Source organism: Pseudonaja textilis, chromosome 3 (genome assembly GCF_049901715.1).
Source record: "Pseudonaja textilis isolate UNSWEBS1 chromosome 3, rPseTex1.2, whole genome shotgun sequence".
Taxonomy (NCBI): Eukaryota; Metazoa; Chordata; class Lepidosauria; order Squamata; family Elapidae; genus Pseudonaja; species Pseudonaja textilis.
The window spans coordinates 58,026,431-58,098,519 of NC_141992.1; the positions used below are offsets into that span (position 1 = coordinate 58,026,431).

The 72,089-nt window shown below is 37.8% G+C and overlaps 3 protein-coding genes across 4 annotated transcripts in view; 1 reads left to right on the forward strand and 2 right to left on the reverse strand.

Moving 5' to 3' along the window:
• Window positions 1-2,518, forward strand: part of LOC113440579 (cytochrome P450 4B1) — an 18,085-nt gene extending 15,567 nt beyond the window's left edge. The window contains exons 10-12 of the mRNA XM_026707034.2: window positions 76-140; window positions 652-734; window positions 1,979-2,518. Of these exons, the coding sequence (XP_026562819.2) occupies window positions 76-140; window positions 652-734; window positions 1,979-2,150 (320 nt within the window). The 3' untranslated portion in view covers window positions 2,151-2,518. The remainder of the gene's footprint in view (window positions 1-75; window positions 141-651; window positions 735-1,978) is intronic.
• Window positions 2,519-12,921: 10,403 nt separating this feature from the next.
• On the reverse strand, window positions 12,922-22,438 carry LOC113440538 (cytochrome P450 4A11-like; the record flags this gene model as incomplete). The annotated part of the gene is given in 9 exon segments (XM_087928697.1): window positions 12,922-13,201; window positions 17,006-17,199; window positions 18,501-18,607; window positions 19,372-19,526; window positions 19,633-19,732; window positions 19,735-19,753; window positions 20,482-20,559; window positions 20,562-20,611; window positions 22,387-22,438. Coding segments are annotated over 9 exon segments (909 nt in total), but the record flags the coding sequence as incomplete, so codon positions are not given.
• A 10,492-nt stretch (window positions 22,439-32,930) lies between these two features.
• PDZK1IP1 (PDZK1 interacting protein 1) lies at window positions 32,931-48,965 on the reverse strand. Of its 2 annotated transcripts, XM_087929873.1 has the most exons (5): window positions 48,904-48,965; window positions 48,621-48,762; window positions 38,104-38,212; window positions 36,361-36,471; window positions 32,931-33,873 (listed from the first exon to the last, which is right to left on the reverse strand). In XM_087929873.1, exons 2-5 carry the CDS (start codon window positions 48,685-48,687, stop codon window positions 33,714-33,716), a joined length of 447 nt encoding a protein of 148 aa, XP_087785999.1. In that variant the 5' UTR covers window positions 48,688-48,762; window positions 48,904-48,965; the 3' UTR covers window positions 32,931-33,713. The 2 variants fall into 2 exon arrangements, with proteins under 2 accessions (XP_087785999.1, XP_087786000.1); XM_087929874.1 differs by lacking the exon at window positions 48,904-48,965 and having other exon boundaries at window positions 48,625-48,762.
• Window positions 48,966-72,089: the final 23,124 nt, after the last annotated feature.

Below are 72,089 nucleotides of genomic sequence, written 5' to 3' on the forward strand. Positions count from 1 at the left end.
TCCATCAGAGCTTTTATTGCTATCTCATTGCATGCAATCCAACATGATTCCTTTTCCATATTAATTGTTTCACAGGATCCTGGGTTGCGATAAACATTCATCTTATCCACAGGAACCCCAGAATATGGCATAATCCAGAGGTACGGTATTTGGGGTGACATTGCAATTATTTTCTCCAAAAGAGAGCCACATTCCTTGGGTTGACTAGAACAAAGTTGAGAGTTGTCACAGTATCCTTCTAAATGACATTTAAGATTTATACAAACATAAGTCTATAAAAATAATGCAAAAGATTCATTTTGCAAAACACCTAGTATTAACACAATAACTCAAAAATATATTTTTTTTCAGATGAGGGGCAACTGGTTAATGGTAGATTTCATGTTAGGATTCAAAAGGTCCCAGTTTCAGTTTGTAGCATTTCCATATACAGATTGAAAAATCTCCGGCTTGACTGCACTGAACAAGTTGGACTGTTGATCTGGCTCAGTTTAGGAAAGCTTTGTAATGTGTTCAAAGATCAACTAAAGTGATCCTAATTTTCTCTTTTTATGGCACTTGATAGACATGGATGTTCTCTAATAACAACTGAAATGACCAGGATATTTCTTTTGTAACCACCTACTGAAACAACCTCTTTCTTGTTTTTAGGTGTTTGACCCAATGAGATTTTCTCCTGAGAACTTATCCAACCGACATTCTCATGCTTTTATTCCATTCGCTGCTGGGCCAAGGTGAGTTTATATTGTGTAGATATAAGCATATTAACATGATCCAAAATATCTTTGTCCATGTCTTGCCAAAATCGAGCTAAACACAATGAAGCCAAGATCTTGTTCCTTATGAGCAGATGTCTTTTGGTTGGTGAACAAAATCAGCTAGTGCTGAGGTAAGCGCTCCTTCATTAGAATTTTTGTTTCTAAGGACCTGCTTTTGATATTTATTACTAAAGCAGAAAAAGAAAAGTGGGTATAAAAAGGGTATAAAAAACTGAGCATATTTAGAGGCCTTTCTAGATGGTAGCAGTAAGCGTCTTGTCCTTTTTAGATTTATTGTTTTCACTGCCTTTGCTGACAGAAGAAATTGTAGTAGAAAAAGTAATACTCATTGCAGGGTATTCCATTCTCCTTTTTGTTATTGGCAGAATTTCTCAGAATATCAATCCAAAGGTTTCTAGGTCTTTAAAAAATGGGAAAAGTAACCTATAAGTTATATGTAGAAGACCACAGCATCTTGCCAGAAGCATTTTAGAATGTTGCTATCATGCCTAGTACAGGGGTGGGATTCTACCAGTTCGCACCTATTCGCTAGAACCGGTTGTTAACATTCTAAACAGTTCGAAGAACTGGTTGTTAGAAGAAATTACTGACTTAATCCTGTAAGGAAGGCAGGAAGGAAACATTCTGGTGTTGCTTACAGAAACTGCCTCTCCATTAATCCTTATTACATTCTTGGCAGGACTAGACTTCCTGTCTCAGGAACGTCTCTGGAGTTTTTTTTCCTCCTTTGCTGGTACTTTGCTTGTGTGGAGTGACCATTCAAAGTTACAATTGCACTGAAAAAAGTGACTTATGACCATTTTTCACACTTATGACTGTTGCAGCATCCCCACAGTCATGAGAGGCCAGGCGAGGAGATGCGTGCCTCAATGTGAGTGATGTTGAGTTGGCCATGCCCAGCCAATAACATGACCACCAAGCCACGTCCACCCAGTCACATGACCACCAAGCCATGCCCACCAACTAAGCCACACCCACAGAACCGGTTGTTGAAAAATTTGAATCCCATCCCTGGCCTAGTAGTATATTTCAAAGAACACTGTGGGCAAGATAAATTAACAGTCAGAGAATTTGGGGAGTTGAGAGTCCTAGGACAGCTGTAAGATACCAGTTTAGGGTTGTGCCAGTGAAGGTTAGGAATTTGGGAATTAATTTCCAGATAGATGCACCATTGATAACAAGCTTTCTTGTCCTTTTAGAAACTGCATTGGACAACAGTTTGCCATGAATGAGATGAAAGTAGTTCTTGCTATGACTTTGCTTCGATTTGAATTGTCACTTGATTTGTCAAAGCCTCCACCTGTTCCAGTGCCTTTGATTGTCTTGCGTGCTGACAAAGGAATTCATCTTTGCTTGAAGAAACTGGGATGAATCTATAATCAATAGAGGAAATAATTCATGTGGGGAGCAGAGAAGGGCTTCTATAGAATTTTCCCATCCAGCCAGGTGCCCTGTACATGTTTTGAGATTATAATTCTCAGAATACTTTTGTTGCTCTTCAAAAAATATTGAGACTTTAATCATGGTGACTAGGAATTAGAATACTAATACCGCTGGGGACTGCTAATTTACTGAAAGTGAGAAGGAGAATGTAGAAATTATAGAATGATATTTGCAAATAATTACCAGGAAGTGTATTTTCTCCTGATGAAAGGTTGAATGGCCAAGATATCTGGTTTCATCTACTGTCAATTCATTTTTAGATTAACTACAACACTAATAAAAGTTTCACCCAATAATTAATCTCCTGTGCTTTTTTAAATTAGTGTTTGCATGTAGTCATGCATGAATTAATCCCTCTTGCCATTTTTGGTAAATCTCCTTGTCCACAAACAGAAGTGAAATGTCAATAGTGTGGAAATTGGTATTTCTTTCCTATTTTCTTCCTAGTACATTTCTTCTAAATTTTTCTTTATCAGTATCACTTCTTTACTGACCTACATATGTAAAAGAACACATGGATGATCATGACCAAGGACACTGTATTTTAATAGAACTGTAGGTGTAGTTATTTCAGATCTTCTTCTTTTTTTAAAAAAATGAGATGAATAGACAGTGTGGGAAAATAAAAGATTAATACTTGAGTGGCCCTGTAACATCCAACTACAAGCATCTTGTTATAGCAATAGCAATAGCACTTAGACTTATTTACCACTTCACAGTGCTTCTGCAGTTTACAGCAGAGGTCTCCAAACTTGGCAACTTTAAAACTTGTGGACTTCAACTCACAGAATTCTCCAGCCAGCTGGTTTACAGTGTCAGCCTATTGTCCCCAACAATCTGGGTCCTTATTTTAACAACCTTGGAAGGATGGAACGCTGAGTTCCAACCCTGAGCCTGATGAGATTCGAACAGCCAAATTGCAGGCAGCTGGCAGTCAGCAGAAGTAGCCTTCAGTACTGCATTCTAACAACTACATCATCACGGCTCTTATAGTCTATAGTTATAGACTTTGATTGCTTTCAGCAGAGAAATACTCCTTCATTTATTTCTTCTCATGTGATAAGCAGCAGTGTATGGCCTTTCTTGATGTAGGTCAGTTCTTTTAGTCACACATATTGTTAGAGTAATTCTGCTCCAAGTTGGCCTTGGAAGCCAAGACAGAAGCCAGAATATCTGCCTCTGGGATTCTAATACTATTATATAAAATATGATCACAGTATTTGATTATCAAAAAGAAAATCCATTTGTAACTAAAGTCACATGCTCTGTCCATACTGGATATTATTAAATTAATTGTACTCAAACCATAATTTTCCATACGATCTTTGAATGAAATATGGAGTGCAGGACAACAGCAGATATGGAATATTGATTCAGTGGTAAGTAAAATTTTCTTTGACCTCAGGACACAGAATCATAGAGTAACAGAGTTGGAAAGGGACCTTGGAGGTCATCATCGAGCAGGAGAGCCTATTCCAAATATTAGCGTCTGCCTAGGATTGAACTCATAGCCTCCTGATTGTAAGGCTCCACCTTTAGGCCACCGGAGAACTAATTGTAGCTTCTCCTTGCCTTCCTCCTTCAAAGTCCCTATGTCCCAGGTAAACCAGACAGGAAATGCAACAAGATGAACTAATTCTACTTTATTGTAAGGCTTCTTTAACAGAATCTTGTATGTCTATAAGTATAAATTTTCCACCACCATTTTTAACTGTTTGATCCACTTAGTCTTTGCTAAACATATTTCCGGGTCATCACCTTTACATACAAATATGACAGCATTATACATTCATATATGCATACTTCTATTATTACCTTTTCCATTCCAAATTTTCAGTAAGGGGAGAAACAAACACATTAATTCTAGCCTCTTTCATTAATCTCAATTGAAACATCTTTTTGTTTCATTTCAATTATTTCAAATATAATCCTTCAATATTTATTTTAAAGATAAAGATAAATAATATGTGTTTGCCTAATTATAATAATAATAATAATAATAATAAATAATAATAATAATAATAATAATAATAATAATAATAATAATAATAATAATAAAGGTTGCCAATGTCTCTCTTTGCTTTTAATAGTCTATATTAACTTATTAATTTAGTTGGTTCTTTAGTCTGTCAAATTCCCTTTCCATTACACATTCTTTTTATAAATTCTAGATTAATACAAATTTTAACACACACACACACACACACACACACACACACACAAATATAGGTCCCCCCTCCTTTTACTGTTTTGAGTGTGACACCTCAATGATTAAAATATACCTTTATTCTCTCATCTTGATTCCCAATAAACCATTATTTTTAAGAAGTTACAATAATAATCATGACATCTTTTCATTTGGATTCCGCAGCATATTTTTCCTGCTAGATTTTTAATAAGAGTTATCAGTATCTATATTACCCTAGTTTCTAAATATTTTTAATTGCAGAAATATTCTTATTACCCTTTGTCACCCTGCAGAACCCCCTTTTTAATTCATCAACCATTATCTCTGAAAAAACAATTTCTTTTCAACATTTTACTATTTCCGTATTTCTTTATTTCATGCACCTGTTTCTTACTGCTTCTCTTCCCCCTCTTTTCCCCATATCTTTTCTCATTCCAGTTTATATCCCTCTCTTTCTTAATATCTTCCTTTCCCCTTTTCTGCTGGGTCTTTCTGTCTTTCCAAGGTTTCACAGGTATTCCTCCTTTTGATTGCCTTCTTGTCTCAACTTTTTAACCTTCCTTCTTTCCCCACTTCTTTGTAGCGTTCTTTGTGTTAATTGTCTATTTAAAATGTCTTCTCCTTGAGTCAACTCCTCCTCCTCTGAAGCTCTTTCTTCTTGTTCTTCAATCGCCATTTCCATTTTTTCTAACAGAACAAAGTGATTCGCCTCTTTCCTGTAGTAATTCTTTCATATTTTTAAGTTCCATTTTTAATTCCCGAGGAGATATCATTACATCATTATTCTTATATTTTATGTTTGTTAAAGTTCACAAAAAACCCACTTTTACTTTCCTTCTTTCTTCTTTCAGTTTTTTAAAGTTCTGTTATTCCAGCCGAGGGTCTATACCAAAAACATCAATCAATCCCACAGTCAGTCTTTCTTTGCTTTTTTCTTTATTCTGGTTCTGCTTTCACTTTCTAAGATTCTTACTTTGTTTCAATATTTCTTTAGTGTTATATCCACACAAGTTCATTCAGAAACAGGATGCTTTCCCTTTTGTTTGAGCTCAAGTTTTTGTCAAAAGGTGGCACTCTCCACTCTTCACCTTTTCCCCCTATTTTTTTTATTTAAGGTTTTTTGAACCTCAATATTCCAGCACAGTCCAATCTCCAATTTGTAAACTTTATTGTTATTATTATTATTTGACAATTTTAAGTCCAGCTTTATTTTATGCCTGTTTATTCCCAAAATATTTCAGTCCAATTTAGTTAAATCTTTAGTTCCAGCTTCTTCCTTTCCCGGTTCAAAGCCCCGCTTAGCTGTCCAAAATATTTTCTTTTTTTTCCCCTGTCCCTTTGTAATTTCTCCGCTCACTTTTCTTTTCTTAAAAATTCCATGTTACCTTAATCCTGGGGTACTTTTGTTTAGTTGTATTGCCCAGTTGTCCCAGTTCAGATGTTATCCACCTCTTTTTTCCCTCCTGAACAAATCTTAATCCAGCTGAGTCCTCCTCTTCGGGGTGGCCATTTTAAACCACCACTGCAGTCATCTTCGGGGGGGGGGAAGACCAAGCCCGGGGAGGAGATGCAGCTCCCCTCAACCTGGCTTGCAGCTTCTCCTTACTCTGCTGCCCCTCTAATGCAGCTTCAGCCCCTAATCGTAATAATCGGGGCTCTCCAACGAAAGAGCACAGATCATAACCGCAGAGAGTCGCGATCTATGGTCCGTCAGTGAGGAGGCTCCTCCTTCTTCCCTATGATCACCTTTCTTTATGACTTCCAAGTTCCTTCTTCTCTCTTACATTTTGCATTTAAAATATTTATATGCAAATACTGTTGTTATGACATACTGCACATTTCAATAAAGTGCAGACCATCTTTATTTCCAAGAACATTTTTTGGTCTAAAATATACTTATGTCTCTGGGAGCTTGGGAGGCTCACAATTTAAAACAATATATTATATACAGAATGAGATAAACAAAACAATCAATTTGCACCTGGGCAGCTCTAAATGCAAATTCTCTAAATGCAAAATCCCTCCAAGGCCTAGGAAAACTTCTGGATTGCTATCAGGTAGGAGGCACAGGGATCTCTTTAGGATCCTAAGTAGTGTAACTCAAGCACACCTCTTTTATTATTCTAAACCCATACATTTGGGAAGTCTCCTAGATGTTCTAGAAACATACCTTACTTCTTATACAGGGAGTCCTCAACTTATGACCACAACTGAGCCCAACATTTCTGTTCTTAAGTGAGACATTTGTTAAGTGAGTTTTGCCCCGTTTTACGACTTTTCCTGCCACAGTTGTTAAGTGAGTAATTGCAGTTGATAAGTTAGTCATCCGGTTGTTAAGTGAATCTGGCTTTCCCACTGACTTTGCTTGTCAGAAGGTCACAAAGGGTAGATCATGTGACCCCTGGATACTGCAGGGGTCACAAATATCAACCAGTTGCCAAATATCTGAATTTTGATCATGTGACCATGGGGATGCTGCAAAGGTTGTAACTGTGAAAAATGGCCATAAGTCGCTTTTTTCAGCGCTGTTGCAACTTTGAACGGTCATTAAATGAACTGTTGTAAGTTGAGAGCTACCTATACATGTGCAACAGGAAACACGAGTTCGCACCACTCTTTGCCCATCCTCTGCTTTGTCGATACACTTCTATACTGGACTTCTTGGGAATGCCATACACTTTGCATGATATCTAAGACTTCTGTTCAAAAAAGAATTACTACCAAGCCATAAAGTTTAGCCTTGCTGATTAAAATAAAGCGTACTCTATGGGTAATCCTACACAGCAGCCTTAATGCTGTTTGTCTCCCAGACTGAAACAGACTGGAAATGAATCCTGTTTAAGAAAATGCTGTCTGGGTTTCAATCACTCCTCAGCTTTGAGAAGGATGCTAGTCAGGTATTATGCCCAGAGAGTGGTTACTACAATCCCTGATTAGTGGATTTCCCTCCCCTGATTCTCCTCCTTTTGCTGAGAAAGCAATTCCCTTTGCTTTCTATGGGTCTTTGGGGGCCACATGGTTTCCACAGGTGCAACTTTCTATAAGCTGCCGTCTGATGAGTTCTTACTTTGTATCTTCCAGTCTAGTATGTCCACCAGAAAATTTATATCAAAAAAGAAAAATACTCCACATTTTAATTAGTTTTCTTGTTACTGGGGCTAAAAATGGGAATTTGCAGAACTTCTGACAATTCCACCTGATTTTTTAAAATCACTTTATCAGTGCACTTGGGGAAAAAAATAACAAAAGTTCACTCTTTCAAAGGGGTGGCATTCTCCCGGTTCGGACCGGTTCTATAGAACCAGTTGTTATGGTTCTGCGCAGTTCAAAGAACCAGCAAATCGTGCCCATGGCTGGCCCCGCCCCTCCCCTCCCTGCCCAGTTAGTCTTTATCGCACATGCCCAACATCGCTGACTGTGTTCTCCCCCGCCCAATCGCTCCTTAAGGTATTTCTTTCCCCCCCCTCCTGATGATCAGCTGTTCTGATGATCAGCTGTGCTGGGATTCCCCTCACTGTCTTACTGCTTCGTCCAGGAGGCTTCCTTGAGGCCCAGGAGACCCCAAAAGAGAGAGGGGGTGCTGCAAAAAGAATAAGAAGAGGAAGCCACACCCACCTAGCCACACCCACAGAACTGGTTGTTAAAAAAATTGAATCCCTTTTGCCATGAAACAGTGTCACTGCTCAGCACAGCTTAAAGCAGCATGACTTGGGAAATACTGTATATGTTTTGGTTCAAGAAAAGACACATGGAAGCTTCCTTCCTTGTGGGATGAGGAGAAGATTAAAAATTATATCCAGGAATTCCTGTCCTTCACAGATGGTTAGTGATCCTTGCTTAAACCAAGGCAAGCTGGAAGTGTTGATCAGCAATGTCTAAGGTGATGTACATGGCTTCACAGTCATTTTACACCCCTCCTTTCCTGTACACCTTCTTATAAAAGAAATGGTGCCATATCAGAAATCATATCTGGAGGAATGAGGCTTCTGGATAAAATCCTAAAATCTAGATTGGTCATCCCATTCTCAGAAGCCACCAGCCTTTATCAGATTTTATCTTCTACCTTGCCTGAATTCCTCTCCCAAAACTTCATTATGTAGGAGACAGAAAAGGGCACAATCAAGGAAACGAAATTTCAAGAAGGAGATTTAATACAAGGATTAGAGAAAAATACATCTTGAAAACAGTGACAAAAACTCCCAGATCTCTGTTAGTATTAGTGAGCTCATTAAAATGGAGTCTCTTGAATTTTTTCTTCCCAGGTTTTCTGCTGTTGCCTAGATAAGCCACTAATATATTCTCCCATCTGTTTATGGTGTATGTCTAGAGATCCTCTGGTTTCATTCTCACCCTCTTTACAATCTGTCCTATTCCAGTTCTGTACCTCCTGTTGGGCATTGTTCTGCAAAACCCAGATGAATTAAAAAGGGAGAGATTGGAATTGCAGTGGAAGTTGGCTCCAAAAGCAGCACCTTCCTCCTCCTCCCCTTGCCCACCAGTAACAAACACCAGCTTCAATTTCCCCCAAGAACTGAGCAGGGTGGGTGTTGCTCACATCATTTCAGGATTACACCACTTCTCTGACATGCCATTTCAAGCTACCACAAGCAGGTGTTATTACAATTCCACTTCTGGCTCTTTAGAGAGAAATAGTAGACAAGAGACTGGGGGAGTGGAGAGAGGGAGGTTTATATCAGCCTACAACTCAGTAAGAACTCTGATCTCTGATCTACTATGTTCTTGTTATCTAGCTTGGCATCCAGTTTAATAGGCAGTGAAGCATAAGAGATGTTATACATCTGGCAGCTGCCCTATATTATGTACTGTATATTCAGTTTATTTTTCCCTGTTGCTGCACAGTAGATGCTTACTTTCATTGTTGTATTGCTCTTTTATGTTCAAATTCTATACTTTTTGCAGAGACAAAGTTGTAGAAAGAAACAAAAAATATTGTGAAGCCCAATAACTCTCGTCTTTTCAATTGGTCAATCAGTCCTGTATACTTGGAGCAGCAATGGACAAAAGAAGTGCAGTCATCTTCTGAATGCATATGGAAATCATAGGCATGGAACAATTTGAGATTAAAGGTTTAGGTACTTCAATTAAGCCATTGTTAGACAATTATTATATGAAATATTAAGGTGTAAGTTAGTAGTAGAGTTTTCCAGGCAACATTTTACATTCTATTTCCTTTATGTATTTTATTTGTTTGTCAAACATGTGCAAGATAGTATAGGTATGAACATAAACATGAACAAAGGAAGTAAATACAGATAAATGGGAACAGTAAGACAGGGATGGTAGGTACACTGGTGCACTTATGCACGCCCCCTTTAAGGACCTCTTAAGAATGAGGTGAGGTCCACTATCTTGTCTCAGGTACAATTTATCTTTCCAAAATACCTGAGATAAAGAGCTAAACACTACAAAAGCTTCCATACAAAGTTTCTTTATTGGATTATACCAGGCATCCTCAAGGTATAACTCACGGTTATGCTGAGATTCATCTAATGTCCAATCTTTGCACTGTCATCTTCATAGTGTGAAAAGATAGTTATCTTCATCCCATAATAATACAGCAAAGGAAGACTCCAACACGTTGCTGGGGTCCAAGTAAGAATGAATAAAACTCCCTCCAACCCAACCAGAGGTCAATTCAGTGACCAATCAGGAGTACAGATGTCACCACATGACATGAACCACATCTTCCATGAGGCATTAACTACATTTCCCATGAGGCATTCCCTTAAGGGGACAGCTCTCATTCCCAAACTAAGTATATAGTGTTTAACCAGCACATCCACAGTAGAGTTTGAGGTTGAAGCTGTGAGAGTTTGAGGCTATAACAACAGAATCTGGTAGGACATTCCAGGCATTGACCACTCTGCTGCTGAAGTCATATTTTCTGCAGTCAAGTTTGAAGCAGTTTACCTTGAGTTGTATCAATTGTTTGCCTGTGTATTATTGTGGTTGAAGCTGAAGAAGTCATTGACAGGCAAGACATTGTAGCAGACAATTTTGTGTACTATGCTTAGATCGGACTGCAGGTGGAGGAGTTCCAGATTGTCCAAGCCCAAAATTTCAAGTCTGGAGACATAGGGAATTCTATTGTGAGTAGAGAAGTGGAGTACTTTTCTCAAGGAAAACTTCTGAACCCGCTCAATCATGTTAATGTCCAATATACAGTGTGGGTTCCAGGCAGACGAGCTGTATTGAAGAATTGGTCTGACAAAGGTTTTGTATCCCCTAGTTAGCAATTCAATGTTACAGGATAAGCAGTTTCACAAAATAAGGTTAACAACTCTTAATGCCTTTTTGGCAACGCTGTTACAGTGAGCTCTGGGGCTTAGATTGTTTGAGATAAGTACTCCTAGGTCCTTGATCTATGAGATTGTTTCCGCCTAACTTGTATTTGGTATTCTGGTTTTTATTGCCAGTGTGTAGGACAGAGCATTTGTTAGTTGAAATTTGGAGTTGCCAAATTCTGAGATAGGGGAACTCCATGACAGTTAGGCTGTGATGCATTTATATGACAAATAATGAAGGCTGAGTTTTTAAGAATTTACAAGGAATTAAAGTTAAAAATGAGAATTGTTTTGGGCGAAGTGGAGAGATTTATTATGATATGTATACAGACAGGCAGTTGTACAACTTGCCTCATGGTGTAACCAGAACAATCTGGAATTGAACACACTCAAAACTGTAGAAAGGTCGACTTAGGAGAAACCCTCCCATATTACTACCTCTTACAATAGTAGACAACACAGTATCAACAGTAGAGACCTTCAAATTTCTAGGTTCTACTATATCACATGACCTAAAATGGACAGCTAACATCAAAAACTTCATCAAAAAAGCACAACAAAGAATGTTCTTTCTGCACCAACTCAGAAAGCTCATACTGCCCAAGGAGCTGTTGATACATTTCTACAGAGGAATTATTGAGTCTATCATCTGCACCTCTATAACTGTCTGGTTTGGTTCTGCAACCCAACAGGACAGACACATACTTCAGAGGATAATTTGGACTGCAGAAAAAATAATTACTACCAACCTCCCTTCCATCAAAGACCTGTATACTGCAAGAGTCAAAAATAGGGCTGTGAAAATATTTACAGACCCCTCACATCCTGGACATAAACTGTTTAACTCCTTCCCTCAAAACGATGCTATAGAGCACTGCACACCAGGACAACTAAACACAAGAACAGTTTTTCCCCGAACGCTATCACTCTACTAAACAAATAATTCCCTCAACACTACCCAACTATTTACAAAGTCTGCACTACTATTACTGTTAATCTTCTCATCACTCCTTATCACCCATCCCCTCCCACTTGTGACTGTATGACTGTCATTTTGTCACTTGTATCCTTACGATCTATACTGACTGTTTCCTAGTATGATTTGATTGCTTATTGTACCCTATGACTATTATTAAGTGTTGTACCTTATGATTCTTGACTCTTGACGAATGTATCTTTTCTTTTATGTATACTGAGAGCATTTGCATCAAGACAAATTCCTTGTGTGTCCAATCACTCTTGGCCAATAAAGAATTCTAATCTAATATAATGATTTATAAAGCTGTAGCATGCATCATGACTTGGCAGTTTGCTTTGCAAGCTTCCAATTAGTAAATTGCCTGAACAATTGACTTAAGTTCTTGGAAAATGATCCTACAATTTCAATTAATTCAGATGGTTGACATTAGTGTTTAATAATTCTGTTATAATGGCAATTGCTTACTCTAACTAGAGTAACTTTTTAGATAGATGTACTTTTAGATAGAGTATAATTTTATAGACATAATGCAATGTTTAATGTATATAATTTCAGAAATCTTGGTGCAATTTTGGAGTATTTTGGTGAGGTTTAAATAGGCAATCAGAATAGAGCTGAAAGGGACCTTTGAGGTCTTCTAGTCCAACCTCCTGCTCAGCCAGGAGATCCTATACCATTTCAGGCATGTGACTGTCCAGTCTTTTCTTAAAAACCTCCAGTGATGAAGCACCCGCAACTTCTGATGGCAAGTTGTTTCACTGGTTAATTGTTCTCACTGTTAGGAGGTTTATATTTAATTCCAAGTTGCTTCTCTCCTCCAGTTCCATTGTTTCCATTGTTTCTTGTCCTGCCCTCTGGTGTTTTGAAAAATAAGTTGACTCCCCTCCTATTTGTGGCACCCTCTCAAATACTGGAATACTGCTATCATGTCCCCCTAGACTAGCCAAACCCAAACCCTGCAACCGTTCTTCATATGTGTTTGTCTCCAGGCCTTTAATCCTCTTAGTTGCTCTTCTTTGCACTTTTTCCTCCCCAAAGATTAAACTCAAGTGAATTCTAAATTCTAAGTATTAGTATTAGAATATTAGTATTAGAATATTAATATTCTAAATATTAACGGCTGCTTTGCATTGTACTACAGTATACAGTATAAATGAATTAAAATGCCTTAACTGTATCTCCTAGAAAGCAAAGGGGATGATTGGAATGGAGGGTTTCACCCAAATCAGAGTGTGTCAAACATTTTATCGTTATTACTGTGATTTTACCCTTTTCCAGCTGTATTTAAATTCAAAGATTAGACGTTATCCAACATGGAGCAGCACAAAATGGAATGAAAGTAACATTTTGTTCTTAATAAAGAAATTGCAAACCTTCAGGCAAAGGGCGTCCGTCAACGAAAGCAATAGGTTTGCTGAGCTTTCGGGACACCGTTGGAACTGGGGAGTATACACGGAGACTCCCTTTTATGGACATGGTGGAATAGGTCATCGTACCAAGATCATCCCTGAAAGTTATAAAGAAAATCAATTAACCTTTCTATTCGTGAAATGCTATTAGTGAAATGCTAGTGAAATTAGTGAAAGGCTAGGTGCCAGAGGAGGGTATCGGCTAGAACTAAATCAAGCAATTTTATTATTTACTTACACTTAACATTGGCTCCAATGTGTGTAGTATCACCTTTTTAATTCCACCTGTGAAATTGCCTTCATCTCATCCCCAGGGCATGAATGAGACAAGCTTAAGTTATTCTTAAATGCAATGATGTAAAATAGTATCCCTCCCTCCCCCGCCATTCTACACAATCCAAGGGAAGCTTCAAGGTGCACAAAAGGTACTAGGTTTTGTCTTCTGGTAGGTAACTGCAAGGAGTGGAAGCAGGAATTGACAATGGAGATAGTGCTTTCATAGATTAACAGAGTTGGAAGGGACCTTGGAGGTCATCTAGTCTAACCCGCTGCTCGAGCAGGAGAGTCTATTCCAAACATTAGCCTCTACCTCGGATCGAACTCACAGCCTCCTGATTGTGAGGCGAGAGCTCCACCTCTAGGCCCCTGGAGCTGAATCCTTTCCATTCTAGCATAGTTTTCTGCTGATTCAAGGATGGGTATATAGTGCTTCAACTCAGTAATGGGCAAAGCCATTTAGCTTTGGGTGGCTAAGGTCATAAGGCAGAAGATCAACGTTTCAAACCAGTTTCCCCAGAATCCGTCTGAGTGCTCACCCCACCACCTTTACCTCCTGGTCATTCCTGCTATCATCACCTATCTTCCCAGGGCATCTAGTCTGATCCAGTGAGAGAAAAATAAGACTTACACAACCCAACCTGACTTTCTGGAAAATAAAAGGTCAAATTAATTTTTATAAGGCCACTTCTTAGAAGAATAACATCAAGCTAGAGGATTCTGTCCTTCCTTGGGAGAATGGAAGATGGACCAGTCTCACTGCAGAAAATAAGGAAGATGACCTTGATGGAAGTATGCAAATGTTGTTGCCCAGGGAAAAGGGGCTAAAGTATTTTGTTTTAAGTGCAGGATGTCCAGATAATATTTAGAAGAGGATCCGACACCCACCAAATTCATTGAACTGTAAGGAAGAGGAAAAGGTACAATGCAATGTTTGAACTTCTGAATGTTTTAAATTTAAAATGTCTAATTTAATACGTTTGTCTGAAATATATTCTCTTTGAATCATAACCACATAATTATCATTGTGTTATGTTTTGTGTCCAGGTATCGTACAGTATCCAATTGTTTTCATCTTTTCTATAAATCTTATAAGATTAGATATAAATGATTCGGTGTATAAAATCAGTATGAGAATTGACCTGCTGCTTAACATTTAAGACAGAACTATATGTACCAAGCCTTTTATTTTCTTTCAAGAACAATGGTCCCTGAACTCTAAGCTACTAATAGTCTTTAGGTTAGTTATTTTTTTCATTGAAAAAAGTAGGAATGGGATTTTTAATTGAGGTTAAACAAGTAGATGGGCAATTTTCCTCTTCACAATCCCCTCCTCTGGCTGTTCTTCCACCTGTAAGTTTAAAGAAATAGGGTGCAGAAGAAGTTTTGCAGTACACAGACAGCAAGAGGTAGCAGGATCCTTCCTAATCCTAACCCTGCATAATGGAATGGAATTAATAGTGCCTGTTGTAGCACATTTCCTTAGATAATGATTGCACTGACTGACAGTGATACTACACTATAGCAGTGGTGGAATTCAATTTTTTTTACTACTGGTTCTGTGGGCGTGGCTTATTTGGTGGGCGTGGCTTGTGACTGGGTGGGCACGGCTTGGTGGTCATGTGACTGGGTGGGTGTGGCCAACTCAATGTCACTCACATCAAGGGGTGTCTCACCTGGCCCCTCCCCTCCCAGCCATTCCTTGTCATCCAGCATCAACTTATCTATACTTCTGTAAAAATGTTGTTCACCTTTTTTGACTTTATTATCTGCATACTATAGATGTACTTTCATGGACCACTGAAAGGAGGAAATGGCTCACATGCTTTACTCAAGAGTATGATATAGGCAACAGGATATTAAGGGGCTGCCACAAAGAAAGGGAGTGGAATGTATTTTTCCAAAGCACCAGGAGGCAAACAAGAAGCAATGGATGGAAACTGAACAAAGAGAGGAGCAACCTAAAACTAAGGAGAAACTTTCTGACAGTGAGAACAATTAACCAGTGGACCTGCTTGTCTCCAGAAGTCCTGGGTGATCAATCACTGGAAATTTTTAAAAGACTGGACAGCCATTTCTCTGAAATGGTATAGGGTTCCCCCAAAAGTCCCTTCTAAGTGTTATTCTGACATCTTTCCCAGGACCTCTACTCAGAGTTTGCCTCCTCAGTTTTCCAGCCTGAGCAGGGGCTTGGACAAGAAGACCTCCAAACTCTCTTTCAACTCTGTTAAACACACATGTATTTATGCTTTGGACTATAGACATTGAATGCATGTAAACCCTGAAAAATATGTGGTAGCCCTGGGCAAAAGAAAGGCAGTAGAATCACATTAGGTGTAGGGACAGTGTAAAATATTAGTACATGATAAATAATGGAACAATTAAAAATAATAGCACAGAGTTTTCTCTCTCTCTCCCTTCCTATTTCTTTTTCTTTTTTTCTCTTTCTTTGTCTCTTTCTGTCTTTCTCTTCCTTCCTTTCTTTCTCTCTCTCTCTCTCTCACACACCACACTCTCTTTCTCTCCCTATTTCTTTTTCTTTCTTTCTCTTTCTTTCTCTCCCTCCTCTTTCTTTCTTTCTTTCTTTCTTTCTTTCTTTCTTTCTTTCTTTCTTTCTTTCTTTCTCTTCCTCCTCTTTCTTTCTCTCTCTTTCTTTCTTTCTTTCTTTCTTTCTTTCTTTCTTTCTTTCTTTCTTTCTTTCTTTCTTTCTTTCTTTCTCTTTCCTCCTCTTTCTTTCTCTCCCTTTCTCTTTCTTTCTTTCTCTTTCTTTCTTTCTTTCTTTCTTTCTTTCTTTCTTTCTCTTTCTTTCTCTCCCTTCCTCTTTCTTTCTTACTTTCTTTCTTTCTCTCTCTCTCTCTCTCTCTCTCTCTCTCACACACACACACACCCCTGTCAGCCTTCATTCCCCTCTCGCTCCAGGCACTTCACTCACAAGGGGAAGTGAATCCAGCATTAGAGAAGTTCTGCAGGTAAACAGACTTGCTTTTGCAGCTCCTGCAAACTTCCCCATGGCTGGATTCCCCCCAGTGTTCTTTCCCTCTCACTCCAGACACTTTACTCACAAGAAGAAGCGATACTTCTAGTATCCATGAAGAATCCAGCCTTGGAACAATTTTGCAGGTAAACGGACCGCTGCTCCGCCCACAGTCATGTGTTTTCAAGTGGCTGCTTGAAAATGCATGGTATGGGCAGAGGAGCAGTCCTCCTTTAAACTGGGGCAGCGAGCATTGGGTGGGTGGGCAAGTGAGTGAGCGGAAACTGGGCGACCAGGTTGGGGGCATGGCCAGTTAGATGTTGCTACCAGTTTGGCGACCCACACCAAATTCTTGCTACCGTGCAAACTGGCTGAATAGCACCTCTGCAGTATAGGCAATCCTATGGGTCTAAACATAACATAGAGAACCCTGTTGGTGGTTGTCCTTCCCTCTGCTTCCTCTTGATTAAAAAAAGTCAGAATATGGTGATATCAGTAAAAGGATTAAATGTCCCATCTCACCAATTCATTCTTATGATAGCCTTCTGATTTTTGTTTGCTTAAAAATATTTTCTAAATGGGTATTGTGTAGTGGTATGCTTAAATCAAGTCACCAATGAAAGAAATCTAAAGCAAACAATATTGTATTCACCACTGGATGTCTTCCCGATCCCCCAAGATTTCGTTGACTTCTTCTCTGCTGATGTTCTGCTGATGTTCTGGGTGCTTAGCCATTATATAGAGTAGCCAAGAGAGGCCAGTGGCTGTTGTGTCATGGCCTGCAAACATGAAAGTGTCCACTTCAGCAAGGAGGTCTTCATCCGATAGTACGGTTCCATCTTCAGACTAATAAACAGAGAATAAGAATCAGCAAGGGCCACCCTCAATGAGCATTCATTTAAGGAAACATAAAATACGAGGTCATCATAAAATCAGATCAAAGACAAAAGTGTCATTTTTTAAAAAAAATTTATGATATTATTAGATTCAGATGCACAGATACTATTGGAATTTATTATTCCATGGTTTCAACAAAGACACATCAAAAGATCCTTTTGATTGAGTTAATGTATATGGTTTTAGTCTTTGAGTTGTCCAAATGCATGTTGACACAAACTGCTATCTTTATTTTGCTTTCTCTCTCCCTGTCCTATCTGAATAATACTACAAATACTTCTGATTCATTTAGTGCTACTTTTGCAAGGAATTGTGGGATTTCACTACCCTACCTTCTATCTTATCCTTTCTGTAATTGTAAACGATAATAAGATTTTTAAAATAAAAAAAATGGTATACCTCAGAGTCTCTTTAACCCACCCTGGCTAAAAAAGTGCCATAGAATAGAAAAAGTGTTGGTAGAAGGAAAACCTTTTCTGTCCAATAGGCTGGGAATAAGACCAAGGCAACTGTCACAAGGGCAGGTGGTTTTAAAGAGGATAAAATGATTTTCTGACAAGATGGGCAGGACATGAAAAATGAGTCCATAACCATTTGCTTTTTACCCTGGTTAGCAAATTTCCAGTGTTGCCTCATCAAAGGAAATGAGAATTATTTCTGTTTTCCCACTGCATCTGCATGGGAAAGTGTTATAAAAGGGAAAACAGGGAAGATTTCCTCTTTATAGCCTTGAACATTTTGTCCAATAATAGAAAAAAACAAAACTACCATGTAGACTTTGTTCCTCTTAAGTGCTGCAGTAACAGTTCTGATGAAATTTTCCCTTCTCTGCAACTTTTAAGGAGAACATCAAATCCCTGATCTGGCAGCCCCATTTCTTCCACAATTTATTTGCACAAATGCTTTGAGTCAGCAATCATTTGATATAGAAAATTCCTATCCGGAATATAAAAACTGCAAGCTATTTAAAATATAGGTTGCTTTAGCTGTATTTTTCTCTAGTACTGTTGACTTTCTCATCTTTTTTTACAGGCATTGCAAATAAGCCACTGACAAAGATTGAAATTAATTGTTCTCAGTTTATTATAATACCTATTCCGATTTAACCAGTTTTTCATTAGCACATCAATTTTATGTCCAGGTTGTTCTACTTACTGTTGTACCAAAACAATATTTCATTTTGTATTGTAATAACTTTCATAATGGTGTGAGACAAGAGGCTGTTTTAAAAACTTCCTATAGTTTCTTACTTTGGCACAAAGAAGAATGTCCAAAAAATCCAAATGTCGCTTCTTTTCAATCTTTTCAAGCTCTCTTTCATTATGTATTGATTTCTTTCTCTCTTCAATTACTTTTTCTATGAAGTAATACAAGATGAGTTAATGCCAGGAATGAGAAATTCACTGTGTTTGCCTCATTTTATTATTTTATCCCTTGACTTCAGAAAAAAGGGCTCTGAGAGATTAATTTGGTTTCTTTTATTACAAATAAAATTTGCAATATACAAGCTAAGAACTATTCAGAATAAAATCAGTATATACTGAAATCCCTTATTAGGCTCCAAGTAAATTAAACAGCGGCTTTCTGATGCTAGTCAATTTTTACTAGTGATGAATAAAAGTTGTTGTGTGTTGGCAGGTCAAGGACTTCACTGACATATCTCAAGGCCCTAATGAGGCTTATCCCCACAATTAGAAGAATCAGAAAGCATTGCTTATATTATAATAAGCCTCATTGAAGTCTATGGGACTTGCTTCTAAGACGGCATGCGAAGGATAATGCTGTGAAATCAGTGAAAAATTAAAATATGCAGTTTTAAGCATTGTACAGTAATCTATACAGGTCATTAACTTTTGAGTGAAGATTGAAGTGCTTTGCTAACAAATAAAACAATGTTTTGAAAACCTTTCTACTTGTTATGTAATAGCTCTTATATAACAGCATTCGAGGAAAGAGTTTTACTCCAAGCGGTTTCAACATTTTGGCTTCCGATTAGTGAAACAGCCCACCAAGGATGACCTCAGGCTACAGCCACACCACCTCCATCTTCAGCTATCCTGGTAACCCAAGATACTCTTATAGTAATTTTGATTTAATTTTACCAAAGAACATGAAAGTTACCTGTATGGTGGTGTGCCAATTCACAAGCCTGTTTAAAACGCTGTCCTGATGGGGTAAATGAATATAGGAAATCACTGCGAAGTATAGTAGAGACAACTCTCCGAAACGACAGGAAAGTTAAGTCTGACACAGCTTGGACATAATAATCCAGGTCTCTGATGGAAGGAAAAAAAACTTTTTTTTTTACAAAAAATATATATGTGCTATACAAATATGATCAATACTCATGTTATTAGAATGTATTAGTATAAAAGTTTTAACCTGTCAGTTTGGCAATTGCTCTTTTGACTGAATGCACATTTCATGATGCTGTCAAGAGTCATTAAACTAATATGGTCAAACATCTCCAAAGACTTCATGCAATCAGCTTCTCCCATTTATCCTAGTGGGGAAAATAGAGATGGAACAGTGTCAGCTGTTTATAGGGTTCCCATGCCATACGCCATTTTGGTGAACTGCTGTCCAATGTATCTTTGAGCTCAGCTCAGCTTCATATAGCTACATAGATATGTCTATATTATTTACTTAGCAACAACATGGAAGAGATTCCCCATTCTCATTTTCTGGAATTGTTCTGGATAGTTTATAGACTGTCCTTGACTTACAGATACAATTGAGCCCAAAATTTATGTTGCTAAGTGAGACAGTGCTTACACAAGCTGTGCCCCATTTTATGACTTTTCTTTCCATAGTTGTTAAGTAAATGACTGAAGTTGCTAGTAACACGGTTGTTAAGTGAATCTGGCTTCCCCATTGACTTTGCTTGGCATAAGGTCACAAAAGAGGATCACATAACCCTGGGACACAGCAACCATCATAAATATGAGTCAGTTGCCAAGCATCTAGATTTTGTTCACATGGCCATGGGGATGCTACAGTGGTCATAAGTGTGAAAAACTGTCATAAGTCACTTTTTTCAGTGCCATTGTCACTTTGAACTGTCTCTAAAGAAACTGTTGTAAGTCAAGGACTACCTATACACTACAGTTCTGGAAATTTTGATGTTTTACTATTCAAGAGGTAAGGATAACTAGAAATGGTCCTGCTCAGTTTACAATGGTCCCTTTTGCACCTGCTTGTATAACATGAAAAAAAGCCAACTTTCCTTACAAGCATAACTTTGGTGGAATCTGTAATTACTGCCACATAGGGCTTCAAAATATTATAGTGAAAAGCTGGTGTTAGTAACCCTGTGTGTGCTGACGCCATTTTGTGCCACCTAAGATAAGCAGTCCTTTTCCTAGAGGTACAAAAAGAAAAAGAATTAAATGGTAGTGGTGGTGATGATGATGATGATGATTTCAACTGCTCTGACTGAGCTAAGAGATTGTATGCACTCAGAATTAGATAGGCAGTTTATCCCATGCTTGAGACGTTTGAAAGCACCAAGACAGGGTCAATGTACCTGCAACGTCAGGCCCATTTTTCAAAATCCCATAAAACAAATCTCATCAGAAATGACAGCAGGGTTTTTTAAATGGGCCTGCATCGACCAGAATTGCTTCTTTTGATATATCTGTTTGACACAGTGATGGTCATATTTCAAGCACAGAGCTCAAGGGCTGTTGCATGTCATTTCAAGTTGTCTTAGAATTCTTGACATTTCTTTTATCTCTCTTTTGCTTATTCATCTGAAATGTAGGTAAAATTTACCTTTTCATCTCCCTGTAGCTTTTCATCCATTCTTTGACTGTTAGGGAAATCAGATAGTGAAGCTTTTGAATGGAAGAAACTGCTTTTATTCAAGACAATTCATAAAGACACTAAGCCCATGCAGTATGAGCCTATCTTTTACTTCTGTGCAGCAGATTATATTAAGAATACTTACTCCATGGAAAATTTCATAGCCATACGAACGTATAGTTAGTTTTAAAATTACCTAGGTTGACTTTCATCCACAGCGCTTTATGCTAATTAAAGAGGAAAGTGATTTTTTAAAAAATTATCTCTTCTTCCCTCTGTATATATAAATATGAGGCAGCAGTGTGCTGCAGCTCCAAAAAGCCAACAAAATGCTTATAATGCTTCGGTAAGACCACACTTGGAATCCTGAATCCAGTTTTGATTGCCGTAATATAAAAAAGATGTTGAGACTCTAAAAAGAGTGCAGAGAAGCGCAGCAAAAATGATTAAGGGACTGGAGGCTAAAACATATGATGAATGGTTGCAGGAATTGGGTATGTCTAGTTTAATGAAAAGAAGGACTAGGGATGACATGATGGCAGTGTTCCAATATCTAAGAGGCTGTCACAAAGAAGAGGGAGTCAACCTATTCTCCAAAGCACCCGAAGGCAATGGATGGTGACAAGATAAACAACATAGAACTAAGAACTTTTTTCCTCACAATTAGAACTATTAATCAGTGGAACGACTTGCTTCCAGAAGTTGTGAATGCTCCAACACTGGAGAATTTTTTAAGAGGAGGTGGGACAACCATTCGTCTGAAAAAGGGTTTCCCATTTCAGCAGGGATTGGACTAGAAGACCTCCAAGGTTCCTTCCTTCCTTCTGTTATTCTATACTCTGTTGTTTTCTTCCTAGTGTTGTCCCACTTGCAGGGTCAGCTTGTTTTGTATTATCCTCACTGCAATTCTTATCACAAAGCTATCATTACATAACATGAAAAGGTGTTTGAAGAGTCTGATACTGATTTGGGCTGAGAAGGTATGACTAGTCTTCCATTAGGCACAGAAGCCATCGGGTGACCTTCCTTAATACACTATTTTGTTCATTAAAGTGTAGGCATGATGATCAGACTCTTGTGCTCAAATTAAAATCCTTGTAAGTTAAATTAAGCCTCCGCAGTTTAGTAACTTTCAGGTGCAGTTCTGAATATAGTTCCAGATTCTGGTCCTATTATATACAACCAGTCTGCGGAAGACTGGAAAAGATCAAATTAACATTGGAAAGCTACACTAAAACAAACAACATAATAACAGTTAAATTATCAGTTGAACTGTTTGAAAACAAAGGGGGAAATAGAAAAAATACTTATAACTGATTTTAACTTTTATACCGGTCCAAGGAATCAAAGGTGCATAGATGAATTCAGGCTTTGGATCCAGAAAATTCAAAGAAGATCAGAACAAAGTTATAACATGATGCTAAACATATACTGAAATAATTAACTTATTTGGCATAAATAAAGTCCACATCAGAAGTTTACTGCATTTTTCTTTATATGCTGTTGACATTGTCATTTTATAATTTTGAGACCACAATTTTTGCCATTTCTCTAGATCAATCTCATATCCAAAATTCTTCCCCCAAGCAATCATAGTTCTTTAACTTGTTCTTCTTCTAGTTTAATTTCTAATAAATATCCATACAATTTTTAAAATCACCTTTTCATCAGTACCTGTCAAAATCTTATCTAAGTCAGTCAGTTTATCATAGAAACCTTCTGTCTTAGAATCTTTGTCATACCTTGAATGTGCATATGAAAACCAATTCATCTTTATACCTTGTTCCTCTAATTTTTGCATAGGTTCACCTTTTTCATTCAATATTTCACCATATCTAACTGTTTGTTCCTTTTTATATATTATAGGATAAGAAAATGCTTCAATAGTCGATAACCAGACTGGAATTTTCAAATAACATTGCCTTTTAGTCTTCTCCCAGTTTAACCACAGAGACTCCCATATATAATGTCTTCTAAAATATCCCTGTGTTTTAGTTCCTTTATACCATAGAAAAGCATGCCATCCCAACAACAGATCGTGTCCTTCTAATGTCAACAATCTAGTATTTCTTAATGTTATCCATTCCTTAACCCACATCAAATTTGTAGCTTGGTAATGCAACTCCCAATTAGGCAAACCAAATCCTCCTCTTATTGTGGCATCTTGCAAAAGTTTTAACTTTATTCTCGCTTTCTTACCTTGCCATATATATTTCAACACAATTTTATTTAAATCTTCAAAGTAATCTTTTCCAAGCCTAACTGGAATTGTTTGGAACAAATATAAAATTCTGGGTAGTGTATTCATCTTGATTGCTGATATTCTCCCTATTAATGACAGTTGTAAATTTTCCCATTTCGCCAAATCTAGTGCTATCTGCTGCTTAAGTTTGATATAATTATTCTTTTAGTGTACTACATCTTGCTGTCAAATGTATCCCCAAGTACTTGATCTTATTTGTGACCTGAATTTTCGATAGATCTGCCAGTTCTTCCTTTTGTCCTTTATTTCATCTATCATTTTAAAAAAAGATTTAGGGAGAGTCTTTCTGTTTTGCTTTGTTGTTTTCTGTGCTGTATAGTCCAGTTTATTATCTACAATTCCATTAAAATCTCCCATCATAACTATATTAGCATAGTCCAGTTCAATTATTTTCATATGTAACTTTCTATAAAATTCTTCTTGATTGTCATTTGGGATATAGATTGCAATCAGGAGTGTTTTCATATTATTGTCCATTATTTCCACCATTAGTAATCTTCCATCGTCATCAGTATAGATCCATTTCGCTGGGATAATATCTTTAATGTATAAAACCACTCCTCTTTTCTTGCATTGTGTCAAAGAAGTAAATATTTTCCCTAATTTTGGCTGCATCAGCAATTGTTCATGTTGCTTTTTAATATGTACTTCTTGTAGGCATATTATATCAAATTTTAATTTCTCTAATTTATGGAAAGTTTTCCTTCTTTTAACAGCTGAGTTAAGTCCATTTATGTTAATTGTAATCAGTTTTTTTCTCTTCCAAGGTTATATTTTGTAGTTAGGTTTAGCAGCTCTTGTAGATCTTAGTTCACGTTGTTCTTTGGCTTCTACCTTTCCACCTACTGCACCTTCTTCTTTTTCAGTCGCTATTTGGCAGTCCTCTTAGAATTCAATTAGTGACATTTCTTTTTCTGCCTCCTCCTCTTTCCCTCCAAAATATTCTGTATAAAATAATTCAACTTTCTCAATTGAGTCAATTCTATGTCTCTGTTCTTGCCATGTGCACATTAAACTTTCTGGAATCAGCCATCTATAATTCACCTCTTTTTAAAGTATAGTTTTAGTCAGAAATCGGTATTCTCTTCTCATCTCTCTCACTCTTCTGGGTAATTGTTTCAAGACCACAATCTCCTTGTCTTTATATTTCAATGTTTTCTTTCTTGCCACTTGCAACATTTGCGTTTTAATGGCTTTCTTTGTAAATCTGATGTGAACTTCTCTTGGTAAGCTATTTCTAATTGCATGTGAAGACTCGATAAACCTCATCTATTCCATCCATCATCTTCTCTTTAGTTATTTCCAGAGCTTCAGCCAAAATTTCTATCGTTATCTCAGCTAGATTTTGTCCCTTTTCTTCCTCTGTGTTTTGGAATCTGAGATAAAATTCTGATCTGTCCATCTCCCATCTCAACATCCCACTTTTATCTTGTTCAACCACAGTTAATTTGCTATCAATATCTCCAATCTTCTTATCTCGTTGTTTATCTTCTTCTTCAATTTTTTGGAATCTCTCATCATACTTCACCATCATTTGTTGAGTGTTCTCCACCTTTTCATCAGTTTTTCCTGTTCTCTGTTCAATGTCCTCTGTTCTCTTTTCAATATTCTCTGTTCTTATTTGTATATTTTGAATTCCTTGCATAATCATCTGCAGCGTCACTTTTTCTTGTTCTTTGTGCCATCACTTTGTGCTTTATGAAGCATTTCCATAGCATACAGTAATAACATCAACTTCTGTTCAATTATTAAAGTTCAATCCATTCAACCTGTTAAAAATTAGGGCAATTCAAAAGAGTTCTTTGCTGGAGGAAAAGTGAAGTGGCTATGGACACCTACATATTGGAGTAGCCAATGTGGCTGTTTGATGAGTGAAAGACATGTTTCCTACCTGTTGAATTTTCAGAGCCTTATTAAGGGCCTGTTTTTTTAAAAAAGATACTAAATGTTAAAAATAGGTTTATTGTTGAGTGTCCTTGGCCATTTCTTGAGCCCTAGTTCAGAATCACAAAATGGACATATTTTTAACACTGTATTTTCCCCATTTCTCTGTCATTTGTAGTAGTTATTCTGCTGAAGTTATTAGTGCATTATTCACACATTCATATAATAAGATTAATCCCATAATTGTCCTCTAGGAGCTCAAGTTACCATAGACAAAATTCCCTCCTCCACTAGAGTTGTAGTCTTCCCCACTACAACTCTACCACACCTAAATTACTGCGTCCAATTTTAGTCACCACATTATAAAAAAGATGTTGAGACTCTAGAAAAAGTACAGAGAAGAGCAACCAGGATGATTGACTGGAGACTAAAACATATGAAGAATGGTTACAGGAACTGGGCATGGCTAGTCTAGTGAAGAGAAGGACTAGGAGAGACATGATAGCAGTCTTCCCATATTTGAGGGGCTGCCACAGAGAGGAAGGGATCAAGCTATTTTCTCAAGCGCCTGTTGGCCAGACAAGGAATGATGGATGGAAACTGAACAAGGAGAAGTTTAACCTGGAAATAAGGAGAAACTTTCTGACAGTGATGGCGTGGCTGCCCGTGTCCCCTCGCCCTTAGGCAGTCTCTTTCAGGTGCTGGAAGCTCTCCAAATGCAGTCACCAGCCACTTCGATTGGCCAGTAGAAGAGGCCATGGGGCAAACACACACACACACACTCCCCTCACCGCGAGGCCGTTTCTATCGGCCGATTGAAGTGGCTGGTGACTGCATTTGGGGAGCTTCCATTGCCCAAAAGAGACTGCCTAAAGGCAAGGGACACAGGTAGCCACGCCATGCCCTGAAGCGGCTGGGGACTCTGCCTTCAGGAAGCTTCTATCGGCTATTGGGGTATTCTAGCCTAGGCTACCTGCAGGGCACTCCTAAAGGCAAGTTTTCTCCCCATCCCCCTGCCCTTCCCCCCCATTTCTTTTCACCTCATGTAGTTCTAACGAATGATGTGAGAAATGGCGGGGAAACACATGGTTTAAATAGGCCTAAATTTTGGGGGCAGGGCTTAATTTCACCTCATGCCTAGAAATCATGCTGGGTCTTCCTATTGGTGGAGGCCGTATTGTTGGAGAAACACGGTACTTATATGTTTATATGTTATGTTCATACTTATACTTCTTTTCTCATATATGCTTGACAAACAAACAAACAAACAAAATAAATAAATAAATAAAATAAATAAATAAAAAGTAAAAAAAATGTTTTGGTCTCTGTCTCAAAAGAAAAGGTGGGAGGGGATTAATGTTATATTGAACCAAACCACAAGATGGCAGCAAAATGATTTAGAAAGCACAGACAAGTCCTTTTACAACATCATTGCTGAACATGGAGTAAAAAGTACTCCATGGATTGGTTTGAAATATCAGATCTGCTGTGTCTCTTTCTCAGTTCTTACTTCTAGAAGATTTCCCATATTGGGTCTCTGGCACCTTAGCAGGCAACCTGAGACTCTCCAACTGATTACTTATAATACTCATCATCTCTAGCAATATGAATTGTAGTTCATCTGCAGCACTTGAGAAATTAACCCCTGCATGCATATCCAGTTCAGAAAATTGATGTATGGAACTGAACGTGTGAAATCTTCAGCTAAGGAATCCATTACTCTGTATCTTAGGCTTCCTAGAAATTATAACAACTGAGGTGAGATTTGAACCAACTTTCCCCTTTATTTACCTTATTTTAATATCCCAGACTATATAATAATATGTGAGAGGAAGCTATATGACTGCCCAGAGGTTTCTCTTTTGGATTGGTTTTGCAGAATCTATAACTGAAAATTAAAGTAAATGCATTGTATCTATTTTTTAAATATTTATATCTATTTGAAAATTTATATAAAAATATATATGTAGCATATATTTTATGTATTTTAAACACATTTAAAGGAAAAGCATCTGTTGGCTAAATTGATGCATCAAACTGAATAATGTCATCACCACCATAAAAAATACAGTCTATACTATTTTCACGAGTGGCAGTCCCAGATTTGATCCTTGGCTCACAAACAGGCAGTTACAAATTGCTCTACTATCCTCAGGATATGACTTGATTACTCCCTTGGGGGTAATTGCATTCAGTTTAATGACCACTGCTATATAATAATCCTTCTATGGTGTATATAAGATACTATAATCAATTTCCACATTCTGTTGGTGATGACTAGTCAGAGATGGTATTCAGTAGGTTCTGACCAGTTCTAGAGAACCGTAGCAGAAACTTTGAGTAGTTTGGAGAACCGGCAAATACCACCTCTAACTGGAGATTTTACAGTATCCTTCCCCTGCCACGCCCACCAAGCCACGCCCACAGAACCGGTAGTAAAAAAAATTGAATCCCAACACTGGACTAGTTTCAGGAAAAAAACCATTTGATAGCTGATGTTATAAATGTATTCATCTTTAATGTAACTTGTGATTCTGGCATTTCTATGGCAATACGTTAATCCTGGACAATAAATTTCCTTATCAATTGAGAAAGACCTGATTAAATACTAATCATTACACATACATCTGTCTATCTTAATAGTATCTCATTCACTTTGGAGTTGAACAAGTTTATTAACTTGGAGAGGAATAACTATTGAATTAACATGGCATCATAGATGGACATTTAGAATATATCTTAATCCATCTCACATGCCTATGATGTCTTTCAACATGTACAGAATAAGACCTTATGTTGGCAGGAAAAAATGCTGTTGATGTGGCCAGATACTGGAAGAATGTCATTTAGATTTAATCCAATTTATTTTTAATTCCTTTTAACATGTTATATTTTTATGACCTGTGGGATTCAATTTTTTTTTATTACCGGTTCTGTGGTTGTGGCTTGGTGGGTGTGGCAGGGGAAGGATACTGTAAAATCTCCAGTCAGAGGTGGTATTTGCTGGTTCTCCAAACTACTCAAAATTTCCGCTACTGGTTCTCTAGAACTGGTCAGAACCTGCTAAATACCACCTCTGCCTGTTTGCTATCTATTTTATTTGCTCAGTATTGAATGTTACGTGTTTATAATTTGTAGGTACTTCTGACACGAATAAGGAAGATTCAGAATATACCACCTGTAGAATTCCAAGCAGCAAAAGTTCATACAAAATTGATGAAAGTTTTGAGATGAAGTCCAGAAGATGAGCTTTCAGTCATAAACAGTGATTGTGTTACCTGACATTTTCATGATATGCTAAATCATACTGTAACCGCTGAGGATAGTTTCACATCTATGGCTGAAATGAGGTTGTTAGTAAGTTGGTCAATGTGTATAGAAACACATCCTTTTTTGTGTCATGTTAGGGCAAGAGAAACACCTAGTACTGCATTGCCGACTTCTCTCTTGCAGGATCCATTGAATCTGCTCATTATGGAATCAGATGGAGTGGGAGATTGAGGTAGCCAGTTCTGGTGATAGATATCTAATCACCTGAGTGTTCAGCCCAAAGGGTTGCCCTTATCACCATGCTATTTTTGTACTTTTTTAGCCATCTTGCACTCTCCGGTCACCATAGTAACAATGGCTGCACCTCAAACAGCCATTTATTAAAGAGGTCTGATGGGATGGGCCATAAATCCAATTAAACAGCTCGGTGGGTTCCAGTTGCACTTACAACAAGGTTACATCACAGTGCTGAAGAAGTGTGTGTGTGTGTGTGTGTGTGTGTGTGTGTGTAGATGCTAAGCACCCAGGATGCTCATTTTCTCTCTCTCTCTTTTTAGAAGTGCTAAAAAGGTCATGTATCGGGGAGATAATCATAAATGACGTGTCATTATTACATACTGTGCATCTATTATCTCCTGCTACAGCCATGTCAGAGGCAGCTACTGAGGGTTAGATAATTGGGTTCCTTCATGCAGATGGTTTATTATCAGTGTCTTCCAGAAGGAGGTTTAAGACAGTTAGTGATGCTGTTTGCCAGTTAAAGATTAGAGACCCCAGAGAATAATTAACAATCCCCAACCCACTCTTTCTGCAGATTCTTCTGCCTTCTCTCCCTCCCATTGCCTTTTAATCTATTCATTCTAGCAGGTGTAATAAAGTGATAAGGGAAGGCTCAAGGGGTGTTTGTTTGAGTGCTTCTGGGTGTGCAGACCACAACGGATGGCATTTTTATTTCTTTCATTCGTCTGAACAAAGACGAGGCAAACTTTTGTGCTATCTTGTATTGCCCACACACATGTGCAGTTGTATGTTCACTTGCACACACTACTGCTGGCACGGCTCAGATTTTTGCCCACATGGAGAGACTTCCAACAGGGGGGGAAAAAGAACATTTTATACAGCTATTGCATTGAGATTTCTAAGACCAAATGGAAATCAAATGTGCATTCAGAGCTGTTTTGCTTTGAAAAAAAGAATCTGAAGAATCATACACTGATCCATCCCACTGGCTCCAGGCCCCCGAAGATGAGTGTGAATATCCTACTTATTCTAAGAGATCATCTGAATTGCTCTTTCATTCCCTCCAGATATATTCAGGGAATTAAATTTCAGGACTGATATCTGCTGAACCAACCACACTAAAAATGGTCTATTACTTCCTAAGACTGACTTTCTAAGTGAAGGCATGCTAAATCTGGAAGTATTAAAGCTGATCAATACACACTTATGTACATTTGGAATGAATTTGGATTTCAGTTCACAGTCCTTGAATTTGGAAAATTTCTTAACTCCGTCCCTAGTATTCTACAACTGAAATTGTACCGTGAAATATTTGAATCTATAATTTTAGCTTACAGCTTGGAAACTGAGGGACAAAGCTCATTTCGTACTTCCATCTTTTAGTTAAAAATTGAGAAAGAATCTATATTTTAATATACAGGAAACTATGCCATTTGTTATATGCTAAAAGAAAAAAAACTAGTGGTTTAATTACTTCTTGGTTTGAGTCATGTTTCATGCCACAATTTTCCTAGGAATTAAGATTTGGGTTTGTATGATTTATCAATACCATCTCCAGAAATAAATTTATAAATAGTTTTAAAGGCATCTGATGACCTGAAGGAACTGAGTTGGAAAATGAAGATAATCCATGCCACTTGCTAAAAAGCAGTCTTTCTGGTGATATAATATCTAAACTCTTTCCCCCTTTTAAATCACATCAAACAAAAAAACAACATCACACATCAAGAGGCATTTGCAAAAGTACAACCAAGCAGGACCTTATTTATGTTAACAATGAACACAACTCTTACATCACGATTTGTACACAAGATTGCCTTTTACCTTTCTTCCTGACTGCATCCTGAATTTTAGAGTGACTGCATATACAAAATCATTATTTATCCCTTAGTTTGCTTTTTACAGTGCATTGGCCAGCAGATATATCTATCCTCTATCCTCTATCAATCTCTATTTTTTTCATCCTGCCTTTATTACTTTATAAGAAACTCAAGGTAGCGCACATTCCTAATACAGTATTCTTCTCTAACACTGAAAACCTTTGAACAATATTTGGGTTGATATCCTTTGTTTCTAGCTATTACATTGACACAGTCATTATACAGGTGGGTAGGCTGTTTTCTGGATAGTAACAAATAAACCTACCTATAGATAAGTAGTTTTTTTTCCCCAAGATTAAAAATCCCACTGCACAAGCACCACTACCCTGACACAAAGTGTAGAGTTTCCTGTGGTGAAGAAAGATATACCCCAACTCCAAATTTTGTTTGATCCTGAGAAATTACTTTAAGGGCCTAAATTCATATTTTTCTCTGAGCACTATATAGATATAATAACTAAAATGTCTTTTCCAATGTAAGAGAAGAGGAACAGTTTTATTGACAGAAATAATGAACAAGCAAATTAAGCTGTGGAAATATGTATTGGATTTTTTAAAAATCCCTCACATTTGAAAAACAAACCTAGCCTCTCACTGACTTTTTTTGCATACAGTCAGTAACTGACATGGTCCGTATTTCAAACTAATGCCTTTATAAACTATTTCTTCTTTTAAGCTATTGTGATTTCATACTCATTGCTGACCTCTAGGGGGAAGCACATCCAATCTTTTGAACATGTTGAAGGCTATATAGTTGCAGTGAGGATGGTCTTTTAGCAATAGCACTTAGACTTATATACCACTTCACAACATACTTTGTTGTGCTTTTTTGATGACTTTTTGATGTTAGGTGCCCATTTTAGGTCATGTGATATAATAGAACCTAAAAATATACTGTTGATACTGTCAGGGATTGATAACCTGATACTGTCCAGGCAGGGGTGGGCAACCAGTTCTCTGCCTGGTTGCTGGGTGGGCGTGGACATGGTGGGCGTGGCTTAGTCAGCCTCCTGCACCATGGCGGGTGGGGGGGGCATTTTCACCATCCCCAGGCTTTGGAGGCTTTCCTCAAGCCTCCAGGAAGGTGTAAAACAGCCTCCCCGGGGTCTGGAGGCCCTCTGGAAGGCCAGAAATGGGCCTGTTTCTGGCCTTCCAGAGCTCTGGCGGGCCCATTTTTCGCTCTTCCCAGGTTCCGTGCAGACTCTGTACTTACCTGATATCCAAAGCAGGCCTCATGGGGACTCCTGGGAGGGATGGAGAGGGGTGGGTGGGACTAGCCAGGGGTGGGGCTTAACAGTTCACTGAACCAGTAATTAAAAATGATAAAATTAGCTACCAGTTCACCTGAACTGGGGAGAACCGGTAGCAGCCCACCCCTGTGTCCAGGTATCATTGGGCTTTAAATTGCATCACTAGCATTAGCACTTAGACTTAGAGTATATACAGCCCCCTAATGCTTTCCAGCACTTTCTGGGCAGTTAATAATAGCAATAGCACTTAGACTTATATACCACTTTATACTGCTTTACAGCAGTGGTCCCCAACCTTTTTTGTGCCACGGCCTGGTGCCGGCATCACAAAATCATCCACGGCCCGGTACCGGCATCAGCACGCATGGCAAGGCGAGCCGAGCGACCAGCCAGCCGTCCCCTGCTTCTCCCCACCACCTTCAACTCCTCCTTTGTACCTGTGTCGATGGGCTTTGCAACGGCTTTGGGACGGTCGCTCGGCTCGCCTTGCCATGCATGCTGAAAGAATCCTCGCACCTTAGTTTTGTTCGAAGCTGTCCCCCCTCGATGTAACTAAGGCGCGAGGATTCTTTCAGCACCCAAATGCCGCTTTCTACCCGGAAAAGGTCACCGGAAGCACTTTTTCATCAAAACAAGATGGCGGCACCCAGCAAACCAGCGGTCCGGTAGAAATTGTTCCACGGACCAGTACCAGTCCGGGGACCGGTGGTTGGGGACCCCTGCTTTACAGCCCTTCCTAAGTGTTTTATAGAGTCAACATATTGCTTCCAATGATATGGACCCTCATTTTACTGAGCTCAGAAGAATAGAAGGTTGAGTCAACCTTGAGCCCATCAGGTTCAAACTCCAGGATGTGAGCAGAGTTAGCCTGCAATATTGCATTCTAACCATTTCAAGCCTTATGACCCATGGCAAAGCACTGTGGAAGTGGTAATCAAAAACATTGTCTTGTTTCTTTCTGTCCACCATCGAATATACCACCGATAATCATACCCACATGTCTGTTGAGATTCTCCAAGAATTCTGAAAAGTTAATTTTGTAGAAGAACCCTGTTAGTCTATGGTAGCAGAAAAAATCAGGAGTCTGTTATCACCTTTTTTGATTCACAAATTTTATTAGAAAAGTAACAACCAATTATATATGCTAATAGATAATGAATTTTTAATTTGTTTAATGCAGATAAGAAAAAGAAAACTAAAAATTCATGTACAAAAATACAGAAATAATTCCAGCCTCATCCAAAAGGGTAAATTTTTATGGTGACTCTATAATAAGAATAAGAAAAACAAATGGAAGCAGTAGGTGGAAGATTACCACCATGCCTTCACCTTTATTAAAAACACTATACACGTGCTCCTATAGGGTGTTGGGTGTGGGAATCTTTTACCATGAAGAAAAATAATTTTCAACCAATAAATTCCCTGGTAACGAACAGGAACATAACACTGAATTGTACAGGGCCTGAAAGTGAGTTTGTGGACAATCTGTAGCACCAAGTTTACAAAGATTATGTACAAAGATATGCAACAAGGAAAGTAAAACAGAATAAAATAGGTTAGTGAGTTCCCTTTGGTGGAAAAAAACATATTAGGGAATACTATGTGCCAATTAATTCTACCTGTCCGACATGTGCAGAACTTAGACAAATAAATCCGCTGCAAAAAATGTTAATATGCCTCCCCTACATAGTTGGCCTTTGAATAAATTGATTAAAATCAATTTATTGGACTAGATGACCTACAAGGTCCCTTCCAACTCTAATTATCTGTTATCTGTTATAAAATCATACATAATAAATGATGTAGGCTACTTTTGTAAGGAATCTATATTATAGGGAGGTTTTAAAATATAAGAATAAATAACAAAATGATGTTACATATCTGTGGTAACGTCTGCACAACTTTCGGTGTGACATTCAGTCATGGTGCCACACTGAAACCCATCGTTTATGTGATTTTCAGTATGATGTACGGTCATGGTGTCACATTCAAACTCAACTCTGTTTTCATAGGCATGAGGATCTTCTTCACAACTGAAATATTAGAAAAAGAATATGTATTATTTACTTATTATATTGGCACTCATTCAAGGATACCAGGCATAGATCTCCATCCAATTTCTTCTCCCAATTTGAGAGATAGCTGCATTGATATTCATGATAGTGTCCTCTATTCTGACCAAGGCTTCCTGAGACACCAAAAACACACATTAAATCCAAAAGCCGTTTATTTTACTTCAATGACTTTGAATTATCATCATTCACAGCCCAAAATGAGTCTCAACCAGTTATAAATAGTCCCATGGAAGTCTGCCAAAGTTCTTTGGGAGAAGTCTGATAAGAATGCACCTTTATCTTTTTTGAAGTACTGCCAATGACTAAAGTACCAATTAGTCTTTCAAAACTAAATGGAGCACAAATTCACCACAGAGCTTTCAGGTTCCAAACTGACTAGAACAAACAACGTTGCTTCCTGCAAAGGTTCCTGTCCCTTTGCACTTCCTTTATATCTTATGGGAGGGGCAATCACCTCCAAGCCTTACTCCTGAGTGACCCTTTTTGTCTTAACTGCTCTTGCCTTCTGACAGCTCTGTGCACACGTGCACTGGGAACAGGCTCCCCTTATTCCTCTGCCTCACTGTGTCAGATTCTGGAGGCTCTGAAGTCAGCACATAACTCCCAGATGGCCCTGGCCCCATTTCTGTATTGGACACAGGACCCTTGTCTGAATCCTCCCCAGACTCCCAGACTGGCCCATTTTCTTCCCCATTGTCTGATTCTGCTGCCGTCTCTCCAGGCTGCCGGCAGACCACAACATCCTGGTCATATGATCCCTCCCTTTCTTGAAAGAGCAGTGATTGGGTGGAAGTAAAAGATGGACAGAATTGGTATTTGCAGTCTTGGGGATGGATGATAAATGCCCATAATCCACTATCCTGGAAAAGTCGTGCTTTCTTTTTAGTCACTGATATAACCATTTGTTCTTTCTGATATAATGATATATGGGAATAACCTTGGGAGACAGGAGAGAGAGCCAGAGACTCAATCCATAGATGGAAGGAGGGCATGGGAAAGATTTCACAAGGGACCATCTCTAGTTTTCTGGAGCATAATAGAGAAGGAGAAACACTTTCAGTCTTGCAAGAGTCTGTTAATGCAATGTTGCAATGAGGATTAATACCCCTGTTTGTATCTGGACTACCTCACCTGTACATGGTTAACCTAGTAGAATTGTTGCTTTGGAAAAAGACCAACTCCATGTTCTAAATAACAAAATAACAGAACTGGAAAGGACCTTAGAAATCTTCTAGTCCAATCCCTTGCTCAAGTAGGAAACCACGGGTGGGATTCTACTTGGTCAGACCGATTCTATAGAACTGGTTATTATGATTCTGCCCAGTCCAGTGAACCAGCAAATTGCACCACTGGCTGGCCCCCTCCCCTCCCCTCCCCACCCCTCACTCCTTACCTGGCATGTGTGCCATCAAACTTGCCTGTGTAAGTTGCTATTTTTCCTCCCCCCCACCCAACCATCAGCTGTTCTGCTGTGCCGACAGATTTAGATTAGCTAGAAAGCAGGAAATCATTGAATTTCTTGCTTTTTAGTTAATCTAAAAGCAGAGCTGAACCTTCCTTAGGACTGAAGCTTCTATTTTTCAGTTCAGACTCAGCTAGTAGATTGCAGACAGATAGATCTCTAAGTGAATCTGTGATTCTGTGAGCTCAAGTCAATCTGCCTGCCTGCTTTGCCTGCTTTTGGGTAAAAGTTGCTCTTTTTTAATAAAAAAAATCAATATTTACATATATGATGTGTTGTGAATTAATTTAGTGAGTTTGCTTGCTAGCAAATTTTATGTGACAGACTCAGCCAGCAGATTGCAGAATGGTAGATCTCTGAGTGAATCTGTGATTCTGTGAGCAACTCAATCTGCCTGCCTGCTTTGCCTGATTTTGGGTAAAAGTTGCTTTTTTATATTAAAAAATCCAATATTTATATAAATATTTATAATATTTACATACAAGCCACACCCACTCAGTCACATGACCACCAAGCCACACCCACAAATTAGGCCACACCCACAGAACCTGTTAAGACATTTGAATTCCACCCTTGAGCGACCCCTATATCATTTTAGACAAATGTTTATCTGAATGATGCTTTGATGTTCCCAAATGATCCTAGATGCTTAAAATATCCATATATCAAATTCTTCTTCCTATAGATTTCAGAAGTGAAGCATTTTATAGTTGCTGGTTAAACACATAGCCAAATTAAAAGAAACAATTAAGTAAAAAAAATATGAGACTTTACATTTATGGTTATTATCGATCATGTTGTCAGACCCTGTTATGATATATAATTAACTGGCAGTAAAACAAGACAAAATGATAAATTAAGGACAAATTGTCACAACCAAATCAAAAAGCACTTTGTTTTCAGAAGTTGGCTTACGATCTGGCATTCACTTTCTTTAGAATAAGCCCCATTGAACACAATGGGATTTACTAAACAACCCTAACCTGAAGTCTGCTGCGGTTGCTGAATATCTTCCTTCCACTCCATTAGAAAAGATGGACTCGTTAGTATTCCCATTCATGAAGGAAACTTGTTTATCTTTTTCTTTTAAATCCCTGCAGAAACAATTAGAAGGAGCATAATGAAACAAAAAGCATGGAAAAAGACTTGGAGAAAAAAATTCGTAACTTTGATCTTATATATGTTGACAGCAGCAAGACTACTGTACACACAAAAATGAAAGGGCATTTTGATTCCCACCATGGACGAATGGTTACGGAAGTTACAAATTTTATGAAGTATATAATATCATACATCAATTTTTCATGATTGTTTTAACTGTCTGGATCAACAGAGATTTTTTTTCTGTAAGATATGCTGAAGAGTTTGCTCCACCATTCTGTCTAATAAATATGGGACATCCTGGGTTAAAATTAGAAAAGCCAACATTTACTGAGGCAGTGTGTACTTCAGATCTTCTGTGTTAATTAATTTGTTAATCAGCATATATAAGTATTACATTTTGTATGTGAAGCCATCATTTTCTTTTATTTGTCAATCACTTAGGTATAAGTATAATCATGAGTAAGAATACAGGAAATAGGTACAAATAAATGGGGACAATAGGACAGGGACAGTAGGCACGATGGTGCACTTATTCACGCCCCCTTTATGGACCTCTTAGGAATGGGGTGAGGTCAACAGTGGATAGTTTGAAGTTAAAGGATTGGGGGGGTTAGAGGATGTAACAACAGAGTCAGGTAGTGCATTCCAGGCGTTGACCACTCTGTCGCTGAAGTGGTACTTTCTGCAATCATGTTTGAAGCGGCTTACACTGAGTTTGTATTGCTCTTGTATTGCTGTGGTTGAAGCTGAAGTAGTTATTGACTGGTAGGACATGTCGCCACAAGGTTTGGAATGCAATTTGTATATATCTGATTGCTAGAAGAAAGGGCTCAGTTGCATAACCCAATTCTGTAAGGACAACATTCTAACTGTACCAGATCTGGACTGCAAAATTCCAAACAATATTATAAATATATCAAATCTAAGCTTTTACGAACAAATGATAACAAATCCATTTGGATTTTTTGTACTCAGATCATGTAGCCATAGCTAAATCAGGCACTGGGAAATCTCCCTCTCTATTAGGAGGAAACTATGAGAAAGGAGAAAGGAATCCAGCCCAGGCCATGGAAGCAGTTTATTCTTAAATAATTGGGATTTTTTTTCTAATTTCAATCACACAGGATAAAATATTGAAAAATCGGCTTAATATAAAGGTAACATTGTGTAATATAATATAAAGGTAACATTGGGGATTAAAGGCTTTGAGAAAACTCTAAAGGAGATCTTTAATCTTTTATTCATGTTATAAGAGATTCTCAATCATCAAGGCCATAGTTGTTCCAAAGGTGGTTTTTCCAAATAGTAATTGGACTTTCTTGGTTTTTTCCCTTTGAAAACATTTCACTTCTCATCCAAGAAAAAGATGAAGAAGCTTCTTAGATAAGAAGCAAAACATTTTCAAAGAAAAACAACATGACGGTCCAGTTGCCTGTTGGAAAAAGCACCATTGGGACTTTATTCCTTTAATACTTTCACTTCAGCTTAATGGCATCTGCAGCCATTTTACTTTAGGAAATGAGGAGTCCAATCACAGATCTTGTGACCAAACAGACTTATATAGAATAAAACCAGGTGAAATGCCACCTATTGTGATAAGAGAAAGAAAAATCAGCACTTACTTTTCATCCTGGCACCATAATTTGTTGATGACAAAGGCAATCATTGCCAAAACCAAAAAGACTACAACAGCAATTACACCTTGTAGCCATGGCTCCATAACCCTGTAAACTGTGAAGGAAAGGAATTAATGTATGATTATGGTGAATATTTATTTTGTGGAGTGCATACAGTAGCTTTCCTTGCCAGTAGCTTGCCTGCCATTTTTCGTGTGCCCTTTGGGCAAAGCTCTAGCTAAACCAATGAATAATTGGAAGTCAGGAAAGTAATCACTTCTCTTGACTTTCCTGTCAAAAGCAACATTTTATTTTAGGTGGCATGTTGAAACTTACCGAGCAAATTTTTGACGAATCTCTTTCTGAAGAAAACGGTTGGATTGTTTTGCAACATTACGATTAATTGATCCAGCCCAGTTGTGTTTTGCTGCCCTCTCACGAATATTTCTTGGAAAAATACTCAACCTTTGCTGCACCTTGAAAATAAACTAAATCTGTCTTCCCCAATATTGCAATCTCTCAAAATAATTAAGGCATTTCAAAAGTGATTATGATGATTAGGAAGACAGGCCTGATTTGCCAAAAGTCACTCTAGTGCTCTCAGTCTTAATTTTTGTCTTCTCTAAAACAAATGTGTATGCATCTTTTTTTTAAGAAAGAAAGAAATATTCCAGTGTCTTGATGGCATTGCTAGTTTGTTCACTATTGCTGAATGTTGGTGCAATAAGGGTATATACATTCACTCCCTGCTCCTTTGGAATTTAAAAGCCTCTGTGACTGGGTTTCCATTTTGTGTAAAGCCCTAATTAAGACTTTTAAAACCTAAACAAGGGATGTCCAACCATGGCAACTTTATGGCTTGTGATGTCCAACCATGGAAACTTTATGGCTTGTGAACTTCCACTCCCAGAATTCCTCAGCCAGCCATGGAATTCTGGGGATTGAAGTTCATAAGTATTAACATCCCAAGGTTGGACAGCCCTAAAATTCTAGCTGTAGATGTGCTTTTTATAGCTTTTGAATATATTTATTTGGTTAAGCACTCTAATTTTTTAAACTTTGGATATTGAGAAATTCACACAGGCTCTCTTCAGAACTATGGTCAAATCTATGACGGTTTAAAGCAGGATCAGTTTCCCCTGCATGCAGTTTTAAGAAAATTGAGAGAATTGTCAGAAGATGATGAAGAAAAGTGCAAACTAGTAATTCTTTTCCTTTATCAGTAGTGTCGTTCTGAATAATCCTCGGTAATCCTGAAACTTTGGAGGAATTCTAAAAGTAAATAAAAGCTCTACCTCAGTTAATACAGCAGCAGATTGTTCTGTCATAGTTAATGCTAGACTTGAATAACCAATGGAAAAGAGTCCAAAGTTCTCTCTTGCCATTTTACATCTTGCCTTTATTTTTAAAATTAGAACTGTGTTTTACTTTTTTTTTACATTGATAAAAATAGGAGATTAGATATTAGTTCAATTTGGTGAGAACTAATTCAGAAGAGGTAAGCACTAGACGTGAAAGCCCTGGAATAGCCAGGTAATAAAAGCCCAGGACTTAATGTACCATCAGTAATTATGCAGATAAATGGATTTTCAGATGAAATATGGGTTTTTTTCCCTCACGGCTTTAAAAAGTCATCATTGTACACAACTGTGAAAGGAAAAAGAGCTCAGTGTCCTTGAATGTAGTCTTCATTTGTAGAATTACAAACTTAAAACAAATTGAAAAGTCATCTATTTTGTTCTCCATCAATCATTCTGCAGCTAATCTCAGACACTTCTAAGAGATTGCTCATTAACATCTAAGTAATGGAAAACAACCAAAGAACAAATAGAGAAAAGATATATCAAATTAGAGGCATTTGGAGAACCAAAATGTTTATTTTAATAAACAGCACCTGAAAGGAAGTAAGTTCTGCCAACTCTTGATAAGGCTACTCTCATGTCTTCGAGTGTGGCACAAGAATGAAACTTTGCTCAGCATAGTGATCCAATAGTAAAGTTTCATCTGATTCATTGATTGATGTTGAGACTCTAGAACTAAGGATAAATTTCCTGATAGTGAGAACAATTAATCAGTAACACAAATTGCCTCCAGAAGTTGTGAATGCTCCAATACTGGAAATTTTAAGAAGAGATTGGACAACTATTTGTCTGAAATTGTATAGTATGAAATGGTATTCCTGCCTATCACACTTGCCCAATAAAGAATTCTATCCTATCCTATCCTATCCTGCAGTTGTTTGTAGCCCTGAACTTTTACCTTAATGATAATTGACAACTCTGAAATGTATTGTTGTTGCAATGAACCATTGCTTAAAAATGGCATTTGGTGGCCAAATCTGACATCAGGATGAATGTTTTAGACACCATAAAATGTATTGTTTCTTTTACAAGAAACAGCTATTAGAATCCTGTCTTCCTGCAAGAGTCCTACCAAGACCTCTTTCCTTTAACAACAGTTCATTAGTGCTATTATTTATAAGATGCAAATATCTTGGACAATGAAGCAAAACAATATAAAAACATCTTAAACTATTTTTCTGTGCTCCAGAAAGCATCCGGGAATCTTCATTTTCTGTATCTGTTTGATGCCATTTTGTGGTCATCCGGATTTTTGTAACCAAAATATGGTAGCTCTAAGATAATCAACAATAAAATGTAAAATATTATTTAAAATGTTTAAAATATATTATGTGGATTAAGGACAGTGTTTTCAATCTTGTTGAGCTGGCTGGAGAACTCTACAAGTTGAAATCCACATGTCTTAACATTGCCAATGTTGAGAAAGATTGATCTAGGATAACATAAACAATTCAATAAAATTTACCTATTACATTCCTTTGAGTTAATATATCATACATAAAATACCAGAACACAGATAGTAAAAAGAAAAGAAAAACTCATACATACTAATGAATATCAACTTCATAATACTCTGAACTTAAGGCTATCTAATTATTAAGAGTGCTGTCATATATTCACTAATTCAGGAATTTCACTGAACCTACTGAGATTTACTTCCAAGTAAACATGAAAAGAATTGCAAAGCCAATCTGAAACATTCCCATGGGCTCACAAAAACAGTCTACTTATTTTTTCCCCACAATGCTGAGTTGGGAACTTTTTATAATTGCAATTCTACTGTTTTAAATGTGTAACACTTTAACTCCTGGTTAAGAGTTACACATTTCCATACAGGTTCAAAAAGGAACTACCAACAATGAGGGTTAAGAAAATATTCTAGGCAATCTGTTGATTATAAAGTTAGGAAATGGAATAGTGGAAACTGAATCCCTAGAATTTGATGCAAATCATATTTATGTGAAAGTGTACATTTTGCATCAACATATCATTTGATGTAACCATACTTCTAAATAAAAGAAATGAAACATTCCAATAAGACAAAATTAAATAAGTTGCAGAAAAATTCTTTTTGGATTTGCAAAAGTAGAACTTATATATATATACATATCTATCCATCACACTATACCTTTTGGAGCAAGCTATGATATGCACAGAGCATAAACGAGCCAAGCAATGATAAATAAACAAAATTAAAAGCATGATCACAGTTGACACTACTTTGCAACTGTCATCTGATTTTCCAATAAGTTTCACTGAATTTATTGTTTCTTATAAATTAATATGCACAGAACACATACCAGATGATGAATTTGGCTGTAATGTTGTACCTAGTTTCTTGAGATGAAAACCATAATAAATCTAAATGAACCTGTTTGGAGTTCACTTGCATATACAATGGCCAGATCAGAGCCCTAACAACACTCATTAGAAAATAAGTCCTATTAATCATAGTTTTGAGTAAATATACGTAAGGTTATTCTTTATGAATTACATTGCTCTCTTTTTTCTCCAATATGCTTAAAATTGGATTTTTCACTTTCAGGGACTAGTACTAACTTCCATTAGTTTTCAGCTATTTTGTGTGTGTTAATGATGGTATTTTGTGTTTAAATCAATGAGAACCCAGTAGTATAAATAAAAAAATTCATTGAAATGAGAACATATATGACCTTGTTTATTAATTGAGCTAAGGTGTAGCGTGATACTGATATATAGTTTGTAATTCTGGTTTCTGACAGTATGCAACAGGAATTCGGATATAGTCTTACATTCACTTTCACGAATGTTCATAACTAATGTTAACTTTAGAAACTTTTCAAAAAGAGAAGTATCAGAATGTCTAATGCTGTCAATTTTAGGCCCCATAAACTGTCTGTTATAGCCATTTAATGAAAAAGAGGTTGATGGAATGCACCCATTCATGTACAATATGCAGCATTTTATAGAAGTCACATCAAACTTTTCATCAGTGGTCAAATGCCAAAGAAGACAGGACTTCAGCCCACCAAGTTAAACTTTTACTCCACTGTTAAAGATACAGGAATCCTTCTTGTTTTGCATCTGGCCATTATACATTTAAAGTATAAAAAGATAAAGATCACCTTTGAATCAAGAATAACTGCAGGCGACTATTGCAACATGGATAAAAACATACAGGTTTTCAACAGAGCAAAAGGGTTTAGATATGGCTTTTTTCTGTTTCTTCTATTATGTTTTGTAAGTTCCCAGTCTACTCTACAGAACAAGGTCATGAACATGTCATTAGAACTTCTGGTTTTTCAAGTAACATTAAAAAGGCTTATAGAAATAGTTGGATAGGAAATAGACAGGTTGGGGTTTATCTGAATAATTATTTTTTAGAATTCTTTCTAGCTAACTTTTAAAAAATACTTTTGTTTGATTAAGCAATCTTGAAATCTCACTCATTTGTGTCAACTTTAAACTGGCCTAATAAAGCATCTGTCCCTCCAGAGAATTTTGGAGTGGCATCCAGTGAACTTTGGATTTCTAGACCACGGTCTATAATACCTATATCAGAGATCTCCAAACATGGCAACTTTAAGACTTGAAGTCCACAAGTCTTAAAATTGCCAAGTTTGAGAACCTCTGACCTATGTGAAGAGTTTCTTGCAGGGGATTGGGTACACTTTATAAGAATAGGGAAGAACATTTTTGAAAATCAACTTGCTCAGCTTATCCAGAGTGCTTTAAACTAAAACTGGAGCGGGAAGGAAACCAAATTTTAATCCAAAAGCATAAACCCCATGGCAATGAACCAAGTGGTTAAAAAAAGAAGAGGAACTGTAATACAAAACAGGAAATATAGGAAGCAAACACAGGACTCAGATGTCTATACACTAACATTCAAAGTATGAGGAACAAACAGGGGGAATTTGAAGTCATATTACATGAGGGCAATATGACATCATTGCCATTACTGAAACTTGGTGAGATAAAGTCTATGACTGGAATATACTGCTAGAGGGATTTAAATTGTTCAAAAGAAACAGGTGCAACAAAAGAGGAGGCGGTGTTGCATTACATATATAAGAAATAACTACACCTCTACAGAAAACAAGGATGAAGACCTTCTCGAAAAATTTGGGTTAATATAAAAGGAAAAAGGAATGGCATTGCCATAAGTGTATACAATAGACCACCCAACCAAACAGAGGAAGTAGGTGAACTTTTTTGCTAATCAGTTAGCTAAGGAGTGCAGAAACTCAGTACAATAATAATGGAGGGTTTTAACCAGTGGTGGGATTCCATTTTTTTTACTACTGGTTCTGTGGGTGTGGCTTGGTGGGCATGGCAGGGGAAGGATACTGTAAAATCTCCAGTCAGAGATGGTATTTGCCAGTTTTATGAACTACTCAAAATTTCCGCTACCGGTTCTCCAGAACTGGTCAGAACCTGCTGAATACCACCTCTGGTTTCAACTAACATCAACTGAGAGACAAATTCTGCAACAAATGGAAGATCGAACAGGTTCCTAATTAACCTAGCAGACAACTTTGTCACCCAAAAGGTAGAAGAGGCAATAGAAGGTCAGCTATACTGGATTTAATTCTTACTAATAGAGATGAAATGAGAGAGGGGCTGAACTTGTAGGTAATTGGAGGGGAAAGTAGCCATGTCATACTGGAATTCAACAAAACACAGGCACAAGCAATAAAACAAAGTCAAATCATTATCTAGGCTTTAAGAGAGCTGATTTCAACAAATTTAGAGAGAGCTTGGGAAGGATTCTGTGGATGGAAATCTTAATGGGGACAACAAATCAAGAAGATGACAAGGAGGTGACAGGCAGCAGGAAGAAAGTGGAACTGCTTAATTTATTTCTTGCATCTGTCTTTACATAAAAGGAAAAACAAATACTCCATCCTACCAAAAGCAGCACTGTAAAAGACTGATTATGAATATAAATCAAAATAAGCAAGAAAATGGTGAGACAACACCTATCCACTCTAGGCAAATTGAAATCACCAGGACCAGATAGATTACAACCCAAGATTCTGAAGGACCTGGCCTGACAGGTGCGATCTCAGAACCACTGAGACATATCTTTCAAAGATCCTGGACTCCCCAGGGAACTATAGACAGCTGAAAAAGATATGGTTCCAACTCCTTTAAAAAAAGATACTACAGACCAATCAGCCTGACATGGATACCTGGGAAGATCCTAGAAAAGATAATCAAGCAACAGATTTGTGAACTGTTAAGACCTAGAAACCAGCAAAGCTATTAGTAGAAGCCAATATGAGTTTGTCAAAAACAGATTATGCATGTGAAATTTATTGCATTCTTTGATAAAGTAACTAAATTACTGGACCAGCAAACTGCTGTGGACATAGTATCCTTGGACTTCGCTAAGGCATTCAACAAAGTAGTCCTCAGCCTACTCCTTCGTAAGACAGAAAAATGTGGGATAGACAACTTCAACACCAGATGGATTCATAACTGACTGATCAACTGCACTCAGCATGTAGTTCCTCTATGGAAATACACGAAAGGAAGCATGGAGGGTATCCGAAGATTCTGTCTTAGGTCTAGAACTCTTCAACATCTTCATTTACAATTTAGATGAGGGTATAGAAGGAAAACTTATCAAATTTGCAGACAACAACAAGCTGGGCAGAATAGCCAACGCTTTAAAAGGATAGGCTCAAAATACAAAAAGAACTTTACAGACTTGAACATTGGACCCTATTCAACAAAATCCAATTCAGTGGTGAGAAAAGTGAAGTTTTACATTTAGAGAAGAAAAATTAAATGCACAGGTGCAGAATAGGTGGTATGTGGCTCAAGTCCTAATGGACATCTACTTGAGTATGACCCAGCAATATGCTGCAGCTGCCAAAAAAGCCAATGCAGTCCTAGGCTGCATCAACAGAAAAATAGCATCAAGATCAAGTGAAGTATTAGTACCATGATATATTGCCTTGGTAAGACTACACTTGTGTCCAGTTCTGGTCACCATGAGACAAAAAAGATTTTGAGACTCTAGAAAGAGTGTGGAAAAGATCAACAAAGATGATTAGGGGACTGGAAGTTAAAATATATGATGAACAACTGCAGGAACAGGGTACATCTAGTCTAACAGATGGACTAGGGCTGTGAGTGGCACGCAGAGCCATTTGTGCCGGCATACAAGCTGTAGGCAAACTTACCTCAGTGGGCATGTGCGTGCCTCACAGCTGATTTTCAGCTGGTTTGAGGCCTTTTTTGGCCTCCCATAGGCTTGAGAAAGGCTTCTGCAGGCTGAAAACTAGCCCATTTTCATTACTTTCTGTTTTTCCTAAAATATTGGAAGTGATGAAACGGGGCTAGTTTTCAGCCTGCAAAGCCTGCAGAAGCCTTCCTCAAGCCTTTGGGAGGCTGAAAAAGGCCTCAAACCAGCCAAAAATCAGCTGTGAGGCACAGTGCAGGTAAGGGGGTGATGTGGATGGATGGGTGGGTGAGTATTATGCACACATGCATAGGGGGCGTGGGGGCACGCGCATTGCCTTCTGGTTGCTGGCACGCGAATGCAAGCATGCAAGCGCGCACACAATTTTTGGCACAGGAGCCCCAAAAGCCACCACTGGACTAGGGGTTACATAATAGTAATCTTCCAATATTTAAGGAGTTGTCATAGAGGAAGGGTTGATCTATTCTCCAAAGCATCTTGAGTGCAGGACACGAAATAACCGATGGAAGCTTATCAAAGAGAGATGTAACCTGGAATTAAGGAGAAATTTCCTATCAGTGAGAACAATCAGTGGAAAGCTTCTCTTCAGAAGTTGTGGGTGCTCCATCACTGGAGATTTTTAAGAAGAGATTGGACTGCTACTTGTCTGGAATGGATTTCCTGCTTGAGCAGAGAGTTGGACTAGAAGACTTCCAATTTTCTTATTCTATAATAGAGATGTAAGGAACTGGAACACGTTAGCTTTTCACAAAGCAATTCCCTCAAAATCATTATGTTTACGTTTTACAGAATGGGTACACTTTTTCAAAACAGGGTTCAAGTTGTTGCCTTCTCAACCGTTGGAGCTTTAAGATCCTGAATTTCCTAGCCAGCCCTGCTGGTTGGAGAATTCTGGGGGTTCAAATCAGAGGTGGTATTCAGCAGGTTCTGACCAATTCTGGAGAACTGGTAGTGGCAATTTTGAGTAGTTTGGAGAATTGGCAAATACCACCTCTGACTGGAGATTTTACAGTATCCTTCCCCTGCCATGCCCACCAAGCCACGCCCACAGAACCGGTAGTAAAAAAAAAATTGAATCCCAGCACTGGTTCAAATCCACACATATTAAAGTCCCCAAGGTTGAGAAACACTGCTTTAGAAGTTCTTTGGGAAATAAAGATCGCAAGTATGAACGTTTGGCACTTGACTCTTCAAAGGAAATTCAGCAAAATGATTTAAAACAAGAGCCAAAGGAAGGGCATTGCAAGGTCTATCACTGCCCCTCCCTCAGCCTGCCCCAACTAGAAGGATGTGGAGGGCCAACTCCAGGTCTCATAAGTTCCCCATAAGTTTTGAGGGCAGTCCTCCATTACCAAGGGTTAATTTTTAATAGAACAGAAAAGCCATTTAAGTACTGGATTAAAAGTTAATTATATTAACTATATTTAACTTGTATGAAATGAGAGTGAACTCAAAATTAGTTTTGATTCTGAAGGCAAAGAAGACCATTCTGGCCAGAATACATTGCATATACCAGCTATAAAATGCAGCCGGCAAAAAGGAATATTTGTATTTTAAAGACAAAGAAATAGCCTCTTTCAATCCCTCCCCCTACCTCCTTTTAACCAAGCTAAATGGGGTGTGGGGAGGCCCAATGACTTATTTCTTTACTCAAGTTGACCAATTGAGTGAAAGGTGTAAAAACAGATTTAGGAGGAAGATTTATATTTTTCTTGGTGGGTAGTTACAGCAAAAGATGTTTTCTTTCCTTCCTTCCTCTCTCTTTCCTTCCCTTCCTTTTCTTTCCTTCCTTCCTTTTCTTTCCTTCCTTCTTTCTGTTTCCCTTTCCCTTTTTTATTTTTCTGCTGCATGTCATATTGAAAAGAGGAAATGCCCTTTGTTTTTGTTTTTTGCAATAAGGGGAACTAACAGAGTGGGAAGTGGGAAGAAGAGTAATGGCCACCTCCCACCTGGTATACTTTCAGTCCTGGCTGATAAGTTTTCTACCATGAAGGCCTATTGATCATGTTCTATTCAGATAGAGATTGTTAAAGAGTTGTGAAACTAAAATCTGGGAAATCTTGTCATATATTTTTTTTGCATGCAATGTCCATGTAAATTTTACTGCTGAATTACATCACCTAACAGGATGAGAAACCAGTGTCTGAACTCATCATTCTTCAAGCAACTCCTGTTTGTTACAGGATTTCTTTCTCCAGAAGCAACAAAGCTCTGGACTTTCCCAGCTTATGACATTTTTAGCTTGTGCCTGCTCTTCATTTACATACGTGAGTTTACTCTGCCAGCCTTCTTTGGCTCACAGTTGACTCAGGGCCAGGAAATGGGTTACTTTAGCTTCAGCAAGTAATCTCACATATGCTCAACCAGTTCCCTGAAGCATATATTTATATCTTCTAATCTATTTAATGTAAGTTTCTTTCCTTTTATATTATGGAAACCTTTGTTCTTCCAAGTTGCAGGACAGATGCACCTAAACTCTGTCTCCCCAGAAAATATGGCTGCTATATATTGAATTTCTACAGAAATTATTTCAAAATTTGTGTCACTACGTACCAGTTAGCATCTGCCAATGTTAAGCAACCAGATATTTTTTAGGATCTATTTCTTTTGTTTTTTTCAAAACATGAAAAGCAACTCTAGTAATCTTGGATTTAAAAGCCAGATAAAACATGTCAACAATGGAGAAAGAAATAAAGCAGGCATTATTATGTGCTGTAATTTATTTACTCTAGCTCAAAAAACCCTTTCAAGCAGTATAGGAATTCCTGGTAATATTAATTCCATAAAGTGCTATTTTTTTACAACTGAAAACAGAAATGCAAGAGACAAACCAAGGGGCAACTGAGGTGAAGAGAAGAAACTGTGTGAAGAAAACAAGCTATTTAACAGAAACCTACAGAAGGAAACATCAGCTGCCATAAGCAAACTACCCAACACAAAAGCAAAAAAGCTAAAATGGAATATATTACCTGCCTGGCAGTTCACAGGATCCCAAGCAGCAAAAAGGCAAAAGGTAACAAACAGAAAACTTTTCATGCTGGTGGCATATAGAAGCCACTTGCCCGATCAACAACTAATATTCGTTGGTAGTGAAGTAAACGTACTCCTTCCCTGAAAAAGACAAGAAAGCAATCGGTGGAACCGTAGGACTGAAGGTGTTTATATGTCAGCCACACCTAGATTAGCCTGTTAAATTATCAAACCATTATTGGGAGGTTGTCCCTCACAAACATTCCAGAACACTTTAGCTACCTAAGGAGAGAAGAGAGTGGTTTTTACCACTCCTCCTTTCTTCTTGCACAACTGAGAGATCTTTGGGTTAAGTTTTTGGCAACTCATTCATGGCTTGGAGAGAGTCCAGGAGGGAAAAAAGGCGGAAGTATGTTTAAATATTTGGCAAAGAAGAGCTGAGAAACCAAAATCACATGCTGTTGCAATGGGTTTGATATATAGGACAGCTCAGAGAACTAATTAAAACAAATATTTAAAGAGGAATAAGATTTATCTCCCACAAACAAGAACTTCAGCAACTGCTCAAGACATTTTTTTGATTTATCACTAAAGCTAGAGACTAGAATACACAGACAGGCATTCAACTTTTTTCATCTGTTTCGAGGAAGGAAGATGGACAAGAATTTTCTTTCAATTTTGGGAAATAGATGCAGGACACCAATCTGTTCAGAGAACAGGAACTAAGAGAAAATGTGTTCAATGTGTTTTAATTATGTTGGCATTGGTGGATAAGACATGAAATACCAATGATATAAATCGGAAAGGTATTGAAAAAAAAATTCAGAAGGTTGGATATAGACATGCATTGAAACATGCAATCCTGCCCCATACATAAACCTCTACCACCCAAACATGGATTAGCAAAGACAAAAGAACTGCACACTATTATACCAGTGGTGGGATTCATTTTTTTTTACTACTGGTTCTGTGGGTGTGGCTTGGTGGGCATGGCAGGGGAAAGATACTGTAAAATCTCCAGTCAGAGGTGGTATTTGCCAGTTCTCCGAACTACTCAAAATTTCCTCTACCTGTTCTCCAGAACTGGTCAGAACCTGCTGAATACCACCTCTGTACTATACCTTTCCAGAATGTTTGTTCATTCAAATAATTGGCATACATGTCACCTCATTTGACCATTTGGAAAAATTAGACTGGACCCTGTGGTTGAATAGAAGTTTCTTGTCTAACACTGAGACCATTGAAAGATATCCTCCAATGATACAATTCAGTTTTTGGTCACTGAGTCTCAAAAAATTGGGACCATTAACTTGGTAGTTAGCTCTCTTGAATCTATTTTCTTTAAAACAGACGTCTCCAAAATGGACTATAAATACCATTCATTCTAAGTGTTCCTGCTGCTTTCCAGAAGAAAATTTAGTTTTTCCTCCCACTAATGGGTCAATCAGGCAAATGGAGCTATACATGGCCAGTCTGATTTGTATTATTCCACTTGACAGAATTATGCTTTAGTTTATGTTACCCGCAAAGAAGCAAGGCCTGGTTAGATACAGGTGAACTTATCTATTCCACTAGGAATTCTGGAAGTTTAAGTCCACACATCTTAAAAGTTGCCAAGTTTGAAAAGCACTGATATATAGACAATGTAGCATACTTTCAGCTGAAATGTGCCTATCTGATGTTGAAATAAAAAGGATAATTAATTTATAATATTATGTAGGAGGAAAACGTCATTTTGAAGGGGATCGTGTACATTTCAAAAGGAGAGAGATAGCTGATCAGCATTTACAGTTATATCTACTTGGATTGGATTTCAACAATCTGAATATTGTCAATAAAAACTAAATTTTCTAAATACTTAAACGTTAAATATATAAACATGGCTTAAACCCAATGAAGGAAATCAGTGTACTTAAAGTTGGCATTAGTTATGGCTGAAATTCTAAATAGACTTAACTGAAATATGATTGACTTTTACTTTGATATTTAGGATTTCATTCTGTATCCAAGACCATAAATTAATCATGACACATTTCAGCAACATTACTTTTAGTGGGGCTTAATCATCTTTAATTTACCTGGACTAAACAGCCAATTCATGCACTTATGCTCAAATTTAAATTTAGAACTATTGTAGAATAGAAAGACCATCACACTTTAAAGCAGTTAAATTATAACTGAGATTTGTGAAATATTTGTTTAAAGGCCTTTCTGCTTGAACTTAACTGTTTTAGGCTGAAGGGAAAACCAGACACATTTTGTAGATCCATTATTATATCTCTCTCCCCCATCTTCCAACCAGGGGTGGGATTCAAACATTTTAACAACCGGTTCTGTGGACGTGGCTTAGGTGGTAGGTTGTGGCTTGGTGGTCATGTTATTGGCTGGGTGTGGCCAACTCAATATCACTCATATCAAGGCACACATCTCCTCGCCTGGCCGCTCATGACTGTGGGGATGCTGCAACAGTCATAAGTGTGAAAAATGATCATAAGTCACTTTTTGCAGTGCCATTGTAACTTTAAATGGTCATTCCACACAAAGTACCAGAAAGGAGGGGGGGGAAACTCCAGAGAAGTTCCAGAGACAGGAAGTCTAGTCCTGACAAGAATGTAATAAGAGTTAACCGAGAGGCAGTTTCTGTAAGCAACACCAGAATGTTTCCTTCCTGCCTTCCTTACAGGATTAGGCCAGTAGTTTCTTCTAACAACCGGTTCTCCGAACTGCTTAGAATGTTAACAACTGGTTCTAGTGAATAAGTGAGAACTGGTAGAATCCCACCCCTGCTTCCAACACTCACAAAGATACACACAGCTTTAAAGCAATTACAATAAAGTTCAGTTTTGAGTGGATAATACAACATTATTAATCTATTGCCCTTCCTTGTCTGCATTTGGATTCCCACTTACCTCTATTGTAATGACAACTTCGCAAGGTAAGAAACAGGGCTCATATTAAAAAGGGAATTGCCTACTCCAACACTACATTGTTTCCAAGTTTCATCCCAACCTCAGAACTCTTTGACTTTATGCCTCTAAAGTGATACAGGTAATCCTGGACTTACAATCACAATTGAGCCCCAAATTTCTGTTGATAAATGAGACATTTGTCAAGTGAGTTTTGTCCCATTTTACGACCTTGCTTGCCACAGATGTTAAGGGAATCACTGCAGTTGTTAAGTTAGTAATATGGTTGTTAAATGAATCTGGCTTCCCTATTGACTTTGTTTGTCAGAAGGTCGCCAAAGAGGATCATGAGGGATACAGCAAAGGTCATAAGTACGAAGCAGTTTGCCAAGCATCTGAATTTTGTTCACATGATCATGCAAAAGCTGCCAACTGTGAAAAACAATCCTAAAACATCTTTTTCAGCGGTAATTTTGAACAGTTACTAAACAAACTGTTGTAATTTGAGGCCCACCTGTACTTCAACTTTAAAAATGTGATTCAATAAAAATAAACATTTGTATAATAAGATCCGCACTACTACATTGTTAACCAGAGTATGATGTCAATGGATAATCCTACTGAAGCATTCCTGAAGCAGCTTGAGGGTTTGGAAATTAATACGTTTGCTTTCAAAATCTTTCAGGCTCAGACAACTCAATAAGAATCAAATTATAGTTGCCCCTAAAGGTAGCCTGTGGTTAAACTGTTTTCTCTGTGAGATACGCTTTCGCCATTTCTTGACAAATCTCCAAACACCAAGGGTGAGCAGAAATGCCACCAAGGGTGGAGGGGCCTTCCAAGCATATAGTTGCAATTAGAAGGAGATCACCCATTCCATCTGAGGTTACCCTAGATAGTGGAACAAGGGCAGAAAAATGCTCCCGTGGCTCGGTCCTGTGACAGATTATCACTTTCATGTGACTTCCCAAGCTATCAGCCTTGCAACTTATCAGCAAATGCAGCTTGCACTCAGAAATATGCTCCCATCTTTGCCGTCAATTTGAAGCCGGGTGAAGATTAGGGACAATGAAATACTCCATTATTCATTCTGTTTGATGTCCAATGGGTACCAGAGGTGGCTACCTGCAATTAGCCTTTTCCACCCTCCCAATTCCAAATTGGGGATGACTTTCAGATAAATCACCTGGGCGCACATATTCACTCAAATGAATGAATATGACTTGTTATTCAGTGATTCTAGCATCTCTGTGACTGACTGACTGGTTGATTATGTGCCATCAAGTCAGTGTCAACTTTGAGCAAGTGCTTAGATTTTTTTCTCTCTCTCTGGAAAACATCTATAGCATGAGGAATATATTTGTCATAATTTTTAGCAGCCAAATGAAAAAGCTAACATTTCTATAGAGAACTGCAAACTGGTGCTTTGTTCTAAGCATCTTGTTTCTATGACAAGAGTCAACCGAATAATTTATTTATGCTTAAAAAATGTGACTTTATTAAAATGTGACTTGAATAAATATCATGATGTTACTGCTTCTGTATTTATTTGTTTTTTTTTCTTTGTTTATTTCATTATTTAAGCATATGTGCTGCAATTCATTCTTGTAGGTTATACTCCAAACCATGAAATTACCTGTTATAGTCCAGGATAATGTTGTTATGCTGCATATTAAAGTTCTCCATTGATTGCAAGCTATTGCAGAGAGAGCCATGGTGGCACAGTGGTTAGAATGCAGTATTGCAGGCTAATTCTGCTGACTGCCCGGAGTTCGATCCTGACTGACTCAACCTTCCATCCTTCTGAGTTTGATAAAGTGAGGGCCCAGATCGTTGTGGGCAATATGTTGACTATGTAAACTGCTTAGAGAAGGCTGTAAAGCACTATGAAGCGATATATAAGTCTAAGAGCTATTGTTATTGACTGCACTGAATTTACTTTGTATAGGATGGATTATAGCACAGTGCTTATACTTTATATACAGCATTTAACGGTTGGTTGATTTCCCAGGCCACGAAACCTAAACCAGTCCATTTATTTCTATGCTGAGCATCTGTAGGTAGGTCTGGAAAATCTTATCTCTGGAACTCTGCAAAGTCATCGCCACTCTTATCCAACCAATTGAATGAACTCCCAGCCTTGTTCAGGATATCAGGATCCATATTCCATGTACACAATTGATATTTCAAGCAAATCATGGGAAGAATAACTGTTTCTGCTTGCTGCTAGAATCAAATGAGCTGTTCTGCTAATATATAGCTGAGCTATAAAATTTCAACTATATACCCCCCCGAATTGGAAAAGGGAGTGCAGATTTAGGTAGCTATGAAATAATGTATGAGTTTAAAAAGTATCTTTATTTCCTATCCAAAATATTTAATTTACACTCATCAAAACATCATTTTACTCATGTCTCCTTTTTGTAACATTGAGTTAGATACAAAATAAAAATCTTAATTCTGCTCATCCTCTGGCATTTACTCTCTCTCTCCCTTACAGAGAGAGCGGGGGAGACAGAGGGAGAGGGAGATGGTGAGAGGAAGGAAGAGGGAAGGAGAGAGGGAAACAGAGAGAGCGGGGATTCAAACATGCACAGACACAATGTTGTGAATGGAATGTAATCTAGTGATCAAAGGTCTGTAATTTAATTCCTTTCTTAATGCTCATTTTCTGGTGTTGGAGAAGGAAGGGTAACCACATTTTGTGGAAAATAATTATCTAGCAAAGCAAGGTAAAATTAAATGTATAAATTGCAATCAAATATTACATAGCTTTTTTTTTTTTTTTGCTAACTGAAATTACCTTTTGCTAACCCAGCTAGGTTCATATATAATTTCTATTCCTTTCAAATGCTAATTCCTAAAAGACACAAGACTTATGATTACAAATTCATAGGCATCTTTCCCAGGAGCTGGAATTGTGTTGTCCCATAATAACCTCCATAATGAGATCTTAATAGAAATTCACTAACAGCCAGTGGTAAAGCTTCATTAGCCAAAAAGAAAAGACAAGGATAGGCAGCCGTGGTTCCCTAACCACTCTGGGGAAAAATTAATTCAAATTACTTCGTGAAGTAACAAGACCAGATAATGTGTTCCTTTGCAGGATTACTGTTTTTGCACATTCTAATGTGTTTGTAGATTACATTGCGGTATTTAATCCCACAGTGGACCACAGCAACAAGACCGGGAAGAAATAAGATCACTACCTTCTCAAAAAAATTTGCTGTAACATGACTGGGCTGAAAATGAGGTTGGAGACTGATTCAGTGCTTATCTGTTTTTCTGCCAGTGTGTTCCCGGAATGGAAGAACGGCAGTCAAAGAGCGAGGAAGCTTCATGAATCTATTTATTATGACTGACTATGACTCACAAGGAAGACCTTTTGGTCTTCAACTAACTTTTAACTGAGATATTGAATCAGAATCAGAATAAAGTAGGAAGGGACCTTGGAGGTATTTTAATCCACCCCCCCTGCTCAAGCAGGAGATCCTATACCCATGATGGCAGACTTATGGAACACGTGCCACAGGTGCCACGCAGAGCCATTTGTGCCGGCACATGAGCTGCAGACAAACTTACCTCACTGGGAATGCACGCGCTTCACATCTGATTTTTGGCCTCCCATAGGCTTGAGGAAGGCTTCTGCAGGTTTTGCAGGCTGAAAACTGGCCCTGTTTCATCACTTCCTGTTTTTCCTAAAATACCGGAAGTGACAAAACGGGACTAGTTTTTGGCCTGCAAAGCCTGCAGAAGCCTTCCTCAAGCCTTTGGGAGGCTGAAAAAGGCCTCAAATCGCTGTGAGGCACAGCGCAGGTAAGGGGGTGGCATTGGTGGATGGGTGGGTAGGTATTACATGTGCATGTGTAGGGGGTGTGGGGGCACACACATTGCCTTCTGGTTACTGGCACGCAAATGTGAGCATGCAAGCACGCACACAATTTTTGGCACAGGAGCCCAAAAAGGTTAGCCACCATTGTCCTATACCATTTCAGAACAAGTAACTGTCCAGTTTCTTCTTTAAAATCCCCAGTGTTGAAGCACCTACAACTTCTGAAGGCAAGCTGCTTCATTGGTTAATTGCCTTCACTGTTAGGGAGCTCCTTAATTCCAGGTTGCTTCTCTCCTTGGTTTGTTTCCATCCATTGTTTCTTGTCCTGCCCTCTGGTGCTTTGGAAAATAAATTGACCCACTCATCTGGAATACTACTATCATGTCCTTCCTAGTCTTCTTTTCTCCAGACCAAACCCAAATCCTGCAACTGTTCTTCATATGTTTTAGCCTCCAGGCCTTTAATCATCTTAGTTGCTCTTCTTTGCACTTTTTCCAAAATCTCAACAATTTTTTTGTAATGTGGTGACCAAAATTAGATGCAGTATTCCAGGTGTGGTCTTACTAAGGCTTTATAAAGTGGTACTAATAATCTTCAGGAAGAACCTCCTTTGTTCCTCGTATTTAAATTTTTTCAGAACTTCATATCCAGACAATGAAGAAAGAAACACATGAATGTCAATAAGGTCAAGTATACTTCTCCCACATATTTTGTTTCTATCCTGCCTTTGTTATTTTTACAAATACCTCAAAGTGGTGAACATACGAAACACACCTTCCTCCTTCTATTTTCCCCACAACAACAATCCTGTGAGGTGGGCTGGGCTGAGTGTGAATGACTGACCCCAAATCACCAGCTGGCTTTCATCGCTAAGGCAGGAATTGAATTCATAGTCTCTCGCTTTCTAGCCTGGGATGTTTGACTAGACCAAATGTATGATCTGAAGATTATTATTTGAATGCCACATAACATGTAATTGGTCCTCAATGACATGGTTGACTAGTAGTTTATTCTTGAGATGTTGTCTTTCCTCTCCACTTTCAGCAAGGAAAATGAAGCTCTGCTAGCACTTTCCACTTAGGTTTCAGGGTCATTCAACTTGGAATGACTGTTTTTGCATCCATAGACTCACAGGCCCTCGATGAAAGCTTATACAGTAGGCCATCAAGTAATCTACATTGATAGCTGATCAATGCAGGAAAAAAACCCACAAATTGATCAGATAGATAAACAAGTAAATGCTTGACTAAAAGCCTCTAGGCAAGAAGCTACAGAGCTACAAACTCTGACTTTTTTGTATTTTTATATTTTTAGTGGGTAAGCAGAACCCCTAATAAAATAGGATGTTGCACCCGTTTTCCAAGACCACCCTTTCTCCATCTCTACATGCATTCTCTCAACTACTTCCATACAAAGTCTGCTTTTGGACTTTACTGTTCGTTTACAGTCTTCCCAAATTCTACATACAGAGAGACATATAACTATGCTGGCTGGAGAATTCTGGGAGTTGAAGTCCACAAGTCTTAAAGTTGCCAAGTTGCCAAGTCTGCTGTAGAGAGAGACACACACACATGTACATATGTATAATGGCAGAAGAAAATACATGTCGCTCAGAGTTGGATTGTGAGGTCCTAGGGCTCTCTGAGCTGGGTTGTTTTCTTGAAGAAGTCTCATTACCAAATTAGGTAATATCATCAGTGGTAGCATGAAGTGGGGTTTTCTCTCATTTTATATACTAGTATATAAAATATTATAGCATTATTATATAAATATGGTATATAATTTAATAATGGTATAGTAATATTTTATATTATATGTTAATATATAAAATCAGAGCAAACCCCATTCTCTACCAGCACTGATGATATCTACTTTGGCAATTAAACATCTTCAAGAAAACAACCAAGCTCAGAGAGCACGAAGGACCCCACAAATGTGTCAATGCTTTCTTTTCCTCTTCCTTCTTTCACTCCATTTTAAAATTGAGTGTGGATTTTTCCCTATTACCCATAATTTTCTTCTTCCTACAGTTTAAAGAGCAATGCACACGTATACATCTGCAATATCCTTGAAAGAGCTCTAATGTAGAATGAAATCAGAGTATTTCAATTGCTCAATAGTGCCACCTGGTGATAGAAAAGAAACATAAAGGAGAAGCGGATATAAGAAATGCAAAAAGACAGTTTATTTCTTATCAGTCTGCAAAGAAAATAGCTGGTAGAATACTTAATTAATGCTCCCTTCCCGTCATTCCCTTGTATCTCCACTTTAGCCTCAAGATTGTAGATTATTTTTTTTATCTGTGCTATTCATCATAGAATTAAAAAATAATAATAAAGTAGTTTGGGGAAGTAGAACTTAAACTACAAAATAACGAAAGGGAGCTTGGAGGTCTCGTAGTCCAACCCTGCTCTGGCAGGAAACATTTCAGATAAATGGTTGTAGAATTTCTTCTTTAAAACTTCCAGTACTAGGACCCCACAATTTCTGGAAGAAATTTGTTACACGGATCAATTGTTGCATAATATTTGACTTTAAAAAAAATATTGTGCTTGCATGTAAATTGGGGTGGGAGGGAGCTGTAGTTCCTGGATGTAGAAATGCAGCAAGATCTGTGCGTCTTTTGAGTCTCCAATACCCTGGATTGATTGAACAGGATTAACTTGCAACCTATAGAAGCCAAGTAACTTTTGAAAAAGTGGATATGGTGTTCTTTGGCAGACTAGGATTATCACCCCATTTTTTTGCCTCTTTAATCTGCACGCATAGCCAGGCAGATTGGTTTTTTGAAGAAATACATTTTAATCTTCCTCTTCTCAAGAAATATCTCCAGTAATGATTTAACATACTCCTTCATCAATGTTTAGATCAACTCCAGAGTCAGTGCTAGCAATTCCCCAGGTTTATTTACAGAAGATCAGAACAACAGCAACTGATATTTTGTTTTACAATTGATGCTGTATTGGTTAGCTGGATGGATGTCTGCCTTTCCTTAAAGAGCTCAAGGCACATACATAACCCTCCCACCACCTCCTATTCTTTCACCACAAGAGGTAGACCAGACGTGGTTTGAAGAGCTGTGGTGGCGCAGTGGTTAGAATGCAGTATTGCAGACTAACTCTGCCAACTGCCAGCAGGTTGATCCTGACTGGCTCAAGGTTGACTCAGCCTTCCATCCTTCCAAGGTCAGTAAAATGAGGATCCAGATTGTCAAGGGCAATATCCTGACTCTGTGAACCACTTAGAGAGGGCTGTAAAGTATTGTGAAGTGGTATATAGGTCATATAATCCAATACCTTCACCATTACATCACTCTGAATTTTGGATTTATATTACACATACACGTTCATATATAAGTCTCATTCTCATTTTTACATACAATACCCATTCATACATGTCATTTACTCTCACCCCATTCACATATATATATCCCATTCATACACACGTGTTTTATATATACAACAGTGTTAATTGGAGCAAATAGCGACCTAGCAGACACATTTGCACTGTGCATGGTGCTAAGCTTGGATAAAATTAATCTTGATTTGTGGGGGGCAGTTGCTGTTATCGTGTCAGGTGCTTTGGTCCAGCATATCGTGCAAATCCAGAAAATGGGTGAATTTGTTTATTCAATGTCTATAGCAGCCCATCTCAAATCATGACTCAGCGAACAGTCATTAGCTTGAATTAGCCATCAATTTAAGAGTGCAATATAAACGTAAATTTCCTTTTTCTTTTTCTCTCATGCACATGCATAATCCATTCAAACAGGAACACAGCCCGACAACTTTTCCATCAGGGAACAAAATTATTATAGATAAATGGATGGATGGATGGATGGATGGATAGATAGGAGAGGATGTGTGTGAGAGAGAGGGAGAAGGGAGGGAGGGAGAAAGAGAGGGAGGGAGGGAGACTGTTAAGTGATGAGACATGCCATGTAAGATAATTCACTTTATGATTTATCTATTTGGGTCTGTTGCTAGATGCAAATGCAAACTATTTAGTCCTGGGTCGTGATGTCATATTTTTGGTCACTGCAGCTGACAGCGGATACTGTGCTGAATCCATCTGTTCTCTCAGATTGCAGCCGTCAGGTCTCAGGACCTTATCCTTCATACGTTCCCTAGTGAGAAGAACCCTGGTGAGTTCTGTTCCCAGCAGCCACCCAAGCCAAGGACCACTTGAAAAGCTTCTTCTCTAAGGCTAGGGGATTGATTATCAAAGCTTACTTCCAAGTCACTTCCATAATTAAGCTGAAAGGGGAGGAGGAGCACCCATCAGAAGCAAATGAAATGCATCTAATCACTTCTATTTGCAGTCAATGAACTCCAGTTACACACTGTTGTTTCCTTACAAGTGCACTCAAAACCCCAGCAAGTGCCTTAACAAAAGCTTCCGTCTCCTCTTTGCTGTCTGTTAAACAAGCTCTTTATTTACCAAACTGCATCTGCTTAGCAATGGCAGTAGACTTCTTGCATTACCATAACACTGAGAGGAGATTTTTGCCTGGCTACAATTGGGTCAGATGGTGGAACTTTATTTTATTTTAAATCAGATTAGCAAGGAAGAGGGGAAGGGAAGAAATCAGATATATAGAGTCCCTTTGCTCAAGCGAGCAGCTGTAGGTATGGACTGAAGATAAACTTGCTGGTGCTCTAATGGTCATAATGCTTAGAAGAAGCCAGAATTCCAGAGTGGTCTTTGCATTCGTACCAATGAATTGGTTCTTTAAGGCCATAATCTTTTGAAACAAAAGGAGGTTGTTTATTGTAGGATGGTGGACAGGCACATTCATGAAATGCTCCAAAATAACATTGCAAACTTTTACTTCTTTTAGGTCAGGCTCTAGAAGTTTATGCTGATGTCCAAGAGTTTTACACTGAAAATACTTAATACATTGAAAGATTCTATAATAAACTTGTTAAGAAAAATCTTAAATGCAGCTATGGGGGCACACACCCACTTCCATATACAAGTATCTAGTAACAGAGCAGCAGTAAAAAAAAAGATAGTAGACTCATGGCATCAAAGGATTAATGTCACAGTGCTTTCCTCCAGTCCTTGAGCCAGTGAAAAATATACCAGTATACCAAAATAAATTGCCTACCCTTATTGTGGTCCCTGTTCTATCTGTCAGCCCATTGAGATAGATCAGATCAGAAAGTAGATACAAGAAATGCTATATTGATATATGGTATATGATAATAGAGTAGTAAAAGTTTGGCACTATTTCCCCTTTTTTCCATCTTATACCAAAGAAAATCAAGATGCGACAATCTTGAATTTCTTCCTCACCCCTTTCTACTCCCTATGCTGAGTTGCCATGTATCTCATTCAAGAGCATCTCTCTACAATACAGAAAGGAAGCTGGACATTGTACTTATTGATTTCATGTGAGATATGATTGGAAAATAGAGCCAGTTTGGTATAGTACAGGGGTGTAAAACTCATGGCATCAAAGCAGCATCACGTGAGGTACTGGGACTTTTCTCCCTTCACTAAACTGGGCATGGGCCAGGGTGTGATACATCTGGCCTGGGAGTTTGACACCCCTAATGTAGTGGATCAGGCACTGAGACTAGAAACCAGGTGACCATGAGTTCTAATGACACCTTAGGCACAAAACCAACTGGGTGACCTTGGACCAGTCATTCTCTCTCAGCCCTAGAAAGCAGGCAATGACAAATTACTTCAGAAATCTTGCCAAGAAAACTGAGGTAACTTATCCAGGCAATCATCAGGGGTCAAAAACTGACTTAAAAGCCCCCCATCCAAAGTTTATAAAAGGCCTTGAGGGATTTCAGAACTTCGCCTCCCCCTTCTTCCAGTGCAACCTACCAGCAAAACACAACCATAAATCCATTTTCCTAAGATAGGATGGAGCAGATCGGTACAGTGTAGGTGGCTACATAAGATCTGGCAAGTGCTGTGAAAGAGGACAGTGGGGTATTAAATGAGCAGGTGATTTTGCCAAAGCCAGCAGACTAGTATCTTCAACAGACCAAATCAAAATGGCCAGGAAGGGCGGTTCCCAGCAGCCTGAATGGAGGATGGGGGAGATCCTAACTCATGACTCCAACAGAGACCAGATTATGAGTAAAGCATGACAAGTTAGGATCTTGAAAATAAACATGCCAGGACCTCAGATAAAGTAGCATTTACTTTACTATAATTAATTACTATACTATAATTAAGGGGACACGAAGACAAGCCCACAGAGAAACAGGAGTCTCCATACACTCTGTCTGTTTTCCAATCCTTTCCACATAATTTGCCTGTGTCTCTTGTGTGTTTCCAATGGTCTGTTTTGGTGTATATTGGAAAAAGGACAGATTCTACACAGCAGTTGAAGCCTGAGAAATGGCGAGGCTGGGAGTGAAGAGAACACCAGTTTTTCAGACCTCCTAATTGGAAAATCATAATCTTCTGCTTGTATTCCCACTGAGAACAAGCGGGGCTGCTGCTTTTCAGAGATTCTCAGGCTGCATTGAACAAGCAGATAGTTGAAGCCCCTTTGACAAATGGCAAGCTAGTCCCTGGGGATCTGTGGAAATGTCAGCCTTTCCAGGATCCCAGCATCCATTTATAATACTCTGCCCTGCAAAAACAAAACAAGGTAGTACAGGCCGCTTTTCAAAGTCATCATGACTTTTTTTAGATTAAATGATGTGCAGTCATGTCCTATTGTTTGTCCTGGGAATGGATGAGTAAAATTTTAAGAACTGATTCAACTGGAAAGCTCATGAATGAAACAAGAGGTTCAAAATTACAATGTGTATGCTAATAGACTAAGGGGTGTGGTGGTGGTGGGGGAATTAAGATGAAATTATTTTAGTTAGGAGTGGGAGAATTGCATGATCTCCTTGGGGTGAGATTTATATTCCAGGCTTCTGGGAAGACATAGGAAGGCTTTTACCCAGCTAGCTCAGAATGATATATTCTAACTGATAATGGTAAGCCAAGGCTTCAGATAAATTTCTTTCTCATGGGTTACAGTTGGGACCCATTGCATACAAATTTTAGAAATGAATTGCTGTTGTATGATTGAAGCCATACCAGTCTTAGTCTTACTACAACAACCATTTTAGGAATCAGCTGGGTTTTACTATGAAACACAGATCAAAATAAACAGAACACACTTGAGTTCTAATCAGAGGTGGTATATTCAGCAGGTTCTGACCAGTTCTGGAGAACCAGTAGCAGAACTTTTGAGTAGTTTGGAGAACCTGCAAATCCCACCTCTGACTGGCCCTGCCCCCATCTATTTTCTGCCTCCCGAGTCCCAGCTGATCAGTGGCTGGGTCTTCTTTTGTTGCCCTGCACAGGAGAACGGAGCTGGAAAGCAGGTTAGTGGGGTGGGGAGGGAATGGAGATTTTGCAGTATCTTTCCCTGCCATGTTCACCAAGCCCACAGAACCAGGGGAAAAAAAAATTTGAATCCCACCACTGGTTTTAGTCATTGTTTTTCACAGTGGTTTTTTTTAAAAGAGCAGAGAATTCTTCCCTAGAAATCCTGGTTTCCATTGGTCAAAAGATCCCAAAACAAGGGACTGAACTAGAAATGTAGAAAATTCTCCATCTTGCTTCCTAGAATATTTACAGATTTTCAAATAAAAAATTTAAGACATCAAAGGTGTCATTAACTTTTTAGGGCTATTTTAAAGTCAAAATAGACTAGTTATTATTTGTCTTTTAATTAACTTCACCTTTTTTTAATCGCAGGAATTTATTACAAAATGTTGGAAATCTAAAAAAAAAAGGTTAAGGCAATTCCTATTTGTGTATTGGATCAAAAAGCACACATTTATTTGGTATTACTGAAACAGCTACAGCTTCCCCAAATTTCATTCTCTCAGTCATGAGTCCTGGATTTTGGATACATTCTGTCAGTTAAATCATTTGAGGTACCCCTATGATTCACCATTTTGCCCAGTTAAAGATAATGTAAAATGAGAAATTTAATAGTATATAGATATTCAACTGAAGCCAGAACTTCATGGAAGACTATTTCAGTATATAATTAGTGCAGTGAAATTATAATATGCACAGAGATTAAAAGATTCAGCATTCTCCATTATGGAGAAATGGTTGGTGAAATTGATAGAACTTGCTGAAAAGGCCAACTGATTTCTTTGATTAGAGAAAGGTCATTATTTACATTCATCAATTACTGGATTAGAACGTTTCTATAATTATATATAACTATTAAGAGGAAGATCAGAACCCACTTTTTCATATATATGTTTATATGTTTTATATTCTTCTCCTTTTTTGTTTGTCTTTTTTCTTTTTCACATTTACTATATATTATTGTATTTCCCATTATATTTGAAAAATATTTTAATAAAACTTTTTTAAAAAAAGGAATAATATTTTAGTTAAGATGGCAATTATCCTTGAATTATATTCTGAAAGAGCAAATCACATTTTGTAATATATATACCATTTTGTAATATATACATATACCATTTCAAACAAATGGTTTTTTTTCTTAAAAACTTCTAGTGTTGGAGCATTCATAACTTCTGGAGGGAATTTGGTCCACTGATGAATTGTTCTAACTCTCAGAAAATTTCACAGCGTTATTTTTATTTATATCAGACAAAATTCCTTCACTTCATATAACTTCTAAATTGATTGAAACTCTTTCTAATCTAAGATAGTTTACCTATACTCAGGTAACCTCTAGATTAGATTCCCATAAGATGTTGCTTATGAAACTATCACTGAATAAATAAATAAATATTATTTATTTGTCAAACATGTACAGGATCACAAGTATAAGTATGAGCATAAACAAGAACAAAGGGAGTAAATACAGATAAATGGAGACAGTAAGACAGGGACGGTAGGCACACTGGTGCACTTATACATGCCCTCTTTAAGGACCTCTTAGGAATGGGGTGAGGTCCACGGTAGACAGTTTGAGGTTGAAGCCATTGAGGCTGTAACAAGAGTCGGGTAGGGCATTCCAGGTGTTGACCGCCGAAGTCATATTTTCTGCAATCAAATTTGAAGGCATTTACCTTGATTTTGTATCAGTTGTTTGTCCGTGTATTATTGTGGTTGAAGCTGAAGAAGTCGTTGTCAGGTAAGATGTTGAATTAATGAATTAATGTCCTATTCAGTTGAAATTGTGTTTGCTCCCAGAGTAAGCATGATGGAACTATTTCAGGAAGGAAGGAAGTTAGGAAGGAAAGAAGGAAGGAAGGAAGGAAGGAAGGAAGGAAGGAAGGAAGGAAGGAAGGAAGGAAGGAAGGAAGGAAGGAAGGAAGGCATTCCAATGACAGGTGTTGGCCATCTTCTTCTTGTACTTTAATGCACATGTCTTAATAGTTCTGAGGTTGGGATTGACCCGCTTCAGGAAGTGGCAGCTTTAGAACTTGTCTCCAGAATAATTGCACTGTAAACTGATTATTGGGCATAACTAAAAAGGCTAGTGGTATTCTACTTACACACAGAGCTATCCTATTCTTATGTTATTTTCACTCTTTTCCCCCCAAGCATGGTGAAGTGCTGGCTTTGAATGTGGAGAGGGGTGTCATTGCGGTGCTGGCCTTTTGGTGGGAAGTTCACTCGGTACCAATATTGATCTCATTTTATCATCTTCTTAATTCTCCCTGAGAGTTATGAACCTTTAACCCTTGACATGACTGCTTTATTTTACCTTGATCCTCTTGTAACTTTTACAGTGCTGTATTTATTGCACCTTGATCTTGTATTATATCATTAGTTTAAAAAAATAATAAGTCCCCTTAAGCAGCTTGCCTACTTGCTGGTGAAAGCCACTAGTACCATATGCCACAGGTTTTTCAAATACTGCCTAATTCAAAATGGTGGTCTTAACCTGTGAAACCCTGAAATTGTGCATTGACTTGGAACCTAGCTCGTTGCAGGACCACCTACTTCAGAGCAAATTGACACATTTGCTTTACTTGGCCTTTATGTGAACACTTAGATTGTGTGTGTGTGTGTGCGTATTGTACACACATAACTACTATGCTTTTTTGTAAGAAATTACCCTTTTTCAGATTGCCTGACCCTCCTAAGTCAAATGTCCTGTTTACTGAAGGAATATTCACCTGTAACAACTTGACTGTGCTAGAATGCCTTGATCAAGGGTCTTCAAATTTGGCAAGTTTAAGACTTGTGAACTTCAACTCCCAGAATTCCTGAGCTAACATGACTGGAGGAGGAATTTTGGGAATTGAATCCTCAAGTTTTAAAGCTGTCAAGTTTGAAGACCCCTGGCCTTAACTCCAGGCAGATAGAGTGAGTGGCATAAAATGCCCACTCATGGGTTTCACGTGGATAGATCTGCTTAAGATTGTTTTATTTAAAGCAGAAGCTTCAAAGAAGTGACTATCCTGCCTTTTTTATTTTCAGCTCTTCAGATTAGTCTTAAATTCTGAGGCTCATCTTCACATTCTGCTAACCATGTCATAATGTTGTCTCATTAGATATACTAAGAAGACTTATTCTCATGACATTATTTCCAGTTCTCCCTTTTGGCTAATGGACACCACCATCCATGGCCATTTTTGTTTGAGCAGCCAAAAAAGACTGGGCACCTGAATCTCACATTCCTTCTGTCCTCTATGTGTGATCCAGGTAGGCAAAATACCCAAATATGTCCTCATGCGCAAGACAACTTTCCCACAATGTTGCTAGTATTTCCCATCTTGTTGATTTTTCTATTATCTGGAAAATCATGCCCTACTTATCTTGAAATTCAATTACCATTTATTAAGAAGTAATAAAAAATGCTAGTCTCTTCATCTCTACCGGACTCAACTAAGAAATAATATCTGTCTTCTTTCCAGGGGCTGTAATTCCCTGGGGCTTTTATCCTGCTATGAGAATAAGCCAACCCCATGACTGGCAGGTCTCTGTCTGGCATATGGCATGAGATAAGTGCTATGCAGACTCAGAAAGCAGCAAGAATTTGTTCCCATTGCAATTTCTGTATACTAATGAGATGAAGCATTTTTCACCACTATGACTGGCAGCGATTGCAGCCAAGATGCTTAATTGGCCGTAGCAGCTCCATCAATGAAATAGATAAAGAGAAGTCACACCATCTGATCTGATTGCTTTTCATCCACCTCTTTGGCATTAATGTACATCGGTGTTGTTTTTTTAAAATAAAATATCGTGAAGGAAAAATTTCATTTGCTTTCCTAACATAGGTCAAAATACATTGTACAGCCTGCATCTGGTTTGGGTGGAAAAGAGAAATCGATCTGGGTTCAAATCATAATTCAAAGGATGGCTTGAGGATATGTCACTTCAAAATTTTTAGATGGCATTTCCCAGCAGTTTAATGTAGCCATAAAAATGGTGGGTGGGACACAAATCTCATAAAAAGGGTTTAAAAAGCAGAGCTGGAAATCTTAACCATGATGCTAAGAATCAGCTCCATCGTTTACCCAGCACACTTGGTCCAATATTAACCAGAGATCATATCGTTCCCAAGCTGTGCTCTTACTAGCATAATTGTCCATCTCTGTACTGAGCACATATTTCTAAGATAAGAACAGATATTAAGGAGGAGCAGATTTCTGCATGTGTACCATGATTGTTTTAAAATCTTATTGTTCAATAAGAACAATAAGTCAACAGTGGTGTCCCCCAAGGCAGTGTTCTAGGACCAACTCTCTTCATACTCTATATAAATGACCTCTGTGATCATATTAAGAGCAACTGCATTCTCTGATGATGTAAAGCTATTCAACACCACAGATAATACTGCTACCCTTCTAAAAGACCTCGACTGTGTATTAGAATGGTCAAACAAATGGCAACCTCAAATCTCAACAAATAAATGCTCTGTCTTACATATTGGCAAAAATATATATATATCAGAAAATAAAATACAGGCTGAATAGTCAAGACCTTGTTGATGATCCAAACTCTGTCAAGGATCTTGGACTATTCATCTCTAATTATCTAAGTGCTAGAGCCCACTGTAACTACATAGCCAAAAAGGCGTTAAGAGTTGTTAACCTAATCTTACGTAGCTTCTTCTCTGGTAATATTACACTACTAACTAGAACATACAAAACATTTGCTAGACCAATACTCAAATACAGCTCCTCAGTCCGGAACCCACATTATGTATCTGATAGTAACACAATTGAGAAAGTCCAGAAATATTTCACAAGAAGAGTTCTCCACTCCTCTTCTCATTGCAGAATACCTTATGCCACCAGACTTGAAATTCTAGACCTAGAAAACAGAGAACTACACCACCTTCAGTCCGATCTAAGTATAGAATATAAAATCATACATTGCAATGTCCTACCTGTCAATGAATACTTCAGCTTCAGCCATAACAATACAAGAGCAAACAATAGATACCAACTCAAACTTTGAATTTCCCCTCATTTTAATTGAAATCCATTTCAGTGGTTTTTCTCTGTTTGTCAGATAAATTCAAAGGTAAGGAAGCCTTTTTATCTGATTTCCATGTTGTTTTTAATGGATTTGAGTGAGGCTAGAAAGATTCCTGCTTGAACTTATGGAGTCCATAATTTCTGCTCCTTACTACTGTTAGTACTAGAATAAATGGACAGTTACTGAGTGAAAAGCAGCTCCTTGTGTTGCATTACTTTTCTTACCAGATCAAAGATTGATCCATCAAACTAACCCAAATAGTGTAGGAAGTTGTGTAACCTCTTAGACCAGGGGTGTCAAACTCGCAGCCCACAGGTCGGAAGTGTCACACACTGGCCACTCCCAACCCAAGTTTAGCGAAGGGGGAAAAAGTCATGATATGTCACATGAGGATGTGACAGTGTGCGTTTGACACCCTTGTCTTAGACCAAAGAAGTGATACAGACCATGTTGGTTCGAAAACCTTTATTTAGAAACATCCTCAATATAGTCATTTGATATATATATTTATGTATTTATTTATATATGTACATATACATTACAACCAATGTGTTTTCTTAATACCTCATCATCTTGTGGACTGTACAAAATTAATAAGAATAAAAGGTACCAATTCTAGTTATTTAATTTCTGTTGCAAAATTCAGAAAACCAAATGAATCTAAAAGGAATCCATTACACAGTACATCATTGACCAAAAGTGCTGTTTCTTTAGAATTGGAATCTAAGATGTTAAAGAGTGTTATATACACAAGACACAGGTCAGGATAGGAAAGGGAGGAGAGACACGAAGAACTAGAGTTGTACCATTAAAGCACAATTTAAAGAAGAGGATGACAAAGAGAGGGATGTAATATTCCATGGAAAAATACCTATGTATAAGGTATGCAGTCATTTTTAAAGCTAATTCTTCTTGCCTCCCACCTAGAAACAAATATTAAAAACATTAGTCTTCACCAACCTGGTGGACTTCAGATAGCTTACAGATCTACCAGCCAATAATCCTAATATATCTAGAAGTTAACACACAAAGGTATAGAAAGCTTAAATTAATCCATAGAAATCCTCCATACTGACCTGGGATGCATAAATATCCTGAAATATAAAGAGGGGAAGGGAAGAAGAAGAGAAGCTAAAGGAGATAAGAGTTATGTTGCATGATTCCAGGTTGGAATTCTGGAACATTTTGAACTTCTCAAACTGTAAATGAGATGTAATTGTGGTTCTTCTTCCATCTGCTCTGCACTCACATTCATTAGCTATATATAAATTACACTTACATCTTGTTCTTGAGTTTGCTGTTATTTCCCTCCCTTCAAATTTAAATTTCTTGCAATTCAAGAAAGTTAATGCTTAAAACAAACTTAGGGTTTGAACTTTTATCCTAGGCTACATTGGCTACCTTTGCTTTCCACTGGAATCAACAGGATGTATGACATGTCCCATTGACGTGATATGAATTATTGAAAAACTTCCTCTACAATAAGACTCTTGAACACATTTCAATTGTTATAACACTATAGCTGAAATTCTATAACATGTTCCAGAGAGAAATTTGCTTAACCAATTAAGATTATTAGAATAAATCAGAAACAATCAGTTTAAGTATAGACTTTCACTCTACATCTCCTTAATAGAAGACTATTTAAATAATTCTGGAGAATAGTTTCACATTTTTCTAGAAGATTCCTTTTAATCATGTCTGCCATGTTGTTTTGCTTGCTCAGAACAGATAAAGAGCCTGGAGCAGAGCACTGTTAGATATTAATACAGGCTGATTTGAAAACGTTTTGAAATGGCTTGAAAGTCTGAGAGAATTCCTGACACATCCAAAGGGGTCCCTTTTAGTCCCCCAAAATAATTAACCTATTTTGCAAAGTCACAGTATTGCTACTGGATTTGGTCAATGAATAATACAGTGCTTCCTATCTTGGAGTCTGTCAGAATTTTAGCTAATGAATTGGGGAGGTTAGAGTTTCAGAACATCTGGAAGGCATTTGAAAGACTGCAAAATTATCAACCAATGCATTTTACTCTAAATAGAAGATGCAGGAGTCTTGTGCACTTCATAAGATCTAGATTAATTTTTCCCAAGATACAAGAACATGCATAAGGAGAAATCATTTCTAAAAGGGAAACCAAACTAAATAAAACATTTGAAAGTTAATACTTGTTAGCAAAAATACTTGTTTATGCATGATCCTGTTCTACAAGGATATAAAGATATTAACAGGGTACTTTCTATAGTAAAAAGAAGAATGTCTTAATTTTCACTTCTAAACATTTTAGCCCTGGCATTCTCATTCAGAAACTCTGGTGAGATGCAGTCAAGCCTACTAAAGTTGCAGGCTTAGAAGTAATTCAGACCAACCACCTCCGAGCTTATCACAACTTTCTTCTGAGAAAACAGGCACAGAATTGCCCTGTTAAAACCCAAAGACATAAGCAGCTCACAGGTGGAGCACTCAGTTAAAATATACCATGCTTGTTTTCCAGATTATATTTAAAAATAATTTAGCAAATGCATGCATCTCATCCAAAGTGCTTTGGAACTGTACAAAGCACTTTGGATGAGATGCATGCATTTGCTAAATTATTTATATAATATTTTATATATTATATATATATCGAAATTTACAAATTGATATATATATATATATATATATATATATATATATATATATATATATATATATATATATATATATATATATATATGTTAATAGTATAATATAACTATTATATTATGAGAAATTTACCAAACTGAGGAATGTTGACATTAACTGTTGTGAATATGGGAATTAAAAATAGAATATGGGATTTACTGCAGGGTGATCCATCTGGGATAGTAAATTAATACAAAAGTAAACAAAACCTGAAATAAGTATACTTTATTCTCAGTTGGTTGATAATTGGGAGAAATATAACATTATCCATGAAGTAAATCAGCTTTGCATAATTTATTCAATTATGCGCCTACTCAATTTTTGTTCTCATCTAAATAAGCATATAATTTTCCTAACAGGAATCATCTGTTTGACACAGGTGCCATTTCAGTTACTGTACTGTATTAGTTTTTAAATGCACATTCAGGAGAATGAATGGATAGGAGTTACTATGTAACTTTTTCTTGTAAGCATAATTAATTATTTTGGGCTAATTGGGGAGGTGGGGAAGCATGAAAGATCAGGATCTTCAGCAAGCTCCTGCCCCTGTTTTTTCAAAAATAGTTTCAGGATTAAAGTCCTGGCACTTCATAATTGAATTGACAAAAGTTATAATAGAAAAAAAAACTGAGATTGTAGCAAATCAACAGAGAATTCGGCACTAGCCACCAAGTGACATGGTCTGTTATGTGAACATTACTATCTCTCAAGAATGAATGTGTGAAATAGCCCTTTAATTACCATTAAAGTGACAGTGGCCATCCAAGTCAATAATCTAGTTTTTAGGTACAGGCAGACTTCAGAAGAAGGAGGTGTATTTTGTTTGTCCTAAGTGTGGCAAAAGCAAAATGAGAGTCCAGGACAAGTCAGCACTGCACAGACTTCACAAGAATTCAGTGAGGAGATCTTCATGTGAAACTGTAGCCTACATCTGCAATATGGATTTTAAAACTAAGAAATTTCAGCAGCTGAACTGGGCCGAGGGGAAAGGTGTGTTCAGGACTGAGATTTGCATCTACTGAACCCTAGAAGGCCAAAATTAGTTTTCCCATCCAAGGTGTCCATAGTGTATCCACACTTATTCTCATGGTTAACAAGTTAAAACATCATTCATTCCACAGACAATAGCATCTAAAACATCATTCATTCCACAGACAATAGCATCTAAAACATCATTCATTCCACAGACAATAGCATCTAAAAGAGAGGCAGGCACCTTCTGGTAGAGAAGTCGTTGCCGTTCTAATTTAATGTATTTTGGAAGAGGGATTGATTGAAAACTACAACATAATAATGTCACACTTGTGGATGAGCCAGACATTTCCATTTTTGAAGGGATACTAGGGGTGAGGATTGAGAGTATTCTTTAGATGCATTAAACTTGCTTATTCTTTCAAGAAGCATACAAATCAGCAGGAAATTGTGCATCTATTTTTAGTAGTTAGTTTCAATTTTCAAGGGTCTAATTTCTGAAGGTTGGGCCTGCCGCTGTGTAGCTGTGGGCCTTAAGTTGTCTCATTTCTGACCTGAGCACCATGTTCTCCATAATAATCTTCATTCTATTTTTTTTTTGCTGGGCCTGCTAGCATTGTAACTGATATATCTGAAGTTCCCTAGAAATGTTCTACAAATTGTTCTACAAATGTTCTGCATACAGTTGCTTACA

Bases quoted from the DNA above. Each gene is read 5' to 3' on its own strand.
- PDZK1IP1 (XM_087929873.1), bottom strand. From the start codon at position 48,687: ATGAAAAGTTTTCTGTTTGTTACCTTTTGCCTTTTTGCTGCTTGGGAT. The intron at 38,213-48,620 runs GTAATATATTCC...TTTCCTTCACAG, and splicing joins TCCTGTGAACTGCCAGGCAG to TTTACAGGGTTATGGAGCCA. The intron at 36,472-38,103 runs GTAAGTGCTGAT...TTGTTTCTGCAG, and splicing joins TTATGGTGCCAGGATGAAAA to GGATTTAAAAGAAAAAGATA.